The sequence below is a fragment of the Macaca thibetana genome, chromosome 18, assembly GCF_024542745.1.
Source record: "Macaca thibetana thibetana isolate TM-01 chromosome 18, ASM2454274v1, whole genome shotgun sequence".
Classification (NCBI taxonomy): domain Eukaryota; kingdom Metazoa; phylum Chordata; class Mammalia; order Primates; family Cercopithecidae; genus Macaca; species Macaca thibetana.
In genome coordinates, this window is record NC_065595.1 from 55,944,529 (window position 1) to 56,016,617 (window position 72,089).

The 72,089-nt window shown below is 42.2% G+C and overlaps 1 long non-coding RNA gene across 1 annotated transcript; it reads right to left on the reverse strand.

The window, feature by feature from the left end:
- Positions 1-3,887: 3,887 nt before the first annotated feature.
- On the reverse strand, positions 3,888-32,135 carry LOC126941071 (uncharacterized). The gene is made up of 3 exons (XR_007721083.1): positions 32,054-32,135; positions 6,003-6,359; positions 3,888-5,776 (listed from the first exon to the last, which is right to left on the reverse strand). It is a non-coding gene; the product is annotated as an uncharacterized LOC126941071 (long non-coding RNA).
- Positions 32,136-72,089: the final 39,954 nt, after the last annotated feature.

Sequence of the window (72,089 nt, forward strand, 5' to 3'; positions counted from 1 at the left end):
CAGAGAAAAGCTTCACGAGCATAATACAGAGTAAATAGATAATATCTAAAACAGATAAATCAAGCATTAGCAACATTAGCAAATTATTTATAAATGTGCGGGCACATGAGAAAAAAACTAAAATAGCTAGAAGTAGCTGGCAATGAATGGAGAGAAAATGGGGGTGGAGAAACGTGGAACAAGAGTGCTGCTAGGTTTGATTTTAAACCTTTAACTGATAAATTGAGTCACGGAATTTGTGAGGGAGGGGATTGTTCATTTGTTTGTTTTAAGAGACAAGATCTTGCTCTGCCACCCAGGCTTGAGTGCAGCGGCATCACCGTAGCTCACTTCAGTCTCAAACTCCTGGGCCCAAGCAGTCTCCTGCCTTGGCCTCCCAAATCCTGGAATTAAAAGCATGAGCCCCCATACCTGGCCAAATTGCTAACATTATGTCTACATAGATGACTTTAATAGCTATACAAGTAACTATACAAATAATACATATAATGAATATAAATAAATAGATAAGAGAGAGAGAATGAGACAGACAGACAGCAGAACAGACAGGAGGTAAGGTTTGAAGGAATAAGCAGGAAGCCTGCTGTTGATACCAGAAACCATAAAGACCCAGGCTGAGCCAGGCACAGGTGCTGTTTTGCCAGAAATGCAAGACGAGCGTTGGGGAATCAGGCAGAAAGAAACAGAAGATGGGCATCGGGGAATCAAGCAGAAAGAAATTGCTTTTTAGATTATGTAGGGAAGATTCTGGCTTGGACTGAGAGAAAAATAACATTGGAACTAAGGAAAAGGTACTGACTCCCAGGACCGTCTGGCAGAAATGAACCTGCAATGGTCATGAGCCAGCCTTGCATCGCCCAACCGCAGGGGACGCTCTCCCCATCAAACTCCACATGACCCAGGCTCCCCGGAGTTATGCAGGTGGACGCACCAGCCCTGTGGGTGGACATAGGGATCCAGGATCTAAATTTTACTTCTTAAACTGCACCTTAACTCTTTCAAATTATATTTGTTCTCTGTAACTTCCTGCCTGTATTAAACTATATGATAATTCTTAAGACCTTCAGCAATGAAGATACATTGCCCATAAGAAACACATTGCTGTCTTAGTCTTAAGAAAATATGCTCTAGGAGAAATAACAAAATGAAAGGCCCCCAAGTGAAGTTCTTTTTTTTTCTTTTTTAGAGACAGGGTCTCACTCTGTTGCCCAGGCTGGAGTGCAGTGGCATGATCACAGCTCACCATAGCCTTGAACTCCTGAACTCCTGGGCTCAAGAGATCCTCTTGTCTCAGCCTCCCGAGGGTCATCAAGATTACTGCAATCTAATTCTGAGTCTTCTTTTCAGCCTTTTCTGCTTCGCACACTACACAAAATGGCCACTCCCTGAGCATGCTTTATCATTTCTCATTTTCACCCTTTTTCTCAAATTCCAAGTCTCTGGACTGTTTCTCCTTTACTCTATATTTGGAGTCCTTTGCACCTTTCCAAATTCAGACCCTGACCCCCATCCTAGAACACGTTCCCCAAACCTCACTGGTTGAAGGGTTTCCTTGCCCACCAAGCTTCAGGACATTCATCCCCTCTAGGACTCCACAGCACAGACAACCTTCATAGCCCTGCTTCCACCATCTTGAATATTACTTAATGATTCCTCTATCTCTGCTAATCTTACCAGATTATAAGTACCTTAAAGGCAGGATATACATCTTGTGCTTCACAGTCCCTCCCACAGCAATTGGTCCACACCTTTCAACAAATATTCCTTTAATATTATTATTTTACTGTATAAGAAGTGTTTCAACTGGAGACACCTCTCATAGGTGGACATGAATAACATGTCCATCTCTTCAACTCTAGGATCATTTTTACTCAACACAACATGTCACTCAAGTTTAATAACCTTCACTACCAGAAGCCCAGAGTTCTAGAGTTAACGACATCCTACTGGACCCTGGTGTGGTATTGGCCAACAAAGAGGCAGCAGGACAAAGAACACACAATGGAGCTTGGTGCTCAACTACCTGGGATCTGGGGCCAGACTCCACTTTGAAACTTTGGGCAAGTTATTTCACCTCTTTCAGCTTCCATTTCTTCCTCTGTAAAATTATCCTCTCCTCCCAAAAATAACTCTTTGGTGGATCTTAACATCTTCTACGATTCCGTTACATTTTACAATTCTTCCTTCAAGAGAGAGTTCTGTGTAGGACTCTGAATAACAATCGAAGAGATGGATCCAAGCCTCAGTTGGGCTGATGAGACAACTTCCTTGGCCTCCCCATTTGCAAGCTCTGTATGAATGGTTTTGGTTGTTTGGCATAATAAAAATACTTCTAATAACAAAAGTGAGGGTCCTGCAGGAAATTAAGCATGTGATGGTTGAAGATAGCTTTTCTTTCACCAAATGTTTCTGGTCAGCTTCTGCTCACTTCATGGGGAGCGAGAGGCGTACACAGGCTACTCCTGAGAGAAACCTATCTCTTGACTATCAGTAGGGTAGGGGTTGAGATTTACACATTTGAGTATCTTTTTATCTTTTTTCTTGTGAGGCTTCCACATTGAACAACTCTTTTTGTTTTGTTTTGTTTTCAGACGGAGTTGTGCTCTTGTTGCCCAGGCTGGAATGCAATGGCACGATCTCGGCTCACCGCAACCTCTGCCTCCTGGTTTCAAGCGATTCTCCTGCCTCAGCCTCCCCATAGCTGGGATTACAAGAATGCACCACCACGCCCGGCTAATTCTGTATTTTTAGTTGAGACAGGTTTTTCAGCCTCCCATTCGGTTAGGCTGAACAACTCTTTTCTCCTGGGCCTAAGAGTTGTATGCTGAATGACCTTCCCCCGGGGCCTGTGAGCTGCCCTGCACTCTTGGTACTCGGTCAGAGAGACAGGAGGCTGCTGAAGTCTGTGATCTGCCTGTCTGCTGGATGGAGCCCCGTCACCAGGGGCCACTTTTACTGACTTCTATATCCATGTAAGGCAAGAGAAATGATTTCTGTGCACTCAGAAATCACAGTGTTTGTCCGAGTCTTAAGAACCATTTTCTACCATAATGATCACCGAGTTTTGTGTTCAACTGTCCTAGGGAGAAGCTTACATTTGGGAGATTGGGGAGAAGGAAAGAGAGAGAGGGTGAGATTCTCTCTCACACACACACACAGAGTGAGAGAGGAGACAGTAAAAGAGGAAAGAGAAAAAGAGGGAGAGAGAGATGAGAATTTGAAGAACTAGAGCAGAGATTAAACAGAATACACCCTCAGAAGCCTCACGCACCGGTGACAAGCCATGCAGCAACCGTCATGTGGAAGGGCTTTGATGGCTTTAACCCCCACCCTGAGAGCAGAGCTGGAGCTGCAGGGCCGGGTGTGCAGCAGCTGCACTCTGCCTCTACCTGCTGCAATGGAGATTTGTCCTTAAAGTGCCCGCGAGGCGACGTTTTCATGAGCTGTCTCGGCAATTGATAAGTCGTTGGTCGGGAAGTGCAGACATTCACAGGTTCAGACCTGAAGCCTGGTCCTTAAAATGAATTGGAAGCATCTGGCTGTTTTGCTGTCTGTAGGTAATGATGCAGCCGCGTCCCACGCCCAGATGTGATTCTACATTTCTGCAGCTGTTCTAGTGGGAGTTTCAACACCCAAAACATCTGCTGCTGGGACTCTGTGGTACAATTCTCACTCCATCTCTCTGGGTTCTTATTCTTTTCCCAGAAAATGTACTTTCTTTCCGCTCAGTATTTTTTCTATTTTTCAAGGAGTTATTCCCAGCAAAGGGATGCCCACCAAATTCTATTTCATATGGAAGAGAAATTCACATCTTCAAAATTCACAGGCAAACGGAGAGGGTATGATGCTAATTAGTTTTATGAGGTTTGATGACATAGAACATTAGAACCAGGCAAAGAATCATAGTTTATTGCACATTTAGAAGAAATGGCTTTAATAAAGTCACTTCTGTATGTTAAACAAAATAGGCATCATGCTTAACATTAACTTCTGTATGTTAAACATAAACAGAACATCTTTAAATTAAAAAATGTTTATCTCCATGATATCTGTCAGCATCATCAAACTGCACACATAAAGCTCTCCCAGTACTGCATATTTAGTCAATAAAATCCCCTCGTAAAGCATGATTCCTCAAACATTTTAGGTGATAATATAAAGTCACATAATAGCTTTAAAGATCAACAAGAAATATCAAGAGTCATAAAATATTTATCCACTTTGACCCTGTAATTTCTAGGAATTTATCCTAAAGAAATTATCTTAGATAGAGAAAAGGCTTATTTATAAAGATACTTATCATGGGATTAATTACAGTGAAAAATGGATTTGATCTATTGCCCCAAAATACGGAAATAGTTAACACAGTGTCTCTACTTCCATAGGACACATGGAAAGTCAATAAGAGGGACTGAATTGTTCCAGCTGTTTGGGCAGCAATTAAAAAGATATTTACTGAAGCTAATCATAACATGGGGAAATGCTTCTGACATAGATTAAGTGCAAAAGCAACATGTAAAGTTGTTTGTACATTATGCTTAGAATCATATCAAAACTCAGCATTTGAAAATGACCCAAAGTAATTGCTCCAAAACAATCATAGCTATTGTGTTTGAGCGGTAGAATTATGAGCACTTTTCTTCTTGATTTTCCTAATTATTTCTGAAATGGTTATATTGCTTGAATCAATAAAAAGACAAAGAAAAGTGAGTTCTTACAGCGTGGCCAAGACACAGAATCTGCCACGGCAAGGGAGTCTGGAAAAAAAGCAAGACCACTTAAATCTGAGGCAAGTCTTCAAACACGATCTAGAGCAAGCTGACTTCAGACCGAGGCCTGTTTCCCCCACTGCAGCCGCAGCTTTCTGCCTATTTTCTCCAGCGTTTTAAGGATCCCAAAGTGAAATTAACCCAAGATTCATGAGTTTCACCTGACAGAGCTGGAACTACAGTGACCAACTATGAGAAAGCCAACCAACCCAGCTTCAGATGAAGGTTCATGAATAACTACATATGGGGAAACTTATTTTCCTTCGTTTCAGTGATTGAAAAAACTTGGAATGCAGTTCCTCTCTTTGTTTCCACCAAGAAACTTTTCCAAGCCCACAAAACTTGGGAAGGGTGAATATAGTACTTGTGTCTCACTGCACCCAAATGCCTTTGCCAACTCCTATTAAACTTGAAGGAGAAAACAGACAAGTGAACTTTGCTTCAGGCCAACTTTTTTTTTAAACACTCCTCTCAAATTTTAAAATAATACAATTGATGTTTTTAATATCCAAAAATAGACTGCTATTTCGTAGCATTTTGGAGGACAGTTTTCCTTTAGAAGTGAAAAGGGATGATTGAGTGATAGGAAACTGATTAATCTCAGGATTTCACAAGGAAATGCCGACCCAGCTTCGGGCCCTCACACACACCATTATAATTCTTTGATTTCCTGTCACTGCAGACAGTTTAAAAACTGAAAGTAAATAGGAGACATGGAAAATCAATGTGAGGTGCTGAATTGTTCCAGCTGCTGCGGCTCTGTTAATTACATCATATTTTTATGGAGACACTCGGCTCAGACGTGCCAAGTGACCGCATCTGGAAGCATCGCCTGCCACCCTGTTGGGGGACGCTCTTCTCCCCAGGCATCTCGGTTAACTGCAAAAGGACAAGCTACCCCAGGAAAGCAGCTTGTACAGCCCAGGTCTCTAAGGCAAAATCCGGATGATCAGCGTGTCTTCCGTTACCATAGCGATGAGGTGCTGGGCACTGGAGAGGGGCCATACCTGTGCAGGAAGCGGGTTAGTCAGTACGCACAGCGCAGACCTAAGGAAAATGAAAGTCTATTTCTACTCGGATGGCCAGGCCTCGGTGGGCTAAGTGGGAGAGAGCCAAGAAGAGACCGCAGGGAGCAGGCAGAGAGGAACAGTGAGAGCAAAAGGACGGGGCTGAAAGTGCCAGGCCCGGGGGAGCCACAGTGGGCTTCCAAGACAAAGTCCTTTGAGCACCTACCTCCTTGCCAGGACAGTAAAATGAAGCTCTCAGCGGTAGCACAGACTTCACAGACTGTTTCAATAAAGGCTGTTCCTCATTTCCTTGTAATTTACATGCTTCCGAAGTGCTTCCTAGTTTCTCTTCCTCCTCTCCATCTCATTTCCTTGCCTTTTTCTTTCCTCGCATCCTTCCAGAAGTTTCCAAGGCCCCACTTTCTTTCCAGCTTTATGGGTGCTAGGGCCAGCTTCTTCATCCAGGCGTCTCTATCTCAGCACAATTCATTCTCCTTTTCTTTGTTTTTATCTCTACAGCACCTCCTTCCCTCATCTATTTCTTGCTATTTTTTTTTCTCATTGTAGCTTCTTGCACAAGTAGCTGGATGAAAGAAAAATCTAGTGTTACCAAAGACACTCTGAGACATTCCTCAATGTCCAGCCTCTGCTGCCCACCTCATCCTTAGTGATGGAGTCTGTCTTAGGCGCAGTCTTGGCCCAAGACTCTGATTTTCCAAATCCTGCATTCCTCAGAAAGCATCCAAGGGCTCTATAGGTATTTTGTTTTAATTTCATTATGTATATGTATTTCAAATGTATGACACCTATCTCCTATTCTCTAACCCCCAACCTGAAAAAAAACTTACACATTTTTATTGTAAATTAAATGTACATTATATTTAAATGTCAATGCATGAAATACGTAAGTACATAAATTTAACACATGTGGAAGTACATTCCATTTTTAATATAAATTCAATATAAATTGTATGTCTTTAAAACGTACAACCTTTTGCACATTGTGAACTTGTGCCTATTAGTAAATCATTTTGTACAGATCTGGGAATAAAGGTTCTTATAGTTTCTAAGAACTGTCTCCTTGACTAGGAATGTGGTAGGGCTGCACTGGTACTTGGATAAAGTCTGGCCTCCGCCTGACAGTTCAAGTAAAATTGCTTAAAAGCACATCTTACAGCACATGAGTGAAGGGCTTATTCCAGTGCCAGCAAGGGTTCCTGCCTATGCTTGGGGCTTTCTTTTCCTGTAGGGTAATTGCATTCGTGCAATAGCAAGCTAGGTTGTACCAGTCAGAGACTATTTAAACTCTTGTTTCAATGTCCTGGTTGCTTTCTGCAGTGACCTTTCAATGAGAGGAATTTGAATATTTACTAAATATCATGAGTGATCCAACCTTAAAATATAAATTCCCTGTTGCTCCTCATGCAAAGAGTCCAGGTCACTTTGACTAAGGGAATCTCCTAAAATTGCAAAGCCAACTGCCAACAAACTTGTCATTTACAGCATTTATCTGAGCAAATTTGCTGATTCCAGATGATCTAAGGCTGAATTATTATCTGCAGCCACCAATTTCTAATTTTTGTGTTCATTCCAACAGCTTCATCTATATAATTTATCATTATAAAGATAATTGTTACACATTTGAAATAAAATGTATATTAATAAATTATTTAATTGGCTTTATCAACTGGAATTTCCACTTAGATTTCATTTGAAAAGAAATGCTTTGCTACCAAAAAAAAAAAAAAAAGTTGAGAACCACTGGCTTCACCACTGTCCCCGGGACCCCTCCTCCTCTCCATCTCCCCCACTTCTGCTTTTGGCCCCAGGGGACCCATTGCCAATATCCTGCCTCCCCACCAACTGTCCTTGCTCTTCCAGGCCGTCCTCTGCTCCCTTTCCTCCTTTCCAACTTGATCCATGACTCTTTCCCTAGAAGTCTGGCCATCGTGCTCTAAGCTGTCTGCTCCAGTGTGATAAACAGACTCACACTAAGGGAGTCATTTCTAAAAATGATTTGAGGGGTTACCACTGCATGGTGGGAGCTGGGGGTGGCAGACTGACATCTTACTATGAACTCTTGTGAGTTGATGTAAAAAGGCGAATCATCCACAGTGAAATTTTAGGCACTTTGACATTCAGAATAATCTATGAGAGGCAACCCATGGTCCATCTCATCCCCTTTCAAAGTGTTTCCCAAACTATCAACTGAGCACACTAGTATCAGAACCACCTGTGAAGTGCTTACTAAAAAGGCAGATTCCTGGTATCTAGCCTGAACTCTTTGGAAGCTAAGACCTAAAGCTGCCTTTTTAGCCAGCTCCTCAAATAACTCTGCATGTTGAAGTTCAAGGGTCCCTGCCGCCACTGTCTGCACATGGACGTCAAAGGCCGGGGTAGAGTGGGGACGCTGCCTCTGCCTCCATGGGAAGATTCAGACTGAATGGCAAGCCAGGGAAGAGAAGTACACAAGCAAGATGAGGACCATACAGAGACAGGACATAATACCTACTGAGCATTCTGAAAAGGAAAAGAAAACTAATGCAAGTTCTCTTTTCTCCAGCTCCAAATTAATCGGTCAGCAGTGGCAGAGCAGAAACAGATAGGGGGTGTCTGAACCACAAGGCAGCCCAGCTCCCAGCACATCCTGGAGGAAACAGCAGCACGAAGGGGAGGGCCGTGCACGGCCGTGCTTGGAGGCAAAGCCACAGGCCATGGGGGCCCGGTGGAGGCACCAAGCCCTGCTGCCTCCGATCTGCCTACGTGGAAGGTGTTTGTTGCTGGATGCACTGCCTTTTTAGCCCTTCTCCAGGGCAGGCCGGGAACTCCTGGAAGGCCCAGGCGGAAAGCACTTGAGCAGAACAAGCAGAGTCCCGCTTCCTCAGGCTGTCGTTTGTACCTCTGTTCTTCCTTAATAAAAACCCACCATGCACTCCAAAAGAGTAACTAGGACACTTCGTTTTTATTCCACATGCATCTCATTTGTCTTCAGTAGGTTCTTCCATAATCTCATCATTATTGCTATGGCCCTCGGAGGACAGCTGACTTGCATTAATCAGGCAAGCCCCTCATCGCTCACCAGATTCTTTACACTTTTACCATGCCCTGGGGCATCCTAACTTACTTGAAAAATTAATAAACCTCCCCCTCTTATCTTACCTTATTAATGTCTGTCTTTGTAACCCATTATCCCCGCATATCATCGGAGATCACTGGAGGGTGCAGTGAACACCAGCTTGCTCCCCTAATTCTATTCCTGAAACTGGAACACCCCTCTCCCTGAATGGCCAGAAAGAAAATGGCCTTCGCGGGCCAGCAGGGTGTTTGTTTACCAGCTCAGATGGCACTGTGGACCACAGGCAGGAGAATTCTGAGGCCTCAACGAAAGGCTATTAAGGCCCATTAAGTTGTTCTCTCCTCCTCCACATCCCTCTCCCCTCTCTTGTGCACCCTAGTAAATCTGACTCATTAGCTTTAGATGTTTTGAAATAGTGGTACATTAATCACTTGTGTTTGCACACTGTTTATGTGGGTTGTTGGTCATGGTCTGTAGTTATACTGGCTGTCTCCCTTGCTTACTTAAAGGTACAATCCAATTGAAAATAAAGATTTTTGCAGGTTTGCTCATTACACACAGTGTCGGCAGCTGGTGAGTGTCTTTTGCAATTCATCAGAGGCCTCCCAGACCACCTGCTCTCGGCATCCTGCAAACAGCTGGCTCTGGGTAAGTACCATAAGCTATTACCTTATACAACAAATAAATAAATAAATAAAGGGATGGATGGGTAGACAAATAAATAAATAAGTTGAATTGTCGGCCCTGAATCATTGCTTCTGGAAGGAAAAAGTCCATTTTAAAAAAGGGAAAAAATATATCTAGCCCAAACTTTTGGGGTTCCATTTACAGGAAAAAAAAAAAAAGAGGAGGGAGGTGAAGCGCCCAAAACTTTGAGTGGAAATATTTTGTCATTTGGGTCACAAGGCAGTCAAGAAAAGAACTCTATGACAGGCTGGCAATGTGGTTTGGTACGGAACATGAGAAGGGGGGAGGGGATTGAGTTTAATTGCCTGCTGGATTTTTCTTTTTTTCTTTTTTCCCAGAAAAAGCCACAGGGAGGCTTTGTGGAGATTGAGCTAAGGCCACCAGATGTCCCAGGATTAAGAAGCCAGCCCCAATTTCCAAGGTCGTCACCACTTTAGTTTTTTGTAACGTTTGCCTCAATTTTTAACCCTGAAATGACCCTCTGTGTGGCCGTGCCCTACTCCAGTCCCTGAGGAAAAGCTAGAGATGGTGGGAGCAGGAGCCGAAAGCTGGCCACTGGCAAGAAGGAAGGACAAGGTTAGAGAGGAGACAAGTTGCAGGTCAGCTGCATTGTGGCTGACCTTGACAATACAGAAACCAAAAAGCAGGTGAGGGTCTGGGAACGGGTGTCATTTTGAGAGATTTCCAAAGTTGATCACAGACAGCCAGAAACTTCTCTGAGGTCTACTGAGAAAGTTCTTAAAATTTGAAGCTGGATCCTGGATCACCCAGCACAACTACGATCCCTGTGAAGGAAGAAGTTATTCATGATACTTGTTAAAGAATGGCGAGGCAAACTATTCAAAGGGGCTACTCCAGTGGGGTTTTGTAGTAGGGAAGAGAAATCGGGCTCAACTCAGAATACAAGGAAAAGTGGGAATTTACAAGCAAGGAGGTCAAGGGGCAGGCTGGGGAGCAGTCTATGGGAAATTGCTAAGAAGAAACCTCAGGGTTGGGTGTGGTGGCTCACACTTGTAATCGCAGCACTTTGGGAGGCCAAGGTAGGCGGATCACTTGAGGTCAGGAGTTCGAGACCAGCCTGGCCAACATAGCGAAACCTTGTCTCTACTAAAAATACAAAAATTAGCCAGGCATGGCTACATGGCAGTGCCACTACAAGCACATGCCTCCAGACCTCCAAGGAGGAGTCACAAGGCTGAGGCAGGAGAATCGCTTAAACCCGGGAGGTGGAGGTTGTGGTGGAGGAAGTCACACTGCCACTGCACTCCAGCTGGGGCAACAGACTCTGTCTCAAAAAAAAATAATAAAAGGGGGAAACCTCAGGGGTAAGGGGGACTCTGCCCAAACTGACCTAACAGGATTCTTGCTGACAGCAGGCCAGGGTGGCCAGACATCACCTGAGGAGCTGGTGGGTGGAGGATGAAGGACCCCATCAGATATCAAGGGTGATCAGATATCACAGGTAGGACAGTCTGTCTACATTGACTTAACAGGGTTCCTGCTAAAACTGGACAATGCATGGAATTCAGTGAATATGAAAGTCCAAAGGTCAGGGCCTAGTTGGATGCAGGGCCTAGTTGATTAGAGTTTAGTCTACAAGAGAATCTTTGTCATCCCCCAGAATGATTTAGTGTGGTCTCCATGAATTGATCAAAATTTGGCTGTGTCTTTTTACCTTGTCCTTGTAAAACTGGAAGGGAATTCTAGCATAGCATGGGTACCTAACTTACTCACTGTTTATGAGCTTCGTCAATCAAATGCCTGAATGAAGCTCTTAGAAATTGATATTTTTATCTTATGGCTGGTTAAAATCTGAAAAATTCTGCAGCTTTATTTTTGTCCCCTTTTTAAGCGTGTTTTTAGTGTGTTTTTTTTTTTTTGAGTGTTTATGGATTGAGTTAATGTAGAAAAATGTTTTGCATTTTACCACATTGAAAAGTTGGAAAATAAAAAATCAATATTCCTAAATTTTTCTTACTTTGATTCTTCAAGAACCTTGCTATTAAGAACCTAGCTACTCTGTGAGGCTAAGGAGCAGTAGCATCAGCACCAACTGGGGGGCGTGTCAGAAATACAGACTCCCAGAATCAGAATCTACATTTTAACATTTCCGATCCCCAGGTGACTTGTTTGCACATTAAAGGTTGACAAGCTCCTCACCCTCTTCTATGCCCTTGATTCTTTTAGGTCAAATGTATCTGGTGTAGATTGCTACCACCCACATCAATACTAAGGTGATCATAAGAATTTGAATAAGCAAATGCAAATCTGGCAATTTCCTCACCAGTTCTTTGGAGAAGCAGCACAATGTGGTAGGAAAGAATGATGGAGTCAAAAATCTAGGTTGACTTTGACTCTGCAACTTAGTAGAATCCTGACTTTGGGCTATCACTCCACTGAGGCTTAATTCCCTCACTTGACAACAGAGAGAACAGCAACTCCAACGCTCCCTTCAAGGCAATTCCAGAAATAAAGGAGTTCCTTTATGTGGAATCATATACTAAGCTCTACATGTGTTACACATGTACAATTAAGTTGTAGTAGTAATAGAAGTAAGTGATGAGGGTCTTGGAGCTGGATTGCTCACCAACTGCATGAGAATGGAGAGCCACCCTGGTGGAAGGTCGAGAAGAGGTAGGCCCTGGCATACTGCAGTGCTGCCACTATTCACATTTTTCCTTGTGGAAGTGGATGCAATCACTTTTGAGATATTTCTGGCCCTTGAGAAGAATGTGGGATATGTAAAACAAAAGGAATTCCTCTGGAAAATTGATTGATTGAAGAGAGATTACAATTAGGACGGTCATTCAACAGTTCAAGTAAACTTATGAAAGCCAGAGCAACTTCTGGGCAACATTTAAGGAAATGCTGATCTCAGGCAGCCTGCTGATGTGCAGAGAGAATGATCAGGCTCACAGGTAGCAGAGCTTCAGAGAAAGCTGAATTCTCATCCTACAAGGTTTCCTATGCTGAGATCAAGCTCTATTAGGAAAACCCTAGGACCCTGAGACTTGGAATGGGGATATCTGAGTAACGCCATTGAGAATTTCAGCTCCCAGATTCCCCTGAGGCCTCTGGGTCTGCAGAAGAGGCCCACCCCACTTTGGTAGAAATAGTGCCCTGCAATTTGCTTTGAAGCAAGTGTCTATATTAGTGTGTAGAGTCCCCAAGACCACTCCAAATTTGATTGTTCGCTAGAAGGACTCACAAGTCTCAGAATAGAGTCATACTCACAGCTATGATTTATCGCAGCAAAGGATACGAAGCAAAATCAGCAAAGGGAAAAGGCACATGGATTGAAATCCCAGGGAAACTAGGCATAAGCTTCCAAGAGTTCTCTCCCAGAGGAGTCACACAGGACACACCGAATTCTGTCAGCAATGAGTTGTGACAACACGTGGAAAATGTTGCCAATCAGAGAATCTCACTAGAGACTCAGCACCCAAAGTTTTAACTGAGGGCTGATCATGTAGGCAGTCTCTACGTGGCAAGTACCAATATTCCAGATTCCCAGAAATGAACCACATTGTTTTAGTATAAACCATGTTGTTTGCATAGACAATTTAGGCACAGTTAGCCACTCTTACCCATTCCAGGAATCGTAGGAACCCTCCCAAAACCCAAGTTACAAATACTAGTCAAAGGCTAACCTTATCAGCAAGCCTTTCAAAGAATAACAGCCAGGCTTGCTATGTTAACTCTTTTCTACACTATCAGTTATAATTTTTTAATTTAATTTAATTTAATTTAATTTTTATTTTTATTTTTATTGGAGACAGGATCTTGCTCTGTTGACCAGGCTGCAATGCAGTGGCACAGTCACAGCTTACTGTAACCTAAACTCCTCCCACCTCAGCCTCCTGCGTAGCTGTGGGAGGTGTGTGCCACCACACCTGGCTAATTTTTATTCTTATTTGTTTTTGTTGTTGTTGAGATGGGGTCTATATTACCCAGGCTGGTCTCGAACTCCTACCTTCAAGTGATCCTCTCACCTTGGCCTCCCAAAGAGCTGGGATTACAAGTGTGAGCCACCCTACCCGGCCTTATAAATTTTATGTAACAAATCATCCCCAGGACTTAGTGGCTTAAAGCAACAAACATCTATTTGCTCACAATTCTGTGGGATAGCATTTGTGGCTAGGATGAACTGAAATGGTTTGTCTGTGCCTTATGTGCTGTTGTGGGATTCTCTCCTGAGCTTGCAGTCAGTCAGTCATCTGACTAGGATTGAACTGTCCCCACAAATCTCCTCACACATCTGGCAGTGGGTTGGTGGGCTGTAATGCAGGACTGCTAAGTTTTCCTACACATGGCCTATCTATATGACAAAGTTCACAGCATGGCCACTGGGGTCCATGAAGAAGACAATAAAAGTTGCATGGCTTTTTGAGGCATCGGTTTGTAAGTATCACAATATCATTTCCCAGTCTCCTCTGTCAGTCAAAGCAAGTTACATGATCGGCCCAGGTTCAACAAGGTAAAGAGGTAGACTCTACCTCTTGATGGGGGGCATGGCAAAGAGGTACAAGCAGACTTTGGTGCCACATTTTCCAAATTTTCACAGTGCTTGTGCCAGTCATCAATTTGTTCCTCTCAGCTCCAATCCATCCTCCTTTGTTCTGCTTTGTGATCCTAGAGCTAGAGCTTGTAATCATTCCTTTCTTTCCCCATGGTATAATATCTTTATTAACAAAGGGCACTGGGGTGACACTGCAAGGTCACAGCCAGAGGAAGGAGATTCTCTCACTGGTTCCATAGGGCCATTTTTCTTTGTCCTCGCTGCCAGCAGATCAGCATGCAGAGGCCTAGTAATGCTCGCCTTACCAGCTCTTGTGGACCAATTCCAGCCTCCCTGCACCCTCCAGCAATTTTCTCCACCACCCAGTGGGCTGTTTTCTGCAGACCAGCTCCATCTGTGCCTTCTACTAACTTTCTTCTTCACCAACACACTGTATGTTCCCATGGCAACCACACCCTCTCCAAGGGAGTTTGGACCTCAGCCTCAATGGAGGAAGATGGAGAAGATATCTTTTCTAAGTTCCTGGTCTCTCCCTCAGCTCTGGCAGTGGTAGCTGTTTTCCACGTGTACTATTTGTATCTTCCTTAGACCCCTCTTTTATGCCTTTTTGTAGTTAAATATATTTTACTACTTAATACTTCTTAGGTTAAATTTTCTCTGTTCAAATTACTGGTGTGATTTTTGTCTCCTGATTGGACCCTGATTGATGTCATGCCTTAAAAAATAATGTTTGCCTCCCCCCACCCCTGCAGCTCCTTTAAGCAACAGAAAAACAGCAAGGTTAAACTTCAGCGCACCCTAACCAGAGACGTACTGGGCTTGCTAAGAGGCCAGGGACTATATACCAAAGAAACTGTAAGCTCTGGCTAATATGTGCCAGCAGAAGTTGCGAAAGCATGCATGGGAATGGATCCTGAGAGGTGGGGCTGTAGGACACAAAGTTAGACCAAGGAGAATTAATCAGTGTGGGAACATTCTCCCACGATACTCAAGTCTGGGCAAATACTCCAGAGAGAGTATAATACACTGCAAGGATGGCTCTCAAAAGCTTGAAACATATCATGGCCCATCCATCTATTTGGCCCAATGAATTAGAAATACCAAAACTGATATGGCAAATGGTCTGAAAGGGGCATTTAAAGGTTAGAGAAGTGGGTATGCTAAAGAGGATATACCAGGTAAGTCTAGGGAGCCCCCAACCAGCCAGAAATGTGCCAGAGAAGGGCCCCAAGGGCAGTCTTACAAAAGGGGTAAGAAATACATTCATGACAATCAAAGGTGTTGCACAAATTATCCAACTAAAAAAAATCAAGAACAGAGGATCAAGAGCCTGCAACCATCTGCCTGAATAAGAAGTCATGATTGTTTAACAAGCATCTGAACTTAATCCAGTTCTCAGTTCAAAAATGACTGAAGGAGAAGCCAGGTCCCTATGACAAAAAAAACCGTGCAATACCACAGAAGTGTATTTAGCAGTAATTCTCCAAGTTCTTCCCCAAAGAGATCAACAGCCATTTCCTTAGATAACTGTCCAGTGGAAAAATGGGAACACCCAAAACTTACAAGGATCTAAGTGTAAGCTGACTTTGATTCCCAGGGACCCAAAGCACCATTATGCCCCTCCATTTGAATAGAGAAATATAGGGACCAGTCATGACCCACGTCCAGTTCACTAAGGCTACACTGGGTCCATTAATCCAGCCAGTGATCATTTCCCTGTACTGTCCTCAAAACTTACAAGAATTATTGAACCCAGGGTCTGAATGGACTGTGATATCCAGGGACACAAAGCTCCATTGTGCTTCCCATTATAATAGGGTGAAGTGAAGGCTAATAATGACCCAGCTCCAATCTCCCGATGGGTCCAGTGGGTTCATGGATCCATCCAGTGATCATTTCCCTGTACCCAAATGTGTAATTGAAATGGATATACATGATAAATGGCAGAACTCTTACATCAAGTTCTTGATCTGTGGTGCAAAAGCTGTTGAAGCGTGGAAAGCCAAGGGAAGCCACTGAAATATTCCCACTGTCCCCTATCCAAGGCAATAAATAAAGACAATACCATATCCCAGGGGAAATGGCAAAATTTAGTGCCATCAATAAAATTTTGAAGAATGCAAAACTGGTGATGGCCATGATAGCCTCATTTTATTCACTACTCTAGTCCCTACAAAAACTCTATTGATTTTTCACTAGGAGGACTCACAAGACTCAGAATACAGTCATACTCACAGCTGTGATTTATTGCAGCAAAACAAAGCAAAATCAGCAAAGGGAAAATGTACATGGAGCAGAATCATGATACATGATAAATGACAATGGACTACCACCAATGACATGCTGGTAAACATTTAACAACAGGCTCTCCAGGGGTCAAGGGACGATTGCTATATAGTATTTGCCGATTTCCAGAGTATAATGGTCCCACCATAGGTTTAACAACCAGCTCACAAGGCTCCTGAAAATTGAACAGTTGGCTCTTACAGGCCAGCATGGGCCTGCTTTAGCACCAAAACTGTCACAACCTTAATCAAAGAGAAGTCTCAATTGCAGCTGCTATGCCAATGTGGTATCTTTACTAGAACAAATGGTTTGAATGTGTCTCCTCCAAAATTCAGATATTGCCAATGTGATCATATTAAGAGGTGGAGACTTTAAGTGGTAATTAGGCCACGAGGGCTCCTCCTTCAGGAATGGGATCAGGGTACTCATAAGAGGTTTCACACAGTGTTTGGCCGGTTTGCCTGTCTGCCTTGTGAGGACACAGCATTCCTTCCCTCCAGAGGATGTAGCAAGAAGGCACCATCTTGGAAGTAGAGAACAACCTTTATCAGACAACTGAACCCGACAGCACCTTGACTTTGGACTTCTGAGCCTCAAGAACCGTAAGAAATCAATTTCAATTCTTTATAAATTACCTAATCTGTGGTATTTTGTCTAGCACAAAACAGACTAAGACAAATTTCATCATCATAGCCATAACTATGTCGTTGGCTAACTTTTTGTTTCCATTTCCATCCAAAAGAAGAATCAGAAAGCAGTTCACATTCAATATGGGATGGTTAACAATACACTATTATGGTCTTCCCACAGGGCTTCATTAACAGAGTTAACTCTCTGCTAACTGCCCTCGCAGCCTCTGTCATAAGATAGTCCAAAGGGACTTGGACATTTCACTAAACACCATATTGGTCCACAATATCAATGACATTATGCTAATTGGACTTGATTTGTAAAAAATGACAAGTGCTTTGTAGTATCTCGGTAAGACATATGAGCTCCAAAGAAGAAAAGCCCTATGAAGATTTAGGAATCCCTTATATTAATGAAGAGTTTAGATTTAGGAATCCCTTATATTAACAAAGAGTCTGTAGGGACCAAGCTGACTTAGATCATGCCTTCCAAAACAAAAGACAAATTATTAGATTAAAAAAGTAGTATTATGCAGGTACAACCCTAGCACTGCGATATGGGCCAAAGATCCATCATAGCATCTGTGACAGGAAAAAGAAAAAAAAAAAAAAAAAACACCCTGCAAAGTTTGCGATAAAATATCCCACTGGGAACCAGCACTGCCCTGTCCAAGACTGCTCTCCCCTCGACCAGGGGACACCCCAAACCAATGTTGCTGATGTAGGGGCATAAAGGCTTAACCTTTGCTTCAGTTTGGGACAATTCTCAAGACCCTCCAGCCCCACCCCAGAAATTCCCCTGCAGAGGTCTGTGGAGAATCAGCACGGCCTTCAGTTGGAAATGCTTCGCAGATCAGCCTCCCCCTCTATCCAATGCTGTCTTCCCCACTTCTGTATAGACGCCTCTCAGGAGTATCTCCCAGTAAACAGTCTGCATGCAGCTCTTCATCTCAGGGTCTGTTTCCAAGGAACCCAATGTAAAACAGCATATAATGGAACTCAGTCTCACTTTCTCTTTATTTGCTTCTTTCTCTTTGTTTCTTGTTACCAGCATCACCGATACCTGGTAAGATTTCTTCTAAAGGGAAAAAATTTCAAAGCAAAATCAGTCAATGTCTCAGTGAACTTGAAGGTACTCCTCATGTTCATTGCCTCATAACAAACCATTGTCTGCTAAAAACTTGAACTGAAGTTTAGACCTTGCTACCAAATCCAGTATGTCAAATACATGTTCTTTTCACGTGCTACTGGGAACGACTTCCAGCATAATTTTAGGAAGTGTTCTAAGGTCGTTTTCATCAGAAAATGAGCATAATCATTTAATCATAGTTATTTAATCAATGAAATCAATTAATTAAATAATGAACTAAATAAATCAACCTAATCAATTAATGATGTCAGCCCTGAGTAGGATGTAAGAAATAGTGGTTGTCTATGTGACATATATTTGCAGAACCATGATAGAAATTATATAAGATGACATACTAGGAATGGGTATGAGCAGAGGAAATTACCGGTATAAACCCCATAACTGCTACAGAATTGGGTATTCTTGGGAGAAGAATGAGCTGTTTTACTGGGAGCAGAACTCCTGGGTTAGAAGCAAGGCAAAAGAGTTCTTCCCATAAAAGAGATGACACTGGAAGTATTTAACTCAAATGACTATCAGATTGGGGGACACATGCCTCCTTGACCCTAAGGGCACTGAACAGGTTGTTCTAGAATTCAGAGACTGCTGGGACACCAAACACAGAATTCTTCTGAGACTGTGGTAACTTAAGAGTTCCCAGGAGCAGGAAGGCTCACAGGATTGGCTATAGAAACCACAAAGAAAGGAAAATCAGTCCTGCTTGTGATCAAAAGGAATCAACTAAAAAACTGAAAGTGCTTGGGACTCTGAAAATCCAAAAAGATGACTCTTACAAAATAAATGGATAAGAGTTCATAGCATTTAAGACATAATATAAAAAAGTAGATCTTACATTATATGTGTGTATATGTGCATGTAGGGAGAGGGGCAGGGTGGGTAATATGGTTTGGGAAATAACCTTGCAAAAGACTCTATACAGCTGCGGAATCTCTATGGGAGGCAAAACCTTTGCCAGTCTTGACCTCAGATCCATTCCTCACTCTTCCTCTGCTCTTGTCTTAAGACAGAGGGCTGACAACTCCGGGCTACATTTTTCCAGCCCCTGTATCCGTCAGGATTTGGTCAACGGGAGGCACTTCTGGGAGATTTATTCCAAGAGAAGGAAGAAATTCAGGTATTTTTTCCCCTTCTTCTGTGCCTCAGGCAGCATCTCAATAGAGACAATTTTCTCCATGGTTCCAGCTGCCACATAAAAAGTGCTTAAGCATCCAGCTGATGCCAGACACTGGCACCAAGAACACTGTCTCCTCCCTCCCACTCCAGCCTGGGGCGTGGGGATTTCCCATTGCTGCTCCTCTCTGGGTTTCCACACTATCCCCTGTTGGCCTTCTCAGCTCATTTCCCACTCATATAACCAATAATAGCATTAGATCCCTCTGTTTAAAATACTCAAATTGATAAAAATAATAATTATAACCCCATTTAATAGTGGGCAAAGGACATGAACAGAGATTTCTCAAAAGATCACATACATGCAGCCAATCCGCACAAGGAAAAAAGCTCAACATCTCTGATTAGAGAAATGCAAGTCAAAACCACAGTGAGAGACCAGCTCATGCCAGTCAGAATAGTGATTATTAAAAAGTCAAGAAATAACAGATGCTGGTAAGGTTGCAGAGAAAAGGAACACTGTTACACTGTTGGTGGGAGTGTAAGTTAGTTCAACCATTATGGAAAAGAGTGTGGTGATTCCTCAAAAACCTAAAAACAGATCTATCATTTGACCCATATGCCCAAAAGAACAGAAATAGTTCTATCATAAAGACACAGGCACACATGTGTTCATTGCAGCACTATTCACAACAGCAAAGACAAAGAATCAACCTAAAAAGCATAAAGAAAATGTGGTACATATACACCATAGAATACTATGCAGCCATAAAAATAACAAGGTCTTTGCAGCAACATGAATGGGGCTGGAGGCCATTATCCTTAGCAAACTAACACAGGAACAGAAAACCAAATACCTTATGTTCTCACTTATAAGTAGGAGCTAAATGATGAGAACATATGGACACACAGAGGGGAACAACATACACTGGGGCTTATCGGAGGGTGGAGGGTGGGAGGAGGGAGAGGATCAGGAAAAATAGCTAATGGATACCAAGCTTAATACCTGGGTGCTGAAATAATCTGTACAACAAACCCCATGACACAAGTTTACCTATGTAACAAACCTGCACATATATCCCTGAACTTAAAATGAAAGTTAAAAAGAAATGCTCAAATTGTTTTTCTTTCTTGCTTAGACACTATTACAAAAAAACAAAAACTTTATTGCTGAGGAATAAGAAGATTTAGTTATTGAACTCTCACTCATAAGTGGGAGTTGAACAATGAGAACACATGGACACAGGGAGTGGAACAACACACATCGGGGCCTGTCAGAGGGTGGGGGTCAAGGGGAGAGAGAGCATCAAGACAAATAGCTAATGCATGTTGGGCTTAAAACCTAGATGACGGGTTGATAGGTACAGCAAACCACCATGGCACTTGTATACCTACATAACAAACCTGCATGTTCTGCATATGTATCTCAGAACTTAAAGTAAAATAAAAAAATAAGAAAATTTTAAAAAAGAAATTGAAGTTGACTTTATAGAACTGATAAAAAAAGCCCCTTGGAAAAAATGGGCTGGAACCTGTCTACATGGTTTCTTTACAAAATTTCTGGCCTGCGGTAAGTAAATAATGATAGGATCGGAAACCTCAAGTAATTCTGGGACCTCAAAGAGGAGTTCACCCAATTCATACAAGTATTACAGGAACAGTTTAATGACAAATCCTTGGCTTCGTTAGCCTCAGGAGGCTTTTGAAAGTCTTATCTGAAATTCCTTATAAAAAGTTCCAGAAAACCCAATTTAAAAAGACCGTATGTGGCCAATCACTATTTTTGCCACACTTTATGCAAACAATCAAGTCAAGTAAAATAAGACTAGGACTTACTTTTCAAATAAATTGTACTATGATTTGTCATTGGTAGAAACAGAGGACTGGAGGAAAACTAGGTTTCAGAAGAAAACTTTAATGTATCTGTTATTAGATCTGTTATTAGATTCTAGATTTTAGCCTTGTCCATTGTTTTTGAGTTTTTATTATTTCCATACAATTTGGACCAAATACTGAATTGTTTTACTGGCTCCAAACTAATGTTTACAATTTTTTTTACTTAAAATCACTAAAATTAAAACTGCTTTTTCCTAAAGCCTTATAAGCTAAAACTAGACAACTTGATCAAAAAAACTTCGAAAAATCATTACAGCAGCTTCATGTATGAACAGCCTTTGTGCCTGCTGGTGTACAGACTACTCAGAAAGTTCACTGGAACACCTGATGCAAACTGCAAACCATAAAAAAAAATCTGTCAGATTGCCACTGTCTGCTCTCACTTCATTGGAAGATGCTTCAAGCCCAATATCTAAAAATCTTTTCAACTGGCTTCCCTCTGGACTCAGAAACTAAGTTTATAGTTTGTTCTAACCACTAGCCTTTGTTTTTCTTTTGTTTCCATAGGAATGCTTCTTATTAAATAAGTGACTGCTCAAATCATAGAGAAGCCTGACTGTGGTGGAAGATCACCTGCAACACTGCTGCCTGCAACGAGACACACTATTAACTGTATCATTGGACTAGCTTATCCTCAGGACTGAGAGGCTGGTTCAACGGATTATAAAACAATCCACCAACCCAATATCTGGACTGTGAAACTTCTGGGGGAAGTTTCAGACTGGGGAATGTAGGGGCTCAGAAAACAGTATCCTAAAATGAAGGCCTCCAAAGTGGCCTCAGAAGCAGCCTCAGAAGCAAAAGCTTTTTTCTGACCTTCTCCTACCCTCCTGTCTCTCAGCACCATTCTCCCTCAAGGCTATCCATAGAAACTAGAATCCCTCTTCTCCAATGCAGGTCACAGAAACCATATATGAACTTATGCAAATAACTATATTGTCATTAAATTAAGAATACTCACAAATTGTTTCTAAATTCTGGAGCAATCAGGTAGAGAGAAAGGCAATTGTTTCAAATTTTATTCACAAAAGTATACTTTACCCAACTCGTTGTAAGCTATAAATAGCGCAAAGAAACCCCTTCCCGAAAACCAGCCATAAAACCTAAAAATATTAATCTAACTTTCCCTTTGCCTGTATGTATAAAAACTGACCATAAACAATTATCTGACCTACCTTGTTTCACTGTAGGTCATAAGACTTCCATTTCAGAGGGCCCTGCCGCATACCCAGAATTAAAAAAAAAAAAAAGGCAGCTCAGACAGAGAGGGCAGGAATAATATAGACAGACGGATCTTGCGGGATTCCCCCACTCACACTCTTTTTTTTTCCAATTACATTTCTACAAAACTGTCCATACTTTCACCCAAGCATAAAAATGGAAAATTTCCCCTGTATCTAGTGGTTTTCATTGTGGAGGCTCCCATGTATACATGTTAAATAGATTTGTATGCCTTTTCTCCAATTAATCTGCCTTGTGCAAGTTGATTTTACAGCAAACCTTCAGAGGGCCAAGGGAAAAGCTTCTTGGTCCCTACATATATATACGTCACACGTCTTTATTTACGTGTGTGTGTGTGTGTGTGTGTAAATCTGTAAGTTCATGCTGGTACCTCCAATTTCAATCCAACACTACAAGGTTTATTTTATCCAAGATTACCAGATACAATACAGGACGCCCAGTTAAATTAGAATTTCAGATAACAAATAAATTTTTAGTATAAATCTGTCCCAAATAGTGTCCTTTATTTTTATTTGCTAAATTTGGCAAGTCTGATTCTAGCTGTCTCCATTTTCATATTCCCAACAGTAGGAGATCCGACTCCCATTATCCTCAATGCATTTCTCAGTCCTCCAGGACACAGCAAATCACTTAACACAGCCCCATTCCCTCCTTGTCCACAGGCCTTGATCCCTGCTTTGCTTGCCTACTTCATTCTGGCCTGCTGATGGTCTTCAATGATGCATGGATGAGGAGAAGGAAGAACGAAAATAGTTTTAAAGAATGAGTGGGGTAAAGGAAGGGAAATATGGTAACTGCAGCAGCAAGTAACCCCAAATCTCAACAACTTCCCCCAAAAAACATTTACTCTTGATTGCAGGTCTCCGGTGGGCTGCACTTCTGCTGGGCTCAGCTGAGCTCTGATGGGTTCCTTGTGTCTTCTCATTCCATGTCCCAAGTTGAAGGGACAGCCACTGTCAGGGGGTTCTTGTGCCAGGAGACAGAAGCTCCAGGGACAAGCCAAACTCATGGTGTTTCTTAAACCTCTGATCAAAACTGGCCACTGTTCCTTCCATCTACACTGCATTGGTCAAAACAACCCCATGGCAAAGCCCAAAGTCCACAGGGCTATAAAATACAGCTAAGTGGGGAAGTGGATAAATAATTGAGAAAACAATAATGAAATCTATCACCATTGCAAATTAAATAAAAACAAACATAACCAACGTAACAATCATACACGAAGAATAAAGCATCAATGCAAAAACAAAACAAAACCCCTCATACTGAATCAAAAACTGAAACTCAACTGAATTCTGTATAAAATAAAATAACTCAGGATGCTTGAAATGGAAAGAATAATTGTAAAAAGAGCAAAGATTATTGTCTGAAAATTTGACCCCATATCCTTGTGCAGTTAATCAAGCAATTACTTAATCTAAAAGTCAAAGGGGTCTCCTCCTGCAACAAACCAAGTTCCCAACTTCAAATCCCTCTTTTAAAAAAGTTCCAACCCACACTTAGCAGTAATAGAAATTACAGATGAGAGAGAGAAGACAGAGGTATATGCTATGTAGAGATTGTATTAATAACTTCTTGTGACATTTACAAAAATTGAACCACATTATACTACAGAGAAAAACTCAATAAATTCCAACTAATAAGTGTTATTCAGACCATATTCACTGACAACAACCGAAAAAAATAGATTAATGTTATAGAAAGAAACAAGGAATGAGACCCACTCCTGAGAGAGTAATCCATTCAAATTTCACTGGTAAAGGGAAAAAAGCAAAACTACACTTGTAGAATATTTAAGAGAATAACAATAATGGGAAAACTACATATATATGCTAAAGCTGGCATTTCTAATTAAAGAGGAAAAGATGTTGGAACAATTAGCTGGCCTTCTGGGAGAAAATAAGTAAATTTGTTTCCTTTACTGCATAATTCTTTAAGCTAGATGAATTCCAGATGGATTAAAAATTAAAACATAAAGAAGGGAATTCATACTTAGCCATAGATTGTTTAAATACATTTTAGGGGTGGCCAAGACCTTTTTTTATGTTGGACCAAAGGCAGAAACTAAATAGGTAACATTGGCATATCACACTCCACTGAAATTTAAAGTTCTGAAGAGAAAAAAAGATGACTAAAAGAAATTAAATTCTGAGGGAGATACTGCTAAAATTTTAAAACAAAATGTTTAATAGCCCTAATATTCTAAAATGATCATATAAGTCCATATGAAAATACTGAAACCCAACCAGAAAAAAATGCAAATTACATAAACACTTTAGAGGTGAAAAAAATTAAAATGTCCAGTAAGTATATAAAGAGATGTTTGGCCTGGGTAGTAATATGTGTTTAAGTCTACGTGGCCACGTGTATCGATCCACAGGAAAATGTCTGGAAAGATAGACACTAAAATGTTAACAAGATCATCAAAAGATTATCTCTGAGATTTTAGGGTGACTTTTCTTCTCTCCTTTTTGAAATGGCCTTTTTAAAATTAGCATACAATCATTTTTATGACTAGATTACTCAGGATACGTAAAATATACAAATAGAAACTGATGAATCCCCTTTTGGTTTTTACAAAGATTCTTAAAATCCATTTTTAGTTATGTTGTAGAAAAATGCTACTGACAAGGGCAAATACTCACTTTATATTAGAGGATAGAAAACACAGGCTACAAAATGATTATTTAATTTGTATTTTATAAAGGGGATACAATAAATGACAGTGATTTTTCCTTAGCAATAAAATTGTGTGTCATTATATCTTCTTTTGTGTTTTCCAGTTATCTACAATAAATGGTTTTTTAAAAAATCAATAGTTTTTAAATAATGAATGTTATAGCTGCTATAGGTAATAGTCCCAGATAATGAGGCCTCCATAATCGTTGCAAGGTTGGGTATCCCAGTTTTATTTTTCAAGAATAAAGCAAGGGCCCCATAATAAATGCAGAGCCCTGAGAGATCCTCTCCACAGATTCTAAAAACCAGGGACAGAAAGAAAAATACTGCATGATCTAATGTATATGTTGAATCTGAAAATACTGAACTCATTGAAATAGCGAGTAGAATGAGGGTTGGCGGGATGGGGAGTTGAGAGATACTGATCATAAGGTAGAAAGTTTTAGTTGGATAACTATACTGTATAGCATAGTGACCATAGTTAATAACAATGTACTGTATATTTCAAAATCAAAGAGTAGATTTCAAATGTTCTCATTACAAACAAAATAAGTACGTGAGGTGATGGATATGTTAATTAGCTTGATAGAATCATTCCACAGTGTATACGTCTATCAAAACATCACATTGTACCTTGTAAATATACACAATAACTATTTGTCAAATAAAAACTTAAAAAATAAATTTTAAAATAAGAGTGGAGCTGTTTACACAGAATCTAAGCCTTGAGTAGCAATTCCTGCTCAACAAATTTTCATGGGACACTTTCTAATACCAGTGAGGCATGAGAGGAGATGAATAGGAACAAGATAGGACCCCTCTCTTCATGGAGTCCACTGCCTCACAGAAGGGTGCAGTGAATATACAATGTGAAGTGTGCAATGACGGGCCCAAAAGGGAAGAGGGTGTGGGGGAGAGTGATCAGCTATCTCATTTTACCTGGGACTGAAGGGATATGGGACTTACTTTCAGAGCTAAAACCAGGAAGTCCTGCCCAAACCAGGACAAAATGACCACCCCAGAGTGAGGACTGGGACAGCTTCCGAGCTCAGGTTCATCCTAAGTGGGGTTCTGAAAGATAACTGGGCATATTTGTAGAAGACAGAAGCCCTGCCCCATGGTTTCGTCCTTGCCCAGGTCTTTGTCGGGAAGGCAAAGGATTGTGTTGGAGAACAGAATCGGGTTACAGCAGATCATTTTCCACTTTTGGGATTACCAAAGTCCTTTCTGAAATGGGATGAAAATTGATTTTATCCCTGACAGGGGCCTCGAATCCTGCTTCCTATAAAGAAGCTGGGCTGTGCACAGTGGCTCACGCCTGTAATCCCAACACTGGGAAGCCAAGGCAGGCGGATCACGAGGTCAAGAGATGGAGACCATCCTGGCCAACATGGTGAAACCCCGTCTCTACTAAAAATACAAAAATTAGCTGGGCATGGTGGTGCGTGCCTGCAGTCCTAGCTACTCAGGAGGCTGAGGCAGGAGAATCGCTTGAACCCGGGAGGCGGAGCTTGCAGGGAACCAAGATCGTGCCAGGGCACTCCAGCCTGGCAACAGAGCAAGACTCCGTCTCAAAAAAAAAAATGCTGAACCAGACATTGTGATGGATTGTCCTGCAGGTCCTCTCGGAGAACATCAGGTATAAGGCCCCCATGCTGCACAACTGCATGGATGGCAGCTGTCCCTGTTAGGAATTAGGTAGGATGCCCTTCAGGTCCTGCAGGATATTGAGGCCTTCTTTCCTGCAATTTGGGGGAGTTTCCTGGAAGAGCCCCATAAGACGTTACAATTCAACTCTGAGTAACCCATTCATCCTTGCCCAACGAGGGGTCCTCTATTTGCAGAGAAAAAAAGACAAAGCAAGTTCCTCCACTCTGTGCCTCTGGAGAAGAGAACAAATTGATGTAAGTGCCAGGAGTGACTGAAGACCAAGCAAAAGCCAGGGAGGCAATTAAGCACCAGCTGGTGGTGACCAGTTCGGGAGGAGATCTGAGAGCAGAGTCTGAGTGGACAGTGAGTAACAGGAGGGGGGCCTCATGGGGTTACAAGGTAGCCAGCTCTACAGAAAGCAGGGAGAGAGACAGCTGGCTACAAGGTATGAGGGCTCCGGCTGCGTTCCCAGGGCTCCATGACACTGTATTCACCCAGCGCTGCTACTGATCCACGATACAGACAGGGACTTGCATCCCGGACATCTTGAAGAGGCCACTCGGCCTCTGACCATTACACTCTGCCCACAGGGTTACTGAAAGAGTAAAGTGTGCTCCTATCTTTTCTGTTTCTAAAGGACAAACAAATTCAGTGATGTTCAACCCTTTTTTGCCAAGTCATTTCTCATCCCAGCATGCCTACCACACTAACACCAAAATTACTGTAAGCTTGCTATTTCAAGAAAGAGACTTCAGGCATTTATATGCCTTCCTCTGAGACTCATCCTCCTGTGATCAGAGGGGACAATGATGTCCCCTCACTTCTGAGTGGACAGTGCCATTCCCTGCGAATATCAGAAAGCAACGGGTCAGAGTTCCTGGCATAGGAAAAAGCTCCCCTGGGATATATTTCAAAAGCTACAATAGCATCCCGCCCTCCACCCGGCCAAATCAAGCCAAGATTTGCCTACACATTGTTGAAGAGAACAGAGGTGAAGAGCGGTGTGTACTGAGGCACACTTAGGGACTTCTCTAAAATGTACTGCAGCCATCTGCCAGGCCAGGTGGTTCCAGCATGGCCCAGATCAGCCTCCTAAATACCTGCTATCAGCAAACCACTGAATGTGCTCCATCCCTCCTGAGCTATACTGTCCTCTAGGGCTTTTCGAAATGGGTCCTTTGGAATACTAATGCCCTGAGGTGCCTCCACCACAAAGGGCTTCTTGGCCACATGAGGCTGGGCAAACAGCCTGCTGGGACCCCTGCTCTGATCCCAAGGGAGACTCCCCAGCTGCGGCCCAGCTGCCGCACCCTGTCTTTCGGGGTAGGAGGTGGCAATGACACACTGTGACCGCGCTCCAGTGTTTTCATGTGAGGGACCTGTGTACATTTTCTGAAAATATACTGTCTCAGTCAGGGTCCAGCAAGAACGAGGACCCAACTCGGAAGGTTCCAGAGGCTTTAGCCACTGACGGGACTATTTGCAGAGCTGTGGGCGGAGTGAAGGGAACGCCCAAGGAGAGGTTGAGGCACCTGGAAATTAGCAGTCTTGGGAAGCCTTGGCCACCCGAGGTCAAGGGCAGGGGGAGGAGAGAGCTTCCCCCTCCCGCTGCCCGCTGCAGGTCACTGAGGTCTGGAGCCACGGGGAGGGGCTGCCCATGGGAGGGGGCGTCGGAGCAGGACCGGGCTCCAAAGCAGGATCAAAGAGGGAGGGAGGTGGGCATGGAAGAGAAGGGTGCACCGTGCACGTGGCACCCTCTACAGCAGCGAGCCTCCTGGGGACCGAGCTGGGAGGAAGACGTGGGCGTGGGACGCGCAGGAGCTGGGACATAGCCAGCATGGACTAACCAGAGCAGAGCTTATGCATCAGCAACAAAGAAGCAAAGCATGAAAAGTGTGTGTTTCCCCGTGAGACGTTTAAAAGTTGTTTTCTTTTGAATGCCTTAAGAATAAAGGGAGAGGGGACCTACCTGCTCCTAAGAGTCCTAAATGAGGTAAGAATGTTGAGTTTTGCTGTCACCCTTGTGGTCTGCAATTTCTTTCCTAAGGAAAGCAGTGAGAAGCACTGAGACCACATTTCCCTTTTTAGAACGATTGCCCTTTTGTGCTGGCAGGGACGTGGCTGCAGGCAGAAGGCACCTCTCTGTCATCGTTCCCTAAAGACAGTGAACTGTGCCAGTTCTGGGCCCCGAACACTTCTGAGAGCCAAAGGCTTTATTCACCTTCAGCCAGAGGCAATAATACCCTGGTGGTATTCAACGCTGCATCATGTTGGAAACAAAAATTCAGTCTCTTTCAGTTCGTTTCTATCTCTGGATGTCTTGAAATTTACATTTCATTGCAATAAGAAAAAAGAAATCAAAGGGGAGCCTGCCCCAGAGAGGAGAGTTACCCCTAATTTTGATGCATCATGAAACACCCCTTCTTGGAGATCTAAAAGGTACATCATCAAAATCTCTAAGTAGTTCTCCAGAAAGAAATCTGTTTAGCTCTGCTTAATCCAGGATTTCGCATACTTATGTGCAACTAGAACCCATTTATTTTAATCCAAGTACTCTTTGGAAAGTACGGTGATCTTCTGTAAGCCATATTTCTACAGTCTATATTCAGCAGAAGACTTAAGAGTGCAGTAATTTTTTCAGACAACTGAAGAGTAGAGCTAATAAGACGATGCTCAATGCAGAAAGGAAAAGTTACCAGCAGGCAAACTTACCAGAAAGGATAAGATTGGCGTCACAGCCTGCTAAAAAAAGAAAGGGTTTGGTAACCTGCATTCCGCCCACCTGCATTTAAAGTGACAGAGACACACCCACTCATGCCAAGAAGTAGCTTACCTGATCCTAACAAGAAAGACTTCTAAAAGAAATCTGAGACAGATGTGGGAGAATCAGAGAAAAATGGCACTTTAGGAAGCCGTGGTGCCAACAGCTTTTCAGAGGTGGCAGCCATAAATGGTGTATGGCGTACGGCAAGGATGTGTTACCAACAGGAGCAAAACACAAGTGGGCGGCGGCAGCTGGCAAGGATGCCTGAGGAGGGCCATGACCAAGGGAGAGGCTGAACGTCCAGGATCAGGGTTTTAAATCTGATTTCAGGAACAACGGAGAGCCATAGAGGCTTTGGAGAATCCTGAAAATGAAGATACTGTGCACTGCAGTGCACAGAAAAGATGGAAGAGGACCAGCTAGAGTTCAGAGCACCAGGGAGGAGATTAGACTAGTCCTCATGAAAGAAGGCTGACAGCAAAACTACGACTGTGACCTTGGAGCTAGAGAGGCAGAGATGGATCTGAGAAGTAACAAAGCTAGAAACTTTATGTCTTACTGGTAAATTGTTACAAGGGACTAAGGAAACAAGGGAGTTGAAAATGAACTAGATTTATGAGCCTGGTATGGAATGAGCCTTTAGACTATAATCTACCCCAGCTTGAATTTCTTGGCACTTCTTCCTCTCCATCTTAGTGCTTCATTATACTCTGGGTCAGCTGGCTTCTATGCTTCAACACCTTCTGTGCTCATCAGTGCCAATGCCAGAAACAAAGGCAGCTGGGTGAAGAAAATATAGCCAGAAATAATAGAAACCCAATGAGAAAGGAAGTCTGGAATGAATTCTTTGGAGCTAAAAGAAAATCAAAAGGAGGGCTAAAGATAACCTTATAAAAACCAAGTGAAAAGTCAAAAAACCAAACTAAAAGTCAGTTGTATCCCATGATCTGGGGTGCAGACTCCTTCCAGGACCTCAGAACTGAGCTTCACAGCAACTCTGTCTCCACTTTGGAGACTGAAAAGCTCAGCTGTCATTCTAAGTGACCCTGAAATACATCAGTGCTCAAGTGGATGATGTTTAAATAATCCTCTGACTATGTCCGAAGAACATCTCTTTCCATGCCAGCATCTCACAAGCACATTCTGATGGCGCCTAAACTCAATATCATCATAGAATCTAAGAAGCATTAGCTCGAGTTCAGCTTCATACTGAAAAAGATGGAGGCTGACCTCAGGTGGATCAAGCAGGAGAAGTATCTGTCCTGGTGCATCAATCCTTATTGTACCAACACCTCTTCATTATTAGTCCAAAGCCCTTTCATCCACCAGATTGTTGGCATTCACCTGGCCATCCTCCTGGTCGCCCAAACTCAAAAGCTGGTGGTCATCTTTGACCTCTCCCTCTTCTTTGTTCAAGTTTTGTTAGTTCTGTATCCACAATGTTACTGACAAGTGTTTTCTCCTTTCTGTTTCCACAGAGCACACCTTGTAAATTTAGGCTCCCATCATTTCCATCATGTTCTATTGCTGCAGCATCCCAAAATGGTTTTTATGACCTGGTTCTTGTCCCCCAAGTCCACTATGCAGCCAGAGTAGCTACCTAAAGCAAGGGTAAGGCCAAGCATGTCTGGCGCAACCATAATTGCTTGATTCCAAAATGTCCAAAGCCCCCTTTGCCCAAGATATATTTGCATGGTATTAAATGTTACCATTTCATGCGCCAACATAGTTCTCTCAACATATTATTGAAAGACGTATCTCCCCTTTGACTACACTCTTCACCACAAATATATTTCTATTGTTTCCTATTTGGCTTGATGACATTATTTGTATACCATATGGCTTTTTCGAAAATTTGAGAACTCACAAGTCGAGAATTATTATGATCTCGACCTGTCAAAAATCTTGCCAACATCAAAGATAGAGCCCTTCTCAAATGCCGTAGATTCCCAGGCGCTTCTGCTAAATCTCTTTTGTTAAAAGTAATTTCTCTCTCTTTTGACCTCTATGGAAGGTTTCAACACAATCTGCCTTGTATTAGAGTTAATTACATTCCTATCTCATCTCCCCTATTTGAACATAAGCCCCCTGAGGGCCAAAGCAGTGCCTTACTCATCCTCACAGCCTCATGTCTCTTAGTTAGTGCCCTGCTTGACAAATGTTTACTGTTTCATGATGAAATAAACAAACAGTCTTAGTTAGAACCTACACCCCCTTAGCAAACTGAAAATAAATGGAGAATATGGAACGTCAATGGGAGGCATCACTCCAGCTGCTGCTCCAACACTGTTAATTACACAATACTTTTATTGAGCAATTCAGTGGTAATTCTTGCCGCTATTCCTCCTTAATAAGATCCATTGTGCACCATAAAATAGTAACTGGGATGCAGTTTGTATTCCACATGCATCACATTTCTTTTTAGCAGGTTCTTCCATATCCATAATCTCATCATTATTACTACTACCCTCAGAAGACAGTTGACTTGCATTAATCAGTCCTGCTGCCATTCCCTTGCCAGATTTTCTGTAGTTTTATTGTGCTTTTGGACATTTTAATTAACTTGAAAAATTAATTTTAAAATCTTACCTTATTAATGCTCTGCTCCCTTGGAAATCCCTCCTTCTTGTTTATTATCACTGACCATTTGAAGATGAGGTCATTAGTGATTAAAGCTCCAGACAACTTCCATGCCCATCATGCTGCAGATTCTGTGCTATTTTTAAATAGGATGTGAATAATAACTCCAACTTTTAAGCAGGTGGGGAGAGAGTTCTGTTGCTTAGGGAGTTAAAGGACATAATTTCAATTATGCCATAACATTTACTCCACAACTACTGCTCTCTACAGAAGCTCTACAATGCTCGTTTATTAATACCATATACAGAGGTAAGTTTTGTTTTATCCATTTGACAAACTGAAATGAGTAAGGCACCAGACTCGGTGACTCAAGAACACTCACACAAAGCCAAATAAGCAAGACGCGTCTGGTAAAACTAACTGGTTGATTCTCAATGCTCTATCTGGACTCTAGGAAAAATCATGGGATGGTCATTGAACATGAGTTCTTCATTTTCTAAACAGGAAAGGCAGCATCTCACAGGCTAATTCTTATCGATTGGTGGTGGCTGCTTGAGCATTGTAATGAGAGTGTGAAGTTGTATTGGAACCTGTCAGAAAGAGTGTCCTTATCAGTGAGAGCTGCCTGCTATTCGGATGGGATTAGTGAATGACAGCAGCATATCTGCCTTCCCCATTATAAAGGTTTAATACCTTTTAATATAAATTACTGCAGTGATTCTCAACTTCTAATTATGAGGATTTACTCTTAATTTTAGAAAAAGGACAGACTCATATATCCCTCATTTATAGTGTCTGTTGATATAGAAAATATCTGACAAAAAGCTAGTATGGGTTCAGTAATTATTGTACAGGAATCCTTGTTTTATAGATATTAACTACTTCTCCGTTTAGAACACATGGTTCACATGTGTGCAGGATATATTATTTACTCGGTTTACAGACAATTCTTGACATGCCTATGTATTTACACCCTCTTTGTCTAAACTCTCTTGCCAGCCCCCTCCCAACGCAACCCCTCTGGCCAGGGCTCAGGTGCCCACAAAGAGGGAAACCACTAATTTTAGTCATACAACTCAAGAAATGAATACTCAAACCAAAACACTGACACAAATGTCTAACTTTGAACATTTTCAAAATGGGGCTTATTTTTGCTACAATTCTTTTTGTAGAACAATAGAAAACTGGAGAACTACTCTATCTACCTGCCTTCAGTCTAAGCTAAACATAGCAAGCTATCTAAGTTACCTGTTGATTGGAAGGAGCAGACACACAGTAAAGCTAGTTTATTACCAGGATATTTTAGGAATACAGAGTAACAAGATGAGACCAATTTGCAAACAGTATGGCCTGTAACTCAAGTTCCTGTTATATCATTTACTGGCTGGTATTCTCAAGTAACTCACCTAACATCTCAGAGCCTTCGCTTATAAAATGGAAATAATATAAATGTCTGGATCATAAGGGTATTGAAACTATTAGATGTACATCAATAAATTTATCTAGTGCTCAGAACATAGTGAGTACTTACTAGATGTTAGCCAGTAATAGCAGCAACAATGGCAATAGAGGTAGAAGCATAGTTAGGCCCCATGGGAACTATATGAGCTCAAATCTCCAACTCTCCAAGTCTGTCTTTCAGAGGCTGCAGACTCTCTTGTCAACCACTCAATTCTCTTTGCTGCAGATTGTCTTGCTCTTAGCTTCCTAGTTTCTGCTCTTCTGTAATTCTGCCTGAATATAGCTAAAATGAAGCCCTGCAACTAGAATAGAGGATCCATGAGGGCAGGTGTTTGAGCTGATTTTTCCCCTATTGCCCCATACAATAATGGGCACTTATTAGGCCTTCCCTCAATCAATATTTGTGAGAAGTATGAGCTGTCATGGCACCCACACCAAATGCAACTCTACATGGTCTTATTAGTACCAGTAACCCAGCACCATCTTAATGACCCAGTCTCTGTTTTCAATTATATATCCCAGGAAAAAGGATATGATTGGCCCTAATATGGGTCCAATGTCCATTGTAATCAACTCAGCAGGGGTCAAGGAGGCAAAGTTACATATGACTGCCCACTCTAGAATAAATTCTTTAAGAAGGGAATGGAAATAAGTAGAGCATTAGACCATCTTTTGTTTACATAGCATAAAAATTCAAAGGGAGACAATTCAGGACTGGCAAGGGGGATTAAGGATGGCTTAATGGACTAAGTGGTATTTCAGGTGGGTTTTAGAGGATGGGTTAGGGTTTGATGGGGAATTGTTTTATATTTTTCATGCTTATGAAATTTTGCTTAGTATTTCACAGTGAGAAAAGACAACTTCTATCATTCTAATACAATTTTTGCTGAGTATCTGTTAATACTATATGCAAAGCTTCGTAGTGAACACTGCGAGATATGCAAAGACTTATAAGCAGATTCTGCTTTCAGGATATTTCTGTTGGTTGAGGAGAGAAGACCTAGACACAGGAAAACAAGAGCTGAGTTCAAGGTTTGAAGAAAGCTCATTAGGCTACAGCAGAAGTAGAGCTTGGCTTCCTGGAGGAGGTGAGACTTGTGCTGGGCACTGAGCTTAGCATGACTAGGCATAGAGAATGAAGGAGGAAAATGTGGCAGGCACTCTTCATGGCATACAAAAACTCCATTCCCAACCCCCCTCTCCCTTCCTACCTCCATTAGAGTGACTGAAAAGCTACACACTCATTTCCAAGCTTTTCTTGGAGCTCAGGCGGACATAGGATTTCTGGTCAGTAAGACATAAGTGGAAGGCAATGTGGATTTTGCTCTCCTAATAAAGAGATAGGCATCACTGGAGCCCTTCCTTCTGACCTGAACAAAGATGTGATGCCTAAGACTGCAGTAATGTTCCTGCAACAGTGAGAGTCTTTGTATGAGAAAAGTGAGCTCCCTTAAACAATCCCAGGCACAGAAAGTTGAGGAAACCTCCCCATCACCCTTTACAGTTTTCTTTGGATAATTCATCAAAATTTTTCCTTATGATCCTATATGTTTAATTGTTTCATTTCCAAATTTAGATCCAGACTTTGCTTTGCTTTTCTAAATAAATTAATATGGTCCTCAAACTGTCACCTGGTATGTCATACATGATTTACTGGAAATAGATTCAGTCCTCTCAAAGTATCTCCCTCGCCAAGTCAATGCACGTTCTCTATCAAGGCATAGTCCCCAAGCACTCTTTGGGGATGGGCACTCTGCTCATGACTCGTTAACTTTTTTCTAAGTATGAAAGATTTTTAAGGAAGAAATGAATAGGTGGAAATGCCTTATTAACTTTGAGGAGGAGACACAAGAATGTCTAAATCTGGCTCAATATATGGAAAATCAGTCAATGGTTTCAGTATTTTTTGACAACCCATCACCTTGATAGGTTGACTTCATCTTTGTCTCCAAATTCAATGAACTGAGTAAAGTGAGAATTTTAATAGAAACAAAAAATGATCTCCATGGCTAGCAGCCCTCTGCTTTTTAAGGGTATTAGTAGTCTCTGTCTTCAGATGCTAAGTATATAAGAGCTGGTATTATTTCACAGGATAAGAATAAGGGGAGGTGGCTTAGAAAATAAATGAAATTTGGCTGAGTGTGATGGCTCATGCCTGTAATCCCAGCACTTTTTGAGGCCGAGGCAGGCAGATCACTTGAGGTTCACTTGAGGAGTTTAAGACCAGCCTGGCCAAAATGGCAAAACCCTGTCTCTACTAAAAATACAAAAATTAGCTAGGCATGGTGGCAGATACCTGTAATCCCAGCTACTCAGGAGGCTGAAGCAGAGGAATCACTTGAACCTGGGAGGCGGAGGTTGCAATGAGTCGAGACTGTGCCACTGCACTCCAGCCTGGGCCACAGAGCAAGACTCTGACTCAAAAAAATAAAATAAAATAAAATTCATCTGGAAATTTTTACAAGGATAAAGTCACGCTACTTTTCAGTTAATTCAACTACAAGAGACTGAATATTTGTGCCTTCTCCCCCCATCAAATTCATATGTTGAACCTTAATTCCCAAGATGACAGTATTTGGAGGTGAGGCCTTTGGGAAATGATTAGGTCATGAGGGTGGAACCCTTATGCATGGGATTAGGGCCCTTACAAAAGAGACCCCAAAGAGCTCCCTCACCCTGCCACCAAATGAAGACACAATGAGGCATGAGCCATATATGAGCCAGGAAACATCCCTCACTATACACCAAGTCTGTTGGTGCCTTGATCTTGGACTTCCCAGCCTCCAGAACTGTGAGAAATACTTTTATGTTGCTTGTAAGCCACCATGCCTGTGGGATTCTGGAATAGCTATCCAAATTGGCTAAGACATCGACATATATTTTTAACTACATCATCAGGGTTAGGACCCAGAGTTTAATGACCTCTCTAACTCAGAACAAGCAGGAGAGTTTTGTTCTGCAGATACACCCTTCCCTAAGTACTTCACAGGTGCTGGAGGAAGTGACATGCTGCTGAGGCTGTGGCCGAGACCCAGCTAGGTGGGCCAGGCTCAGTGTTGAAGGGTTTTGGGCCTGTTTCAGGCAGTGAGTTGTCCTATCCATGTGTGTACACTGGCGGAATGTAAGAGTTCTGGAGTCATACACCAGCTCCTCCATGTCCTAACTGTGTGACCTTGAATCACATTACATAAGTTGTGTGCAGGTAATGGGCTTTCTCATCTCTAATAAACAGTTGTGAGGATAAATTGCTATCATGCATCTAAAATGATTAGTCCAGTGCCTAGCACATAATAAGAACCCAACAAATATTACCTTTTTATACTGCTATTTTTATTTTTACCACCAGTAGTTTCAAAAGGAATCCCTAATGCCCAGAAGACACTTGGTAGGTACTGAACAAACAAACAAAGGAAAAACAATGGGACAATTGACACAAGGTACTACATGATTCACTGTGGATTCAATGGATTCTAGGGTAAATCATTTTCTTTCAGCCTCTTCTTGCTTTGAAAATATGTGTTCATTTTCAAATCAATCTCAGTGTTACAATCTGTAGATTTTTAAAATGTTTCTGGAACAAAATTCCTTTAATTGGACAAAATATTACAAATGTTAGTGTTTGACAAATAACTGGTTACTTAGAAATGGGAAGCAGTGCTCATTAATCCTCATTGCAGGGAGATCTGTTTAAGATTCTCATTTGATTTGTTGAAAGGCTGAGAACTCAGGTTGTTACAATCACCCAGAGAAGATACCTCTTATGGAGCACATTAGAAATTGGATATGCAGCTTCCCTTTTAAATGGCTGTTGAGACCTTCTCGAATAAAAGGAGAGAGAGCTGCCCAGCTTGTCCATCTCCATCTCACAGCAGGTCAGGTGTGGGAGGAGCTCTTTGAAAGAGAAGCTATTTAGAACCATCTAGGAACTCAGAGTGAGTAAACAGATGTGGGGAAAAGGTAATTAACACCAGCATCCTAGGTAGAAGCGAAGGCCAAGCTGGTGGAAATGATCAGACAGTGACAAAAATGACCCAGGACAACTAACAGACAGGAGAACCATAGATATTCCAGTCTTGGCTCAGAGCAAACGTTAAGCCAACAGCCAGAAATTAACTATTCTTTTGTATTTTTAAAAACATATCACCCAAGTATTATGCAGATTATACACAGAAAAATGAAGCAAAGGAATGTATGTGCTGTTATGTAAAGTAAAGTACCTTAAGGTTCGATGGGGCACACTTGTGCTTTTAGCCTGGTGTCATTCTTGAGACTTGGATCTCCTTGTTCAGTTAATCACTTCTGTCTCCCAATCGAGCCCACCCTAGAAGCCAGCCATTAGCCTTTGGCTCAGGCCAATTCAGAATGTATTTTTCTATTACCACTTAACTACAGCCTTGAACTTCATCTATGTCAAGACCATCTTCTAGGACAAAATGCATGTGGCATATTCAAGAAATGGCAATGACTGAGCCTGGTAGCTCCCAACACTTTGGGAGGTTGAGATGGGAGGATCACCTGAGCCCAGGAGTTCAAGACCAGCCTGGACAACACAGTGAAACCCCTTCTCTACAAAAAATTTTAAAAAATAGCCAGGCATGGTTGTGTGTACCTGTAGTCCCAGCTAGTCAGGAGGCCAAGTAGGAGAATCTCTCTTTTTTTTTTTTTTTTGGCTTTAAGTTTCAGGATACATGTGCAGAATGTGCAGGTTTGTTAGGTAGGTATACATGTGCCATGGTGATTTGCTCTACCTATCAACCCTTCATCTAGATTTAAAGCCCCACATGCATTAGATATTTGTCCTAATGCTCTCCCTTCCCTTACCCCCACCCCCACGACAGGCCTGGTGTGTGATGTTTCCTTCCTTGTGTCCGTGTATTCTCATTGTTTGACTGAGGTGGGAGAATCTCTTAAGACCAGGAGTTCAAGGATGCAGTGAGCTATGACCGTGCCACTGCACTCCAACCTGAGCAACAGAGTAAGACTCTGTTTTTTAAAAGAAAAAAAAAAATGGCAAGTATGCCAGGATGAGCTGAGTATATAGTGCCGAGAACGGGAGAGTAGGTACTGAGGCTGGAAGGGAAGGTTTGGTCCAAGTGGTGGAGCTCATGAAGCCATGCTAAGGAGTTTAACCACAGGTCATGGGCATGAGTGAGACCTGGTCTCTGCAGCACTGGAGGGTCTCTGTGCTAGATGCTCCTTTCTAGAATTCACTTAGTGACTCTATAGTTTGCATGCAAGGCTTTGTTTAAAGTCTATTTTGTTATTTTTTTAATGTGATATCCAATTTCAAAAATAATCAGATGACATTTTTACCTTACATAGTTAAATATTTTATAATAATGCTGCCCTTATCCACATGCTTGCCTCCTAAGGACACATTTTTAATTTGTACCCTAATTGCTCACCTAGTTGACTCTTGTTTTATTGCCTCCCTCATTTTGACAAGAAAATATTTTTTCTATAAAATTCCACACTGCTCCACTCTCTGCCATACAGATTCTCCTCTGCTTTATGCTAGTGCTATTCCTTGATCTCTACTGCCTGTCTTCATGATTGTCTTTCTCTCTAGGCCGGTAATCTCTCTTGTTCTCATGAGGGAAGAATCATGGCTATCCAGGTCCCTGGACTTCCAAGACCTTTCATTCTAGGGATCATCACTACTGACAGGCTTTTGAGTTTCACAGTTCAGTATTTTGAGAAAAAGAATCTGACTGGCTCAGCGTGAGTCAGGGATCTACCCCCCGTCCAATCAGGTTAGGGGAGCTGGGCCATCTGGCAGAGGCAAGTCAGGAAGCCCCCTCTTCAAGCCAGGACTGTGGAGCACTTCCAAAGACACGAGCCCAGGCTGGTCACAAACCGCAGGCATGCCTACTTCATGTTCCTTCTTCAAACATGAATGCTTTTCTTATGGGGGCAGTTTCGTGGAAGCTAAAGAACTAATAAAGAAAAAGAAACCCATTAACACAATTTGATTCTAACTGCTTTGTCACTGATTGCGGTTTAATTCTGGATGGGTTGTTATTCTTAGTTAACCGGGAAGAAAAGATATAACAATTTAGGGTAAATGAGGAGATAGATCATAATTCACATTATTTTCTGATTAAAGTCTCTAGGCCTGAGTTAAAGTGATAACACCAGGAAAAAGAGTATGTTTTGAAAAGCGATTCAGTTTATCATATATGTAATCAAGACATTAGGATTTCCATACTTCTTAAGATCTAGATGCCATGGCCTCACTCCCATTTCACACTTGTAAAAAGTCCAAAGTCTACTCAGGATTCCTGTGGGTTCTTAACCGCCTTTGTCTCCAGGCTTCTGCTTTCACTGATTAGTGCAGGTTATGGATCAATGCATCACCTGTATCTGCTGCCCATATCCCTTCCTTTCACACTGTTTTCAATTCACATATTTACTCTGCTTCTTTCTGTCCTCCCACCAAATCAGAAACAACTCGTGTAAGCCATAGTAGACTGCAATGAAGAGAATGAGGGTGGCACCCCCTAACCAGGACCCTCCTACAGCTGGCCCTGCAGGCACTCAGCCCAGAGAGAGAGGGCTCTGCCTTGAGGTTAGCAGCAGCCCCCAGAGAGGGGGAAGCTGGAAATGGAGAAGGGAAGGCTGGGAAATGGCCAGGCCTGTGGATGCCATTCAGCAGAAGTCAAGAAGGGAGGAAATCAGATGGAGGGACCTCCAGGGTTATTGACATCAGACGTCTGGAAATCAGGAGAGCAACACAGCAATGGGAAACCCAGGCTAGGGTTAGACCTAGCCAAAACTTTTTAACCATCCCCCTCCTGGCTGACTGTTCTCTATAAAGCATTCTATACAATGCCCGTGGCGTACTGAAGCCCAAAGGCCATGAGGCTACACTGTAGTAGCTAAACACATAGCAAGAGTGAGTGTATTTTTCCCTAAACCTATTTATATCATGTACATGTATGCCACGTGACTTATAAGTGGGAAAATAGTAGCACTAGTGTTTCTGTAAAGACTAAGTTGAACTCTATGGAAAGACTCGTTACTACAAGTAACCAAAAACTTGGTGTCAAATAAGCATAACGAAAGATGCTTGTAAAAGATGGAAAAAAAATAAAAATCAAAAACATTCTGAACCCAAACTTCTTTGAAAGTCTTAAATTATCTTCCCACTAACAAAAAAAGAAACAAAAGAAAGAAAGAAAAAGAAAAAGGCTGAAATAGCTGGAATGGACACACACTGCATCACAGGTGTGATTTATTCGTAGAAAACTGTGAAGAACTCCAAAGAGCAAAACCATGAAGAGAGGTCTTAGCCCTATGTCAAAAGCATGTGGATTTACTATTTGTTTTAAATCTTTTTGATTCTTTAACTGTTTTTTTAAAAATTGATCCAACAACATGAATATGTCAAGAAAGATGGTTTATGCTGAGCCTGGGAATTTGGAAAGCTAATGCTATTCTTCGTGGCACGTTCTCTGTATTCCACAGATTCTCAGTCAGCAATTACAAAGTACACGGGCCAAGCTCAAAGAGGAAACCAGGACAGGCTTAGATAGAGAATGAAGGTCTGTGTCAAGGGGAAGATGTCCAGGATAAGACCTAAATCCTAGGACACACAGGATGGGACACTGGACAGAAGCTGAGGCCTAGGGCTGGGGTGGGAAGCAGAGATTAGTGCAACTGGGTGTCCCAGGTTTGCTGCTAAAGCCCAAATCCTGTGTCTAGTTGGCAGCAAAGAGACTTGTGCAGTAGGAGCTTGAAGACAAAGGTGATTAGGAAGCCACAGGAATCTTGGGTAGACATCAGACTTTTTATAAGTATGAAATGGAAGTTGAGGCCAGAGCATCTAGATCTTAAGAAGTATGGAAATCCCAATAATACATTGATTCCATATATGATAAACTGAATTTCCTTCCATTTCTTTTCAGGTTATGGATCAACACATCAACTGTATCTGCTGCCCATGTCCCTCCTTTTCACACTGCATTAACTTCACATATGGGCTTGATCTCTTTCTGTCTTCCCACCAAATCAAAAACCACTCGCGTAAACAATAGCAGACTCCATGAAGTGCAGTCATCAGCTTTCCAAATTCTCAGGCTCAACATAAACCCTTTTTCTTGACTTGATCATGTTGTTGGATTGCAGCAGGAGTAACAGCGAAGGAGAAGCTGGCAGTAATTTACACAAGGGACCCAGTAGTTCTGTCTGAGCTACCAGGTACCAGGAAGGCGACCTTCATTCAAACCCTACTGGACAAGAGTAGAGATAGTTAGGTGGCAATGGTTATTGCCCTGTGTATCGTCTTCGTTGGGAATACCTCAGAAACTGGAGTGGTTCTCAGCCTACTGGTGGAGGAACAATGGATTCAACTCCTAGGAGATGGAAGAACAGGAAGAAAAGAATCCACCCAGGACTGCAGAGCCCAGTCGTTGGGGCTTATAATGGATCCTTCCACCCCCTACCACCAGTCTCAGGTGTATTCAGAACTGAGAAAAACCCTGGTGCTCAGAAAGGCTCTAGGACTCAGGATTCACAAAAGCTCAATGACTTCAGTTTGGGGTTCTGGACTCAGGTTCAAAGCTCAATGGGCTCAGGCTTCGGAGGAGCTCGATGGTGTTCAGAAGCTTTGTGAGCTTGGAGCAATTAGCACTACGCAGCTGTGTTCGTAGCCATACAGGCTTCTGTGTCCAGCCTGAGGTCGTAAACATCATTTGGAAAGATGTTTCTATGGGAAAACTGTGCCTCCAAATGCAACTGTCCCTCTCTCCCATGCTCAAATTGCTGTGCACACCATGGTTTTTTAACTTATGAGGAGGAGAAAACTGAAATGATATTGAGCTTGGGTTGGCTTGACATGAATGTCTCCCATATGGCATCATTTTGCACTGAATAATCCAACTTTGGGGAAACTGATGTCAGATTGTTGTGCACTTGTTCTGTTAATGCCATGGGACCAGAGGATATCCTTGTGGTTGGGCATGTGACCCTCTCTAAATAGAATGAACATCCATGGGGGCAAGCACTTTAGGAAGAGGTCAGTCTGAGGCCCAAAATATAGAGAAACCAGAGAGGTAAACCTTATACGGAAGGGAAGGAATCACTCATTTCTCTGAATCTGGGAATCCCTTTGGATTGAGAATGATGTGCAGAGAGGGAGAAACATTCAGGGAGATGAAGATAAGCTGTCTTTAGCCAAGTAGGAGATAGGCAGAGAGCTGATCTAGTAAAACAGTGATCCCCAACCTTTTTGACACCAGTTTCGTGGAAGACAATTTTTCCATGGATGGGATGGGGTGTGGTTTCAGGATGAAACTGTTCTACCCAGATCGTCAAGCTTTAGATTCTCATAAGGAGCACACAACCTAGTCCCTTGCATGTGCAGCTCACAACAGGGTTTGTGCTCCTATGAGAATCTAATGCGGCCACTGATCTGACAGGAGGCGGAGCTCAGGCAGTCACGCTCACTCACCTGCTGCTCATCTCCTGCTGTGCCACCTGGTTCTTAACAGGCTGCAGACTGATGTCGTCCACAGCTCAGGGGTTGAAGACCCTTGTAGCAGAGGACCCAACGGTGGGCTTGTGTGTGGCTATCTGTTGTAAATTATTATCTCTAGTGAGCTCCCTTTTGATATTAGAACTCTAGGCTGCTCTTGATAGAACTCAAACCATACTAGCTTAAAGCAAAAATATAATTTATTGGCTCATAGGATTCCAGGAAGGGCCAAACAAACAAACCGGAAAGGCAAGGATGAAGGTAGAAATCAGGAGCATCTGAACCCAAGGACTCGAATGCCTCCAAGGCTCCTTGTCTCTCGTTACCACTTCTACCTGCATGATAACTCTCTCTCCCTCACCACTGGCGTCTTCATGTAGCAGTGGACATGGTCACTGTCAGGTCTTAAATTTTACATCTTACAACCACTGCTGTCAAAGAGATGGCCAGGGTCTTTTTCTTAGCCCAGGAAAGGATTCTTATTGGCCCAGTCAGGATCATTCCACCCCATACAGTAACTCACTTTTTCGTGATCCCCATAGCAGGCATCATGAGTTGAATTAATTTTATTGACTTAGTATGTCTACTTTGTCTTATTAACTGACAAAAAATTGTTTATATTTATGGTGTACAATATGATGCTTTGATATATGTATACATTATGGAATGACTAAATCAAGTGAATTCACATATGTATTACTTACATACATTTTTGTGGTGAGAACACTTAAAACTTAGTATGTCTAGTATATGTCTTCCTGACTGGCATGTAAATTTATGAAAGTAGACACATTTCTGACTTGTTCACCACTATATCCCCAGCACCAATACAATACTTTGCCTGGACATGGTGGCTCACACCTATAATCCCGACACTTTGAGAGGCCAAGCTAGGAGGATTGCTTGAGGCCAAGGAGTTTAAACCCAGCCTGGTCAAAATAGTGAGGCCCTATCTCTATAAAAGACATTTTTTTAAAAATTAGCTGGACATGGTAGCATGTGCCCGTAGTCCCAGCTGCTTGGGAGGCTAAGGCAGGAGGATCTCTTGAGCCTGGGAAATCAAAACTGCAGTGAGCCATGATTACACCGCTGCACTCCAGGCTGGGTGAGAGAAGGAGACTCTGTCTCAAAAGAGAAAAAAAAAAAGACAAGAAAAAAACAATACTTTGGCACTTAGGAGCTAGTCAAGAAATATTTCTAACTCAATATATCAGAAATCCAGTCAAAATCAAGCCATATGTGTCCATTAGCCATTAAAAATTATGTTCTTGAAAAAAATGACTATGATAAAGGAGAAAGAAGTAGATAAAAAACCTCTATTCCTAATATAATCCTAATTTATAAATAAGCTTATCTTTAAAATGCAATATCTCAAACTGGGGGATAAAATCCACAGGGACTCATCAGATTGTAAGGCTAATGCAGACCCTCATTCCATCCAAAGGTAATGAGGAGGGAAAGCAAAAAAATAAAATAAAATAAAGAGATGTTGTGCCCGTGTGCCATGTAGGGTTGTCAGATAAAATGAAGGATTCATAGTTAATTTTTATTTTCGGATAAACTACAAATACTTTTTTAGTGTAAGTATATCCCAAATATTATGTACTAAATAATACTAAAATTGTATTTATCATTTCTCTGAAATTCTAATTTAACTGGGAATCCTGTGTTTGTTTTTGCTAACTCTGGCAGCCCTAGTCTCCCTGGCGCCCACCCAGGGAGTGCCAGCAGTGCTGAAATAGCAGTGTGACATACAGAGTGAGAGCAGAAGACAGGACCTTGGGTTGTTCTGGCTTCAGGCTGACGTGGAAGGAATGTTCCAGCTGTTCCTGCGTGCTTCTAGCAGAGGAGGCAGATGGTGGCTGAAAGGTCTCCCCAGAGTAGAGGCTGAGGAGTGGGAAACCCAGGCCAGCTGCTGGGCAACCCATAGCCAGGACTCAGAGGATCTGTTGTGGGGCAGAGCCTGCAGAAGATGGACCCCTTGACACAGGAGATGGACCCCCAATCAAGCCCAGAGAAGTAGCCCTGCGTGATATCAGCTTGGACCCCAGAGCTAAACCCAGCAGCAAGCCAGGAAAGACAACAAGCATCTTTGAACAGAGTCCGTGGATCTTCCCCAATCGCTAGGAAGATTTAGATGTCATATTGTGGAGAAGAAGAGGGGCAGATCTTTAAGAACGGAGAAAGTTGCGGTAAGAACTTTAAACCTCAATATTTACGTACCCTGTAAGGTACATATTCCTGCTCTGTAATCAGGAATAGGCAGAGGTGGCCTTTCAGCACAGCTTGACTCAGCAGGTTTGGAGCGCAGGCACACAACTCTGCACGTTATGTAAGCATGCCACATGAGGCTCATTAGGTGATCACCCACATAAGCTTGTGCTTGGCTTGAAGCCACTATTGTCTGTAAAAGATATAATTACCTTGCTGATGCTGTACATACAGCTCACGCCTAGACTTGCACCCATGGCTTGTTTGTGCCCACTACTCATGCCCAGGCTTGCTCGCACCCAAAGAGATAGTAAAAGCCATGTGGAAACTACAATTCCTCGAGGTTTTTTCCAGCTAACTGCCATTCGTCCATCCACTCTCCTTGGTCCTCAGCTTGGGCTGGAACCTGACACTTGGCATAACATAGGTCCCAAACAGTGTTTCAGGCCAAGTTTGTTATCTTTCTGCCATCAGTGAAAATGCAAACACCAGAGAAACACAAAAACCGACAAAGAAAATGAAGAGCATCACCATCTCTTCATTTAAGCATCCATCTACACATCTGTCAGTGGGTAGGGAGTCTTCCTAGGGATATAACTGATCTTTTAAGATAACATGTTTCTGAGACTTCCTTTGGATATGGAAAGAAAGGCACCCTGCACATGGTCTGAAAAGATAGGATTAAGAGAATAATTTAAATATTCCATACAACAAAGTAACCAGGATTTTAGAACTTCCTCCCCAGGAGAGATTTGACAGTTCTGGCTGAGGAGGAGTGATTCGTGGATAGGAGCAAGTTTCAGGAATGTGATGAGAACTTTAGGCCAAAGGAAGAAGCAGCCTGTGAATATTCCCTTGTTCAAGGTGGCCCAGGAATATTTAAGATCAGGCATGTCTAATCTTCCATTGTAACTTGTTCTCTGTTCTGGGCAGGGCTATTATCTAAGGCCCCCTCCATTAACTGCAAGCCCTCAGGGAAATCCACTGAACGTAAAAGCTTGTGGCAGAGTCACTACAGACCTCACGGCTCAACAGTGAAAGCAAGAATTGCCTTCCATATTGTGCAGTGCACAACTTGCACACTTATACTTGGTGACCCTAACTGGACTAGAAATGAAGAAACCTTCCTTCCTCAAAGTACATTAGCATAAGATGACCCTCAAGAGGGAGGACAAGGAAGACTAAATTGTATTATTACCTGGATTCAAAAGGAATATGATGCAATAAAATGTGAATAGTAATTATCTGTAGGTGCTATAATAGGTGACTTTTATTTTCTTTTTAGTGCTAATGTGCACTCATCTGTGTTAGTTTTGATGTCAGGAAGAATGATTAAGAGTCAAAGAAATTATCACACCCTAGGCAAACAGCAGTAGTTATGGCATAGCTGGTGCCCAGCCGCTCATCTCTGGATGCCAGCTGGGGTCTGAGTCAGCTGACTTTCCACTTGTCTTGGTGCCTGGCCCAGGAATTGGGAGGTCCAAGCCTCACCTGAAAGATGCCGGTGCCCATAACAGGGATGATGATGCCGGCAGGGTGGTGGTATTTGAGAAGGAGGACAGGACTGTGACAGGGAAGGACAGACTTGGCAGCAGAACCCAGCCACATTTTGTGTTTGGGGACAATGCCGAGACATGTGTATTTTACCGTAGCAGAGACTGACCAAACTGTTCTAAATGTTAAGCAAAAGTCAGGGAATGAGGAAGTGTTTCCACTTTTTTATCTAGTACTTCTCTGGAATTTGCTTTCATTACTCTTTGTAAATATCGTACATGTCAAAAACTAGCAGGTGTTTGCATCCTGCAATTTTTAATTTCTAAGGGGCCTTAGAAGCAATGCAGTTCTACTTCCTCCCTTTACAGATTGCAAACGTGGGCCTCAGAGAGGAGAAGGGCCAGAGCCAGGATTCCATAGAGTCAGGTTCTGCAGAGAAGCAGCACCAAGACAATGTGCGTGTATATATATATATACACACACATCCACACACACACACACACACACACACACACCTCTCTCTCTCTCTCTCTATTTACATATAAAGAGATTCATTTTAAGGAATTGGCTCATGTGATTTTGAAGGCTGGCAAGTCCGAAATCTTCAGGGTGGGCTGGCAGGCTGGAGACCCAGGGAAGAGTCGATGCTGTAGTTCAAGTTCGAAGAACATCAGGCTGAAGACCCAGAAAAGAGCCAGTGCTATAGCTCAAGCCCAAACACTGTCTGCTGACAGAATTCCTTCTTACTGGGAGGAGGGTCAGTCTTCTGTTCTATTCAAGCCTTCAACTCATAGCATGAGGTCAACCCCATCAGGAAGGGCAGGCTTCTTTACTCAAAGTCTACCAATCTAAATGTTAATCTCATCTCAAAACAGCCTCACACAAATATCCAAAATAATGTCTGACCACTCATCTGGGCACCATGGCTCAGCCAAGGTGACACATAAGATTAGAAGTGGAAATGGAATTGAAACCCAAACTTTGTGACTTTCACAAAGCTCCTTCCACTTGGCCATGTGACCCCAGTAAGACTTATGCCATTGAAACAATAAATGCTGGAGTCTTAAAATTTCCAAGGAAGAAGCTAGGGGTAGTGAAATGTTATACTTAACAAATGTATTTACATGCTTTAAGTGATTTTCCCCAGCAATATGTCTACGTAAACACACTGCAAACCAAGGAAGAAAAAAACATAATTTAGAGAGACCAAATTCAAGACCCCCAGTTCTATGTACCCCCAGAGCATCCCAATCCTACCATAAAATAACATTAATGAAATATTTGTCAAGCCATTTGAGAGCCATGGATATTAGATGCAGAATATTATGGATACTCGATACAGAATATGATGAAATACAAAGCATTAAGAGGCACACGCACCAAACATAAGCTCATGTCAAGTTCCTCAACTAGTTCTCTTCATGAATCCTGAATGCTGGGTGTGATTCCTCATTAGAGAAGAAGCACCGTAATATCTACATCTTCCACTTCTCTCATGCCTCAATTTTAGCACTCTGAATTCCACCTCCTACCATCCTTTTTCCTTCATTAAAGGAAAAAGAGAGAATGTAAGCTTTGCACTTAACACCTCATTGAGAAGCCTATATTAGAGAAAAAGACATTCCCACCTTTACTGGTCTGATCTACTGGAAGAATGTTTTATTAGCTAAAGAAGTAACACTACCACTATTTAAAATTCCCACCAGATTTCTGCAGTGACATTACCATAGCAAACTAACTTCAGTTTCAGTCTCACCTTTTTTCACAACTTAGGTAATCCATTTGAAAATCCTAGATGCATTGGGAAATATTTGGAGGCTGCAGCTTTTGGTTAGAATCTAGTTATAAGAATAAACAGTTTTACTCTGTTCATCTCACAAACGTCATCAAGTAGGAAGCAATTGCTGAGATGGACTGACCAACAGCTGCATGAGGAATCATATTACTTTAGTCTAGCTTTGTGACAGCCAAAATAATGAGACCTCAGGCTAAACCATCAATCTATCCTGTCCTTAGGACAACGATCTTGAATAGGCAATATATTAGTCATCTTAGGCTGCCATGACAAAAACCATGGACTAGGAAGCTCAGACATTTATTTTTTCACATTCTGGAGGCTAGAAGTCCAAGATCAAGGTGCCGGCAAGGTTGGTTTCTGGTGCAGCCTCTCTTCCTTGCAGACAGCTGCCTTCTTACTGTGTATTCACATGGTCTTGTCCTCTGTGCACTTGTACAGAGAAAAAGACGGGGAGAGCTCCATGGTTTCTTCCTCTTCCTCTATCAGGACACCAGTCCTATCGGATTAGGGCCCCACCTTTATAACCTGATTTAACCTAATTAGCTCCTTAAAGGCCCTATCTCCAGGTGGAATCGCTTTGGGGGTTAGCGCTTCATCATATGAATTGAGGGACACAATTCGGTCCATAACAGGCAACATTAACCTACTTAAAATGTATCTTTCTACTATTTAAACTTTGTATGGAGATTCTTCCTCTTCCTTCCTCTTCTCCTCCTTTTCATTCTCATTCTTCTTGTTTTGTTTCCCTGTTCTTTGCCATTCTAATTAAGACTTGTGGGGAGTTAGAAAATGCTTTTCTTTTTTTTCTACTTTAAAACAATGCATTAAATGTCTGGGATTCTTCCTTTAATGAAAAGGGAATGATTCATAATTAATTCAAAAAATCCAAAACATATTTTTGAAATAGTCCCAATAATTCATTTGCTCTGACCAGATCCAACTCAACATGGCAATAGAAACACAAGTGGGAGGCTGTGCGTGGTGGCTCACACCTGTAATCCCAGCACTCTGGGAGGCCCAGGTGGGTGGATCACCTGAGGTCAGGAGTTCAAGACTAGCCTGACCAATATGGAGAAACCCCATCTCTACTAAAAATACAAAATTAGTCAGGCATTGTGGTGCATACCTGTAATCCCAGCTACTTGGGAGGCTGAGGCAGGAGAATTGCTTGAACCTGGGAGGCAGAGGTTGCAGTGAGCCAAGATTGCACCATTGCACTCCAGCCTGGGTAACAAGAGCGAAACTCCATCTCAAACAAACAAACAAACACAAGTGGGAACACATCAGGCCTGATTTCAGGGGAGTTACTTCTTCTGTAAATTAACAAAAATTCAGCTATATCAACTTGGAAGTGGGGGAGACATACTTCTCTAGATCATATAGTACCTAAACACAAGCCATTCAGCGAATCTGGTATTCAACCAAAGAAATGGCAAAAGGTTCTCACAGGGGAGAAAAATTTGACCACGGATGAACTTACCGACAGGCAGCATGAGATACACTAATTCATCTGTGCTATATTTCACAGGCAACTTTAATCTCCAAGCAAGGATACTTTTGACTCTGTAATTTTTTGTCTAATGACCTGTCTTTAAAAACTAACTCCCAATCAAGACTCAATTTAAAATGTATCATAACAAAGTTTAAGGAAGAAAATGAGAGTGCGACTGGCTGGCCCCAAAAAGATGAATGAAATTTATGTAAGTGGGCTGGGCGCAGTGGCTCACACCTGTAATCCCAGCACCGTGGGAGGCCAAGCCAGGCAGATCACTTGAGGTCAGGAGTTTGAGCCCATCCTGGCCAACATGGTGAAACCCTGTCTCTACTGAAAATACAAAAATTAGCCAGGTGTGGTGGTGGGTTCCTGTAATCCCAGCTACTCGGGAGGGTGAGGCAGGAGAATCGCTTGAACCTGGGAGGCAGAGGTTCAGTGAGCTGAGATCACGCCACTGCACTCCAGCATGGGTGATAAAGTGAGACTCCATCTCAAAAAAAAAAAAAATTTACCGAAGTGCATGGAAGAAGAGACAGCATTGAACAGTATAAGCAAAGACACAGAAGCAAGATTGCAGCTTCTATGTCTTGGGCAGGGCTTCTCAAACTGATGTGTGCAGGAATGACCTGGGAAATGCAGCTTCTCCTTCCGCCCACAGCTGGATGACTCCTGAGTTTCTGCATGTTAGTAAGCCCCTGGGTAGGACTGATGCTGCTGTCTGAAAACCTCACTTTGATTACAAAGCACCTAGAAAGAGATCAACTGAAAAGATGTCTGTAGGGAGGTGGCAAGATAAAAGGCAGGGTCCTTTGCGAAGGTCAGATTAAATAGGGCTTGGAAAACCGACTGAGGAGTTGGACTTGTGATAAGTTATTACTCTCGAAATGATCAGGCAGTGAAGCAACACTAAGTGTTGGCAGGCAAGTGTTAGGAATCTTGACTAGCAGAGCCATGCAGGGACCGAGCCGGGGAAAGAACATTCTGAGTTAATTAACACAGAAGGTTGGAAAAATTTGCGTCTCAAGGAGAAAAATTCCACTACAGAGGGCAAATATTTAGAGATAAAAACAGTAGAAGCGCCCACTTAATAAGATTTCATTGTAACTTTATGTTCAAAGGCCCTAAAATAGGTGGTAATCTATGTCTTAATAAATGTCTCTGTACAATTATAATAATCTCTCTCAAGTTTGAAAAAACATTGTATTTATATATTAGAAATATTAAATTGCTATTCCAGAAAGCAGTTCAAAGAAACACACTATAATGGGCAAATATTTATGCGCCAGCCTAATATTAAAACCCCAAATCTCTCCTAAGGAAAAGACAACATTTACAAAATTAACTATAATGGCAGAGAAAGTTCATGCTACAGATAGACTTTTTATCCAATGCTCTATGGCAAGTACAACATGGGTAGGAAGAAAAAGGACAAAATTGAAATGCAGATTTTGTCATGATTTTGCCACCAATCACTTGGCAGAACTGCTTTTTAAAAGCTGGTCAGTACTTCAAGGTGCATTGTTTGAGTCCAGCTCTAGATAAACATAAACATTCATGCTTCCAGGGACTGGAATCACACAAGTGACTAGCAAAGTTCATAGGAGCAGAAAGGCCCTGGTGCCAATTAAAAACCATATATCCCATCACAGCAAGGAGGGGAGCTACTGAATAATTGAACACTCTCAAGCCATTCCAAAGGAGAATAAACAGATGATGGCCTGATGCCGCGGAGACTGGATGGAGCTGTGGGCATTAGGCTGTGTTACATTCTCTTCATACTTTGATTAATTATCCAGCTGTGCAGCTGTCATCAACAAGGATATCTCTGAACCATGTGGCTCCGACAGTAACCAAATCTGGTTGTTCCTTTCTTCTTCTTTTTTTTTTTTTTTTTTCACATGAGTAAGCACCTTGCTGTTTGGAAGAGAGTTGTATGGTACGTCACTTGCAACAGGCAAATTCTCCTTTCACCACAGACAACAAAGATCTCATTCTTTAGATGGTCTTCCAGGTGCTGCTGATAGGCTAGTCACAGGAGTATAGACAGTGGATGAGAGAAATATGCCCTCCTGTAAGTTGATCTTCCACTGGAAGAGGTTGGCAAACACCAGGCTTAAAGTGAGAATGACCGTCATTTTTTAATTTTATTTGCTTGCTTATTTTATTTATTTATTTGTGCTAGAAAACACCACGCACATGCTGTCATTCCAAAAGGGGCTTCAATGTGTCAGGCTCAATATGGCATTTCTCTAAAGGCTGTTTTGAGCTGTAAAGTACTGAGGGCTTAAGCCAAAGAAAATCATTTCAAATTGTAGGAATTCCATCTTTTCCAACCAATCGTTGGAGGAAATAAGACATGGTGGTGGAGGATAGAGAGGCTCCTGGAATAATGCCATGTCAGTATCTGCCTATGCTACCTGCTCTTGGTTACTATGACCAGGGTGACCACGTGATCCTGAGTGAGTCACTCAATCTTTCTGCACCCAAGTCTACCTACTGATTAAATCTGGATAATAATGCATATTTTCCATATTTCCAGGGAGGCAGGACAATAATAGGGAAGAGACAGCATGTTCATTAATATTCCATCTGTTCCCTACCTTTCCCAGCCCTCTTGCAGTTAACCAGGACCATATGACTAGTTTTAGCCAGTGAAATGTGAGCAGAGTGACATGAGTCAATTTCAGGCAAAGGCAATACAACTTTCACGCATTATTTTCTCTTCTGCTTATGTTCCAGAGTGTGCAACTATAAGATAGTAGCCCTTCAGCTTGGGTCCCTAAGTCAATGTGTGAAAACCAAGACCCTTGTCGGTTTAGCTTGTAAATACACCATGAGCCAGAACTAAACCTTTGTTTGGTAGAGAGTCCCTTCTCATCTCTACCAGGGGAAATACTATTCACCCTTGAAAGCCAATCTCAAATGCCACTTCCTCAATAAAATCTCCCCAGAGATGAATTCCCATTGCACTTTGAACCTCTATTTTTAACACTTGCCTTATTTTGCCTGACATTACTTCAAGTCTGAAAAAGCATATCACAAGCTCTGTGGCCAAATGTACTGAGATTCGATTCTCAGCCCCCGCATACACAAGCTGTTTAACCTTAGACAAATTATTGATCCTTCCTAAATCTCAGTCTTCTCACCTGTAAAATGCAGTTAACAAGAGATATCATGAGATTTAAGTGAGATAACATGTTAAAAACTTGATAGAGGGTCTGACATGGAATGAAGATTCATTCTGTTATTTTTGTGAATTTGTTTTCAATCTTACAACTGTAAGAGTCTTATATATGGAAATGATATGTTCACCTACTTTCTGTCTTTTACAATACCTAGAACATGATCTTACACACAACAGGTACACAGTAAATGAGAAATGAATGAACTAAAAATCACAAAATGAATCCATGAAATGATAAAAGAAACAAAAATTTCTCTGAGAAGTAAAAAGGAAGTAAGAGAGAAAGAAAAGAAAAAGGAGAGAACAAGTTTTTAAAAGTGGACAATAGACTGATATTAAGTAAATCATGTTGATTTGAGGAATGTAGGTGGATGTAATCTATGCTTCTAGGTGATCATTTTTTGAGAGGGTCTCAGGTGCAGAAAGTGAAGTAATTCTAATCCTCTGTTCACAACACATGTCATTTTTGTTCTTCTGAATTTTACAATGTTTCAATGAAACATTTATATTTTAAAATTCCTCAAGTTTTAAATATATAAGATATTTAGACATAATGGCACTCTAAATTCTTCAGAAGAAATTGTCAGGTAAGACCAAGACAGTTTTGATATTGCTGAGTAAAGGAAAAATAATAATAAATAAAAATGTAAAAGGAGGCTTTGGGATATAAGTCAGCTGTTTTTTTGTTTGTTTAAAAATGCCTTTTATGTGTATAAAAATGTTTCTCCTATTGGAACAGCAGTTTTCCGTCTTTCTGAAACTTCCTTTATAAACTAATCCTCACAAAAGAGTTTTCGTATATATTTAAGCAACAGCGACATCATGTGGTGTCTCTGGTAGACCCTTGGTAGACAAAACTCATTTAGTAGTCTAACTTCATTTAGTAGTCTTCTCTCCCAAATGAATTTCCCCAGGGAGACACCGAAAAATTGAGTGCCACCTTCCCATTGGAATAAATTCATTCAAAAAATATCCAGTGGATCAAGGGTGGATTCCATGCTTAGAATATATATCTCTACACAATCTTATCTAAAGGATCATCTCATCACCACTAAGCTCTTAAATCCCCAAACACAGCCTATTTGGAGACTAAGGTAGTCACACAGCAACCTAATCAACTTGTATTTGACAAAACATCATTCGAATATACTAGGGATGAATGTGTTCTATAAGTCTGACTCAGTAATCATGACACAAACACAGTGTATGCATGGGCTTTTCCCACTATCATCCTAAGCACCCCAAGACCAAGTCAAAACCCTTTGTTGTGCACTTCTGTGACCTCTTGTAATTCTTCTCATAGAATGTATCACACCCACGTGATTGCCAATGCAAGACTCCTTCACTAGGCTAAATGCTCCATGAGGGCAGAGGCCTTTTGCTCACCTTCGTTTCTGCAGTCTCTGCCTCTCACTAGTTGATGCCCATCTATTCATTCAACAGATATTTACTGAGCACCTATTGTGCCCCTGCATGGTTGTCAGCAGCGTAGACTTTTCAGTGAACAAAACAAAGTCCTTTCTCTCATGCAGCTTACATTCTAGTTGGAGCCGTCAGGTAGTAAACCCTGAAGCTGGAAGCTGGGAATAAGTGCTTGGAGACTAGGGAGTCCTGAGGGTTAGGACGCCACTTTATGTTGGGGGCAAAGGGAGAGCAGAGACCTAAAGAAAGTGGGGGAGCCAGTGTGTAGTTTGTAGAAAATGTCTAGAAAAGTTCATCGAACTTAAGGGAAGAGGGGAAAGGAGGAAGAACATATGTGTCACTGGACACGGGGAAAAACTAGACAAAGAGTGTCACTAACTAGCGGGGCAAACTCAGGCTTTCCTTTCCCTCCCCAAACCTCCTTTTCTTCACTCTTCAGATTAAATAATTGCTGAAGTCCTAGCCAATTTTAAGATTATCATGAAAATTCAGAGGTTGTAACCTTTGATGGTGCTTGGTGTGTATGTATGTGTGTGGCCATGCACATGTCCACATGTGTGGGGTTAATTTCCAAAGCAATTGCAGACATTTATATTTCTTCCAGACTGATTAGACAAAAATTACTATGTGCTCATTTAAAAGAAATTGATCTGGATTCTGTGTGTTTAGAGGTTGGTTGGTCTCACGCTAAGATAAACATTAAATGAGATGTGTCATATTTGCCCAAACACAGTAATCGCTAATTTGGTCATGTACTGCAATTTGGTCATAATAATCATGCGGGTGGAGGTGAGGTGAACAGTTAGCTACAAGATATCAGCAACTGTTAAGTACATGACATTTCACCAAGAAATGTCATGTTTGATGGTTTAATTCCCTAGTTTGATGGTTTTAATTGTACTAGTGAGGCTTAGGTCTAAGGATTCCTGGTAATACAATGACAGATACAAACAATATAATCAGGGAGAGAGATAAGAGACTAAATGAGTTCTACGTTTAAAATGGTAATACGTTTGGTAATGTGTTTCTCCAACTTTCACCAACATTATCACAAGTAGAGCGAGCTACAGAAGACAGAATGGATTATGTTGAAGAGCATCAAGGAGTTCGTCATCAAGATTTTAGGAATTAGTAAATATTTGCTCAGAAATATCTTCTACAGTGGACCATCATTTTGCTTTAAATATCACCAGCAGAGATTCATTCTTTGAGCTAAGTTGCTATTTCTAGAAAAACAAATGCAAAGATACAAAGATATGTCCAGAAAGAGCTACCTATTCCTTTTTTTTTTTTTTTTTTTTTTTTTGGAATCTCACTCTGTTGCCAAGGCTGGAGTGCAATGGCGTGAACTCAGCTCACTGCAACCTCCACTTCCCAAGTTCAAGTGATTCTCTTGCCTCAGCCTCCCAAGTAGGTGGCACTACCTGTGCACACCACCACACCCAGTTAATGTTTGTATTTTTAGTAGAGATGGGGTTTCACTGTGTTGGCCAGACTGGTCTCAAACTTCTGACCTCAAGCGATCCGCCTGCCTCGGCCTCCCAAAGTGCTGGGATTACAGGTTGAGCCACTGCCCCCGGCCCCATTCCACTTTTAATTGTCACAAATGCCTTAGGAAAACTAATCAAGATTTGGGGAGAGGTGTGATAAACAAGCCCTGGATACAACTGTGAACACAGGACGAGAGGTCAAGGTCATGAAGCATTGCTGTAGGCAGATCAAGCTAAGAAAAAGTGAGTCCCATTTGATGAGTTTCTGCTGTGTATGCCAGTTTCTATGGCTAGACTACCAATGCGACATAGACCCCATTGCTGCCGTTTTTACAGATGAGGCAACTGAAGCTTACCTGAGGTCTCCCAGTTGGTTGCAGAACCACAGTTCCATCCCAAACCCAGACACCCTATTGTGTCAGGCTGCTTCTCTATGCTAGGGGCATTGGATACCCCAAAGAGGTGGAAATATTGAAAAGGAAGAGGAGGTCAGTAACTGGGCCTATAAGAAAATGAAAAATGATCCATTTGCCATTGTGTCCTGAATCAGCCCTGTTCCCTCCCAGAGCAGTAGAGAGTTTCAGGTACCGGGGGCAGCAGGTGCCTCTGCAGCAGGCGTGGGTTGTGTTGACTGGCATGACTTGCAGCACATTTTAGTGCAGTGCTGTTGGCCCTTTAGCGGTTGACTCATGTTGAACAGAAGAGGTTGAACAGTGTTGTAAACAAAGGACATCTTCAACTATCAGCCTCATTTCTTCTGGACTGTGAAGTCTTGGGCAAGCCACTTACTCTCTCAAAGCCTCAGTTTCTTCCTCCATAAAATGGGGATAAGAACATCTTTTTAGGAGGGTTTTGTGAAGACAAAATTCTATCAAACCTAGCTCAGTGCCAGGCACATAACACATATATCAATACATGTGATCCCATCCTTTTTTCCTGGAGAAGAACAAGTAAATTAAGGAAACCTGAGTTTATCATACCCAATCCACTCTCCTTGTCCCATGAGATGTACCTGCTCCCACCCTGAAGTTCCACAGTGGCAGAAGATCTGCTGAATGTCTCATTTCCCAGAGCTGTCACTCTGTAGATCAACACTTATTTATACAATTTCCCAACGAGGCCCAGCTGAAAGTGGGGCTCCTTCTCAACTATGGCATTCATGTCACCCCCAGAGAACACCAGAGTACATCCTGGCACAAGGTGGGTTAAGGTTCTATGGTCCTTTTCAGCTTATACTAGATTGAGAGTAGGGTTGAGGGGAAAGTTGAAGAGCTGAGAATCTAGAAGGCAAACTGTCCCTAATTGGTTAGAGCCAAGAAGTCGTCGAATGTCCTTTTAATATTGACACCTGGGACAAAGGCATCATTTTATTTCCCACATCACTAAGGAAAGGGTCAAGGATGCTTGAATTGGGAGAAGGAAAACAGGCTAGAAGACAGCTCTGCTCCTGACCCTCATCCCCATTCTCTTCCCACTCCTTTTGGGTCTGTTGAGTGTTTAGTACACAGTAGGCACACAGTAAATATTTGATTGAGGAATAATGGGTTACAAATGAATTAAATATTGGGTAGATGGACAGACAGATGAATTGATGAGTAGATGGATGGATAGAGGTTTATCTACGTGGTTACTGTCTACAAACTTTGAAGCAGGTTTTTTCTAATTGAGCTACATTCACAAGCAAAGTGATTTGCTGCAGTGCTATTCCTTTGTTTGCTAATATTTGGTACATCAGTAGGAGGACAGAGGCCAACACTCAAGTTAATTATTCTTATACTCTCTGAGCCTCCTAGCCTGACAGGATAGCACAGCCATGTCAAAAGATAGTATCCCAAAGAGAAACAAGGTTCCACTGGTATTACTACAATGCCCCTGAAGGAAGAAGAATTTGTTTCTTAAAGTTAAAGACAGGTACACAGGTGTCAGTTGCTTTATTGCTCTTCAAATTGTCCATATGTGATTTATATACTCTTATGTCTATAGATTTCCAAATGATATGAATATAAATTTTTTTAATAAAAGAAAGGCAAGGAGAGAGTTAACAGCCGCCTTGAGCCTCTGCGGAAAAGAATAAATCTTTAACCTAAGGCCTCATGCCTTCACGGTGGTGGGCAGCTCCGTAGATGGTAGAAGCACAGTGTGGCGCCCAGACGAACAAGTAGACAATGAAAGAAAGAGATCCTGTGATCTTTCCATCCTTGGATAGTCGTGAATTCCACACAGCTGTTTCTGGACAAAGGGACATTCTGGAACTGGAGTCTTCTCCCTCGGGATTGATCTTCGTGTCCTTTGTTACCCGAGAGTGGCGGGTCTTTGGTGCCAATGATGAAAGCCGATTCACAGGCTGCAGTGGACATAAAGGCTCTTTGTGATTTCCAAGGGTGTGAGGAGGCAGGCACCGGGCACTCTCGCAACCCCACTCAGATCTCAAGGACGCTGTGGCGCTCGGCTCCTCCCCGCTGACCTGAGAAGGCCCTGACAAGCCACTTCAAGGAGATTACCTCGTTTCTATTTTGCAGCTTTCTCTGGGTTTCCACAAGGTGGTTGTCTGGACATAACACACACTGGCAGTTCATGTTAATAGAAAGCAGAACGAAAACAGCCCGATCAAATCCCTAGCTAAAGGAATTCACAGTGGCTGCTTTCAGAGGGCCCAGGGCTCCCTTCAGCCAGACATCCCTGTGAAAGAATGCAGGGTTGGGGGTATCCGCTGGTGGGGAGGGAGGACGCAAAAAATGCAAATTCCTACCAAGAAGATACCTTTCTTCCCTATTGGCATACCCATGCTTTGTGGACTGCAACATTCCCACTAAATTTTTTTTTTAAGAATGAAAATGACCTCAATTGTAGAATTATTTTTAAGTTTGGGCTGATAATTGATTGTTAAATTTATTTGCAATAAACACTCACTGCAGTGACCTCATGCGGGACCTGCCAACAATGATCCCTCCTCCGCTCCCAAACTTGGCCACTACCCACACATACCTTGAGACCATCAAGCTCTCCCCAACTCATTCCTTTCTCCCTTTCTTCCTCTTCCCCCTCTTATCTGGCATACAATATGTCTTTCTGAATGGGGGGTATTTGTTTGCTAGGGCTAATGGAACACCATCAACTGGGTGGCTTAAACAAAAGGAATGTATTATCTCCCGGGTCTGGAAGCTAGAAGTTTGAAATCAATGTGTCAAGAAGGATTGGTTTCTTCTGAGGGCAGTGAAGACAGGATCTGTTCCAGGTCTCGCTCCTTGGCTTGTCATTGGCCATCCTCTCCAATGGGGAAGAAAGGTATCTTCTTGGTAGGAATTTGCATTTATTTCGTTCTCCCTCCCCACCAGTGGATACCCCCAAACCTGCATTATTTCACAGGGATGTCTGGCCAAAGGGAGCCCTGGGCCCTCTGAAAGCAGCCACTGTGTCTCTTCGCATCATTGTCCTTCTACGTGTGTCTGTGGCCAAATTCCCTCTTCTTATAGGGACACCAGTCATATTGGATTAAGGTCCAGTCTAATGGCCTCATTTTAGCTTCACACCTCTATGAAGAACCTGTCTCCAAACGGTCACATTCTGAGGTACTGGGGATAAGGACAATTGAAGTTGGGTGGTACACAATTTAATCTATAACATGGGGCTTTGCCAAAATCCCCTTTTCAGGTAGTGACAGTGCCAGTTGAGTTCTAAAACTCAACTTCTTCTTCCAGCCTGGACATGGTAGTAAATACGGAGAGGTCTGCACTCAAAGCAGTTACTTGCTTAAGTAGATCTGCTCCACAAAGCACCAAGGAAAGATGTGGCTTTGGTTAAGACACCAAGAGAATGGGAGAAGTTCTTCCCCAGACAAGATATGAGTTGCTTTATACTGAGAATCAAGCCACAGAGATTTCTGTGTGTTCAAGTCCATTTCCTTGGTGCGTTTCTTTGAAGCACACGATTTATCTTCCTTTCAATTATCTTTGTGTTTCATATTCTTCATATTTATTCATAAATCCATACCTATCAAGATGTATTCATAAATCCACAGCTATCCACATCTGTTTATTTAATCCACATCATGATTCTTTAGTAGTGCAGACAGCTTATTCTATAACCTTGGACTGCTCAAGGGCAAATTGGTGATGATCTCCTGTAATCTACCATCAGAGAGGGAGGGAATGAGACATGGGGAACTTGAGCACTTTGGGTCCTCTCTCAGTTTATCCTCCCCTTCCTGTGTCTCTTCTTTAAGTGATGTAATAAATATCTGGCTAATAAATAACCTTAGAGAAGCAGGCGATAGCCAACTCTATGGTTTCAACCCTATTGCACATCCAAACCAGGGCTGGAGCCCAATACCCCGTGGACACAACACAGCCTCTGCCCAAGGGTGAATGTCCATGCAGTGTAATGGACAAGGGGCTGCCTATACTTCCAGGCCAGAACCCAAACCAGAAAATCACCTGCCCTTGTCGCACCAAGATAAAGCAGGTGGGCTTGCCTGTCTTTTTGAGAATTCTTCTGGCTTTTTCTTTCATTCCTTGTCACTTACGAGAAGCTAGAGTTCATCTGAAAAAGGATAACCAAGGGTGATTAAAACTGAACACTGTGTCATGTGAAAAGGAACTGAAGGAACTCACCTGGAGAAGACTAAGGAGGAAAGTTTAAAGAACTGCCAGAGACAAGAGATTGCTGTTCAGTACCAGTAGAAGTTGTAAAGAGCCCAAAGGTCAGTATTAGGTCACTGCTACAATCTTGAGCTCTCCCTCTGTAACCTGCCCTATAAGAAATGAGCTTCCCATCACTGAGGTATGGAAAGAAATGCCATTCCATCCAAATACAGTGTCGTGCCAAAAGGATAGGCTTTTGGAAGCTGAATCCTGCCTAGCTCACTTCTCTCTAGCCATGAGAACTTAGATAAGTTACTTATCTAAGCCGTAGTTACCCTCACATATAAAAGAGCAGCCACAGTCTCTAGTACAGGGAAGATCCTTAAAAAACAGTAACACATCCCTGCCTGCACCCCTCTTCTCTTGATTCTTTTTTCAGAGTGATAGGTACTAGAAACTCTAACTTCCATTCTTCTTGTTGAATAAACCAAGAGAACCCAACATCTCAGCGTGGGTGTTTGACTTTGGGTGGAAAATTCCTCTGGGCAACTGAATTATAAGCACCGGGCCTGAGTTGACCGCCCCTGCTCCTCCCCTCCTCCCTGAAGGGAACCAAGATTTGAGCACCAGTTATCACATAAAACATTCAACTCCATCTTGCTGGTAGTTTTAACCAGGTTTAAATATTTCATACAGAACATTTTTCTTTGAAACACTATCTTGTCTCGGTTTTTAACAGCAAGTGACCTGAATTAATGTGGAGAGGCCAGAAGAAAGACCAGAAAAAATAAATACAGGGAAAGCTCTTGTGCTAAAACAGTTGAACATGGTCCATATATGTTAAGTGTCCAAGCATTGAAGTCCTTCAGCACTTCAGAGATCTCACCACGCAGGTGGGTGCCACTGTGTTTAAAAAGACAGAATATATTACATACACATACATTCAGCTGACCCCCTGAGGTAAAGTAGGTTAAGGATCAAGAATATTTACTCCCTGCCTTCCTCTTCCAAGGTGGAATTATACTTCCCCACACCTCCACGTGGAGTGCAGGCCCCTGACTCGCTTTATCTAATGAAATGTAGGTGGACATAACAGCACCAGTTCCAAGCCTGGCCTTAGAGGCAGCATGGCTCCACGGGTGCTCTTGCCTCTCTGGCATTGCCCTGAGATCACTGCTGCCTCTTCTGCCAGGGCCCCAGAATGAAGATTCATGAAGCAAAGCAAACCTCAGCCCAACTTGCAGCCAAGAGCCAAGCTCAGCTTGGCCATGGAAGTGGAACCACCAACAGAGCACAACCTCAGTAGACCAACCTGCAGACACACAAGCAAAAACAAAGATGCCTCCTCCCTGCCTGAGTAAATCTTGTGTCCTTTTCATTGTTGCTTGTACTGTATGATGTAGGTTTAACTACAAAATAAAGTGGACAGTTTATGGATGTCATTACTCCCAGTCGGTGTAATCTATGTGTGTGTGTGTGTCGCGTGCACACATGTGTGCTTATATATATAATGACAAAACCATCTCACAGAGGACAATGGCCTAGAATGAGAGCCTCAGAAAAGAATCAGCTTCCTGAGTTGTGGACAATGGTGCTTTTATTAGTCATGGTTCTCTAAAGGGACAGAACTAATAGGATAGATAGATATATAAAGGCGGGAGGTGTACTAAGTATTAACTCACATGATCATAAGGTCCCACAGTAGGCCGTCTGCAAGCTGAGGAGCAAGGAGAACCAGTCCAAGTCTCAAAACCGAAGAACTTGAAGTCCGATGTTCGAGGGCAGGAAACATCCAGCACAGGAGAAAGATGCAGGCTGGGAGGCTAGGCCAGTCTAGTCTTTTCGCGCTTTCTGCCTGCTTTATATTCCAGCCATGCTGGCAGCTGATTAGATGCTGCCCACCCAGACTAAGGGTGATTCTGCCTTTCCCAGCTCACTGACTCAAATGTTAATTTTCTTTGGCAACATGCTTACAGACACACCCAGTATCAATACTTTGCATCCTTCAATCCAATCAAGTTGACACTCAATATTAACCATCACAGTGCTCAACAACACAGTGGAACAGATAATCAGGCTCATTCTCGTTTCTCTCCTCAAAGAGGAAGATATGGCTGAGAGAGCCTAAGACTGAGCCGTGATCCAAAGCAGCCCTTGAATCAACTGATTTCTAAAACTCCATTTTTGAGTGACCTCAATGGCCTCATTGATTGAATCACTTGAGCATAAATCTCAATACATGGTTTTTGTGTTTCACCCACACTGGGATCCACATTTTGGGGGAGTTAAATCCGGATCTGTCACTATCATCAATTAACATGGATTGAATGTCCAACAGGGCTTCCATAGAACTCAGGGGCTGAGTCCCTAGGACCACCTTGGGTGGTCACCTAACCTCTGTGCCCCCAACCTGAGCCTGCATTGATTTGATAACAAATGTGCTGCCAGGCCCACGAGTGTCTCCCACTCACTCATGCCTGGAAAGACTATCGGACCACTGCCACTCTACTACGGCTGTTGGGGAATGTGCAGGTTCAAGAGACTGTCTGGTGCAAGTCCCCCAGGGGAAAGACTGGCCCGGGAACATGCAGGAGTCACATGGGGGCCATAATGGGAGAGAAACCACAGCTCACACCTGTGTGGGAAGGGGCCGTGCCTGACACAGTGGTGATGTCATCTTTATTGTGGGGTGCTTTCTCAGGGTGAGAATGGAAAGCCCCAGATCCAAACCCAGGGCAAGAGAGCTGGAATGAGGAAGAGTGTGATCTCTGCAAACAGGGCAAGACATTGACGAAAGAGCAGTATGAGGTGCTTCAAAACATGCTATTTTTTGTCTATATTTGGTCTTGCTATAAGAAGCAGGAGTGCTGGAATCCCTACAGCATGCAAAACCAAATGGGGAAAAAAAAACTTCACGCCTATTTTACAACATTATAGCTGGTATACAGCTATTGTGAAGAAAGGGGAAAGGGGAAAGGGCACCCCACAGCTCTCAGGTTCCCCAGCCATAACATATAAGGAGCTTCTCTAAAAGTTACCCATCCACCAACCAGTCTCATAAGGAGGAAAGTAATTCAACAGCAATACACACATCCAGAAAAACTGTGACATTCACAGAATGTATTCATTTTCTATTGCTGCATAAAAAATGACCACACATTTAGTGGCTTGAAACAAAACCCATTTATTTATTTATTTTTCTTTCTTCTTCAACTTTTATTTCAAGTTCAGGGGTATATGTGCAAGATGTGCAGATTTGTTACATAGGTAAACATGTGCCATGGTGGTTTACTGCACAGATCATCCTGGCACCCAAGTTTTAAGCCCAGCATCCATGAGCTATTCTTCCTGATGCACTCCCCGACTCCTCACATGCAACACCCATTTATTGACCCAAAGTTTCATGGGTCAGACGTCAGTCAAGGACCTAGCCAGAAGGACACCTTGATTGCAGCCTTGTGAGACCCTGAGCTCACTAGGTTCTCAGCTCAAAGTCTCACAAGTCTTCAATCAAGGTGTCCTGCTGGCTAAGTCCTTGGCTGGAAGCTCTGGGGAAAAATCTACATTCAAACTCTTTCTCATTGTTGGCAGAATTCAGTTTCTTGTAATTGAAGGACTGAGGTCTCCGTTTCCTTGCTGACTATCAACAGAGTGTCAGCCCTCATCTCTTTAATGTCCATCCATACCCCTTCCCCTGGGGCCCCTTCCACCTATCAAGCCAGCTATGGCACGCAGGATCTGCTCATGCTCTGAATCTCCAGCCTCCCTCATCTCTGACCTCTAGACCCAGTTGTAAAGGGCTCATGTGATTAGGTCAAGCCCACCTTGATAGTCTCCCTCTTAAGGTCAACTGATTCAGAAGCTTCATTACATTTGCAACCTTCCTTCTACCATACAACGGAACATAGACAGGAATGAATCTCATCTCATTCACAGGTTCCACTCACACTCATCAGGATGAGATGACACATAGGAAAGTCCTTGGAAGTCATCTTAAAATTCTGCCTCCCACTGCTTCCTCCAAATGTTCTGGGGTCCTCCATCTGCCCTTAGCTTCCTAGAGCTCTCTAGAAATGGCCCCATTTGGGTCCACTCAAATTTAATTCACTCATTGCCCCATTGCAGTAGGCCTTGCCTAGGTTACCATCAGCTAACCTGGTAAAATAACTAACATCTAAGTGTTACTGGGTTCATGTGCCTCCCCTTTGACCATCATGTCTGCCTTTTTAATAAGAGCTTTGCCACAGTGGAGTTCAAAGCGTGAAGGACAGGAGAGGGCTGAGCCCCAGCTTTGCTCTAAGACACCTATTGGTGGAAATCATTGGCACTTTGGCAAGCTGGCTAGGAAGATATATGAAGTCTGAAAGGCATTTTGACATCCCTCAATCACATTGCAGGGCCTCTCCACCCTAATTTTGGGTGACACACGCCCTGCCTATAGGAGAGTATTATCTGGAGGTAAAGTATATAAAGACTCGAGTCTCATTTACATCATCAACCCAGCTTGAGCAGTAGGCCAAAGGCTTCCTTTAGGCGATATAGTTCTACTCTCTGCTTCACATGTTCAAATCCACACAAAGCAGAGAATGTTCTGTCCACTCCTCAGGCTTGCAGTTTGACTGCTCAGAAACCAGCATAGGTGTTTGTGTGAGTCTGTTTTCACATTGCTATAAAGAAATACATGACACTGGGTAATTTATAAAGAACAGAGGTTTAATTGACTCACAGTTCTCCAGGCTGTACAAGAGGCATAGCAGCTTCTGCTTCTGGGGAGGTCTCAGGAAACTTACAATCATGATAGCACACACCTCACGTGGGCAGAGTAGAAGCAAGACCAAGAGAAGGGAGTGCTACACACTTTTGAACAACCAGATCTGAGGAGAATTCACTCACTCACTATCATGATGACAGCACCAAGGGGTATGAGGTTAAACCATGAGAAAACAACCCCACGACCCAATCACCTCCCACCAGACCACTCTCATGATCCAATCACCTCCCACCAGGCCCCACCTCCAACAATGAGGATTACAATTGATCATCAGATTTACACGGGGACACAGATCCAAACCATATCAATGTCTACTAGCAGATGATGTAATGCGCAACTCAGCCTTAGGAATCTGTTCTCAGACAGAAGCTTCAACCAGCATTCAACAAACAGCTCTCAAGCACCTGCTTCTTGCTAAATTCTGTGCAGCAGGTTTGAGAGGCGCACTTGACATCCACCACCCAGCCACATGCCAGGCTATTTACCATGTCCAAATATAAAACAATCCCCGAAGTAAGGTGACTGCCTGGTTTCCCAGTGAAAAGATCCAAAAGAAAAGGTTTGGGACCAACTTCAATGTACAAAATTTTAGGGATGTAATTGACATAGAAAATGTACACTTCTATATCAATGTTTAATTTATTAATTTATGTTCACAGGAAAACTTGAAGATCACAATATATAAAATACACTGGTGGGAACATGACTTATTTCCATTCACGTACCATCAAACAATTCTGAGCTCTTTACGTATATCTTCTATGTTGATGTTCTCACCATGAGAACACGCTCCTGAATCATCTAACCTGGCTGAGCATTTTTTAGTCCATATTTCATGTGATCTTAGGAAATGTTAATATAAGTCACAAGTGTCCCTTGATATAAAAATAGGTATAACATTTGGTATAATGTCTCATTCATATTGTGGGTGTATATTTGTGAACTCCACAACATAACCTTTGACTGCATGGCTTTTAAAGTTGTCTTTTAAAGACTTTTACAACATCATCCAAAGCTTGTATCTAAAACTACTCCCTTTACCTGCTTTATTTTTCTCCACAGAGCTCATCTTCAGAGACCTTGTCTTCCCTGCAGGGACAGAAATCTTGTCTCCTTTGTTATAATTCTATGTCCTTCTTAGAACAGTGTCTGGTACATAGATGGGCTGATACTTATTTTAAAATAAATGAATACTTCTAAGAATGATCACTAAATTACGTTAAATCAATATATGTTAAATTTTATTCATATATAAAATTATATATTATATATTAAATCATATAAGTAAATATACAATAAATTATGTATGTACATAAAATTCCATTAAATAATATCTGCAAGCATGTAAAATTCTATTAAGAGTTTTACACATTTTACTCATCTTAAGGCTATGTGTTATCTAAATAATACTTTCTTAGAAAAAATTGAATTTTAAAAAGTAATCAAAAGAGCACCCTGTAATATGAAAGATGAGTAAGAAGTCAGTTTTTTGAAGGCGGGATCTCTTATTATTTTGGGGCTCATATGTGGGTACAAAGAAGTTATTTCCACACCACAGAAAACCCACTTCCAGTCCTCTGCCTTACCCAAATGTTCTACTCCCTCAGCTTGCATAACAATACCTGCTTTCTTCTGTGAACATTCCTTGCATGACTCTTTTAAACATCTGTTCTCTAAACATCAAAGCCCCCTGTTGACCTGTGTCCAACTGTGTACTATCTTTATGTGTTCTGGGTAGAGATTGCTCATCCTTGGCCAGCCTTCCAAACCCAATAGACTTCCTATCCTCTTAAAGGCAGGTTCCTGGTTTCCACGCCATTATCAGGAACTTCGTGTCCTCCTGCCCACCTAGGAACACATTCCTTGGCCTCCTAAGCTTATTCCTGTTTTCAGTATTCTTCTGGCTGACCCCAGCCTCCTTCCAGTGCTGGGTAACATTGCATTATTTAGATGTACTGCCTGATGCCAGTCACCATCATGAATTCAGATCCCTTGATCAAGTAAACACAGCAATGTATGGACATCACAAGAAGGTGAGGGAGATAGATGTGCAGAGAGAGGCGGTAACTGTCACACAACACAAAGATCATGCTTGAAAAGGAGAAACCTTCAAGAACTAGCGGGGAGGGACAGCTGCCATCCGTACAGATCACTGTCAAGCAACAGCATCTGGACTGCTCAAGCGCCATGTGGTCTTCAGGGTTACAACCCGACTCCCAGGAAGAAACTGACTAGAACCAGTAAAGCACAGTGAAGGTCAGGACAGTCCATTGTTCCGTTGTATATTTACACAGCGGGTGGGAGATGGGAAGCAGCAGCCCTTACCCGGTTACCAGCAACAGAACAAGGATCCTGGACTTTCTGGAGGGTGAGACTAAGGGACAGAGGGAGAATTCCACATCACATCCCCGCCAAACCCATCACCTCTCCCACTGATCTGTGGTTTGTCAGAGACACTCCATAAAGTTAATCCAACTGACTCACATATAGAATAAAAATTCTTCCCTGGACCTTCAGAAAATTCCGGGGAGATGTAGGAGAAGTAGATGTCACGCTCTCCTGCACCCCAAGGAAAGCACATTTCCCAGCCCTGTTGAGAACACCCAGCAGTGCCTGCAAAAGGGAGGAGAGGAGGTCAGAACAAACAGCCCTGCTTCTCCTGAGAAAGTTTCACTTTATTCCCGGGATTGTGACGGCATGAACATCCCAAAGCACTCTTTGGTTTTCCCTCCTCCATTCAGTGTCTGTTCTGTAATGCGACTAGACAGCTGTGCTTATAGGGAATGAAAATATTCTTGGTCATTTTTTTCTCCATCTCAAGTCTTGCATGATGAGTTGCCTGTGCAATTTGTGTGCAAGCATTTTTCTTTTGAAAAACCTGAGAAAATCTCCATTCACAAACTTCTATTACACCTGAAATAGCATATATGCTTATTCAGAAACTAAAGCTATTGTCATCCAACTAGAGTAGCATTTTGGGGGAGTTCTACAATTGTATAAAATATGAATCTCTTCGTTCTCTTGTTTCTGTTCTGTGTTTTTTTGAAAATGGTTTAAGAAAAAAATCTGTTGAGAAAATAGTTTCCCTTATTCTCGCATACTTGTGAATTGGTGATGAAACCACTACCACAGAACGTGGAGTTAGAAATATGTGATAAGAAATGATTCACAGTCTCATGACAATATAATTTATACAGGGAGAGATGCCAATTTCTATGCATCCTGATTTATTTTATTAATAATTCTTTCAGGCAGTATATTCTGTTATTACCGAACTTATTTTAGAACAGTAAGTTTTCAAATTGGCTTATGATCAATTCATAAAAATATTGGAAGTAATCCGATACATAATAAATTGTTCCATAGAGTCAGATATAACTACTATGTAACAGTAAATTGGGATGATATTGGTTTTAATCAGCTACCCAAAAAAAGGGAAAATTTATACCATTCTCTGTTTAATTTAGATTATAAAATTCACTAGGGAAATCAAGGAATCGGATAGCTGATAGGAGTTCTTAATAGCACTTGCAGTAAAACACATTTCACTGCTTGAAATTTGTGAGCCCCAATTAATCATGGGCTCAAATAGTTTTTAAAAGTGTTTTATAATCCAAATATTACTATCTCAGTAAGACACTCCAGTGTGTTTATTAATCCATATCTGCTTGCACACTCTCCTTGACCTTCAGTCACAGGCCTTCCAGCTCAGCAGGCTTCAAGCAAGATGCCAAAACTCCTGCTTCATCTAATTGCATGATTTTCAGTTATTCCATGCTGTTTCTTCTCGAAGAAGCTTTAAAAAAAAAAAAAAAAAATCCCCCGCCGGTTTAGTCTCCCTCCTTAATGACAATAGAATATGAATTCATTACATTCCTGGAATTGTAAAGCCTTTTCTTCCAACCTTCCACTTATAAAAATTGCCTTCTCAATCCCATCTCCTTCTCTATTTTCTACAGTAAGACAACCTCATGATTAAACTCCTCAAGATATATGAGCGTCTGTCCTCCAGAGAGGGGCATGCGGAATTCTCTCCCATGAACTATTGCACGGATTAATCACCATTTTCCTGGTGTCTCTGGAATCCCGACTCTAAGAGGACAGGTGTTGTGTTGTCTAATGTGGTGGCTCCAGCACCTAGAATCATGCATAGTCCTTAGCAGGTGAGTGACCGTCTCACCTAAACCCCTCACTCTGCCACTTTAGACCATTTTTATCTCGCTCATCTTTAACAGAGAGGAAAAATTCTTCAGAAAGTCAAAAATACAAATGGGAACGTGATATGACCTATTTGTGAAAACATGTCGGTAGAAATGGAAGCAATTCCAAATTCCTCATCCTGGCATTTGAGGCTGGCTACACCTCAGCCTCTCCTCCTGCTGCCTCCTGGCACACAGCCTTTTCTGCTATTTGATGAGTTGAACTGTCTAACAGATTCGAAAACATATCTGGTATTTTCCTGTCCTACCTCTTAACCTGGAATGCCCTTCCCCGAAACCTGACCTGTCGACACACCCATCCGCTCTAAACACAGTATGGCGCAGTAGAAAGAGCAGATTGTAGCATCAGATGAACCCGAGCAGTGTGACAGTAGACAAGCTACTTATGTGTTCTGAACATTATTTCCTCGATAGTGAAATGAGGACAACCTGGTTACTAAATGATAATATCATTATATAGAAAAGGAAAGAACCAGACCTCTTTGGTAAAACATTAATGGCCACCATATCTGATACATCATAAACTCCTTAAGCAGAAATCGTGTCTTAAATATCCGTCAGTTCTTTGTATGTTATAGTCACAGATAAAGAGGGAATGAGGAAGTAAACGCCAGAGAAAAAGGAAGAGAAAGGCAACAACTTGGATGGAACTGGGGCTCATTATGTTAAGTGAAATAAGCCCGGCACAGAAAGACAGACTTCACATGTTCTCAATTATTTGTGGGAGGTAAAATTAAAACAGCTGAATTCATGCAGAGTAGAAGGATGTTTCCCAGAGGCTGGGAAGGGTAGTGGGGCAGTGGGGCAGAATAGTTAGTGGGTACAAAAAAATAGTTAGAAGGAATGCATAAGATCTAGTATTTGATAGCATAACAGGGTGACTATAGTCAAAAATAATTTAATTGTATATTTAAAAGTAACTAAAAGAGTATAATTAGATTGTTTGTAACACAAATAATAAATATTTGAGGTGATAGATACTCCATTTACTCTGATGTGATTATTATACATTGTATGCTTGTGTCAAAATATCCCATATACCCCATAAATATATACATCTATTATGTATCCATAAAAACTAAAAATTGAAAAGTTGGCCAGGTGCTGTGGCTCACACCTGCAATCCCAGCACTTTGGGAAGCCAAGGTGGGCAGATCACTTGAGGTCGGGAGTTTGAGACAAGCCTGGTAAACATGGTGAAACATCATCTCTACTAAAACTACAAAAATTATACCAGCTACACAGGAGGCTGAGGCAGGAGACTCGCTTGAACCTGGGAAGCAGAGGCTGCAGTGAGCTGATATCGTGCCACTGCACTCGAGCCTGGGCAACAGAGACTCAGTCAAAAAATAAAAAGTTATTTTTTTAAAAAAGTAAATTTAAAAAGAGAAGCAGAAGCAGCGTGGGAAAAGGGAGAAAAGCAAAATGGGGGGCCTTTGTGATTTGGGGTCCCGAATTCTACTTCTGTAGGCATGTTCATCAGCGGATTTTTCCTGTTAGACTCGGAAAGCAGGGCAGCGCTGTGTAGCTACAGTTTTCAGAAAGACCTGGCCGTGGAGCTTCACAGTGGGGGAAAGGTGACTCAAGACAGCAGAAAAGGGCTTCTCGGTGGAAGCCAGATAGCAAGACAGAGGGGAATTTTGTCTTCTCTACTGTGGATGGAATTAACATTCCCAACCAGCACATCATTCACAGAAACAAGATACCGCCGGCCTCCACAGATACAGTGTGCATCCATGGACTCAACCAACCGTGGATGGAAAATATTCAAAACAAAATGGATGGTTGCCGCTGTCTGGACATGTACGGTTTTTTTCTTGTCATTATTCCCCTAACAATACAGTGTAACAATGATTTACATAGCGTTTATGTTGTATTAGGTATTATAAGTAATCTAAAGATGACTTAAAGTATATGGGAGGATGTATGTAGGTGATACGCAAATATGACACCATTTTATATTGGGGCTTGAGCATCCATGAATTCTGGCATCTATCTTCAAGCTTCCTGGAACCAATCCCAAGGACACCGAGGGACGACAGTATTGGCTCTTTACTAGGTGTATTCTGAACTACAACAGGAAGGCATGTACTCCACCCTGTACCCCAAACCTCCTCCCTGAACAAAATACTACATGGTCTAAAATTCTAGCATTAAGTTGTGTTTGCTAAACTTTGAGTTAAGCACTGCCCTCTGCTAGCATTCTTTTTCAACATGCAAAGATAAAGCATTGCATCATTGACACCTTCATGAAAATGAGTTAAGAAATCTATGCCATCTGCACTGAAAGAATCTGAGAATAGTGAGAGAAGATGGATGCCAGGATGGAGATGGAGAAGAAGGGAGGGAAGAATACTACAAGCTGGAGAGAAGCCTTAAACAGCCTCCTATCTATTCTCCTCCACTCTCATGCCTCACCTGCTACGTCTAGGCAGGTGATGCCA